This window comes from Mustela lutreola, chromosome 5 (genome assembly GCF_030435805.1).
Source record: "Mustela lutreola isolate mMusLut2 chromosome 5, mMusLut2.pri, whole genome shotgun sequence".
Taxonomy (NCBI): Eukaryota; Metazoa; Chordata; class Mammalia; order Carnivora; family Mustelidae; genus Mustela; species Mustela lutreola.
This window is the reverse complement of record NC_081294.1, coordinates 101,430,513-101,502,601: the sequence shown is the minus strand read 5'-3', so window position 1 is coordinate 101,502,601 and position 72,089 is coordinate 101,430,513.

The window sequence follows — 72,089 nt, the reverse complement described above, 5'->3', positions numbered from 1 at the left end:
CACCAAGGCAGCCTGACTAGTGTTTTCTTTCTTCTCCTTCCACTACTTGTCCTGGTGCATATGTGTCTCTCCACACGTAACCCCATACCTCCCCCACCAAAGAAGCAAATATGTGTCCTCTTCTTTTCCAGATTCCCTTGTTGGTGGCCCTTCCCCAAGGCAATCAGAAGTATACACATTTCTTGGAGAAGAATTAAAATCATTATAAGGAAAGAAAGGAGAGAAGTATCTAATGTTTATCTTTTAAATTTCCCAAATATGGTCTTTTTCTTTTCTTATTAAGTTGAGGTATAACATGTCTACAATAAATGCACTCATCTCAAGTACATGAATGAATTCTTATAAATGTATATATACAACTAACCACCACCACATCAAGCCATAAACATTCTCACAAACTCCAGAAGTCTCTTTGGGTCCCTTTCCAGACCATGACCACTCTCTCTCAAGAGGTAACTTCTTTTTTTTTTTTTTTAAAGATTTTATTTATTTATCAGAGAGAGAGAGAGGGAGAGAGCGAGCACAGGCAGACAGAATGGCAGGCAGAGCAAGGAGCCTGATGTAGGGCTCGATCCCAGGACGCTGGGATCATGACCTGAGCCAAAGGCAGCTGCTTAACCAACTGAGCCACCCAGGCATCCCATCAAGAGGTAACTTCTGTACTAATTTCTATTACCATGACTTGTTTGCCTGTTCCTGAACTTCACATAAATATAGTCTTTTTGTTGGTTTCTTTCACTCAGCATAATGTCTCTAAGATTTTTCTACGTGGTTCACATTTATATACACAAAATCAATTTCGGTTCACTTACATTAAATCATTAAAATGTTCTACATAATCATTTGATGTCTTGTGATTTTATTTATATATACACATACATATATATACATATATAATTTATTTACTCATTCTATTGTTGATGATATTTGTTATTTCCAGTTTCTGATTGTTATAAGCAAAGCTTCTGTGCACATTCTTGTGAAAATTTTTGAGGGACGTAAACACATTTCTTTTGGTCATATATCTAGGAAAACAATGTATACTTAGATTGTCAAGTACTTTCCAAAGCGATTGTACCATTTTATATTCCCAGCAGGAATGTATAAGCTCTGCATGGTGGGGAGTACTCACATGTTTACCAACAGGTGGTTTTGTTCATCTTTTAAAAATTTTAGTATTCCAGAAGTTGTACAATGATATTTCAATGTGATTTCAATTTGTATTATCCTGATGACTAAAAGTGTTGAACACTTTCCATGTAGTTACGGGCCCTTTTTATATTCTCTTTTATGTAGTGCCTGCTCAAGTTGCTATATGTATTTTTAAATTCAGTTATTTTCTTTTCATTGTTGATTCACAGGAATTCCTTATATATTATGGATGCCAACCTTTTGTCAGACATATATATTGTGCAAATCTTCTTCTAGCCTGTGGCTTACATTTTCACCCTCCTAGTGGTGCCTTTTAAAGGACATAAGTTCTTAACTTTAAGTTCAATTTTTTAGCTTTTTCTTTTGTAATTAGTCCTTTTTGTGTCCTGATTTTTAAAAACTGTTGCCTGTACCAAGGTCATGAAGAGGCTCTCCTATGTTTTCTTTTAGAATATTTATTAATCTAGTTCACACTTAAGACAATCGTTCATCCTGAATTAGTACTTTAGTGTGAGGCAGGGGGTCAAGGTTAATTTTTTCATATAGATATCTAATTGTTCCGATACAACTTTTGGTAAAGTTCAGGTCATTCCTCATTGAATTGTGACTCTGTCATAAATCAAGTGACTATATATGTGTGTCTGTTTCTGGAAATAATTTTAAAGAACAATATTTGATGTGCAGTTTCTGACTTCCAAAGTAAGCTCTTGCAGCCCATATCAGAAAGAACAGTTTTGAAAGCCAACATTTTTTATTTGTTAGACTCAGGTTTGGTCCAAAGAGGAAAAGCTCTTGAGAAGTTAAAGGAAATTGGGCATTGTGTTAGCTTGAAATTGGACAAAAGAGAGGGACCCTGGCTAATGGCCGCTCTCCCTACATGCTTCCATTAGACTGGGATGGGAGGAAGGCAGAGAGTGGTATGGGACACAGGCACCTAAGATGAGGGGAATGGTCCAAAGCACCTAAGGAGGAAAGAGTCAATCTGAAAAGAGATCAGTATGAATTGCAGGAGGATCAAGGGCTTGTTTCCTGAGGCCATTCCAGAGACTATGACCATGTGAGCAGTACAGTATGAGAGCTTCCCTCTGACTGCTACTTGCAAATCACCCACATATGTATCATCTACTACAAGCAAAAACATCCCAAATGCCAAGATCTTCTGAGACTCAGATGGACATCCACTTTCATGTGGGCTACACTGTCTAAAAGCAGTATCTCATATAGTAACTGTAGGTCCCCTAAACAGTATCTGTATGTCATTAAGATAGTGACAAAGGAAGAACATTCAGCTCTTTTACTTTGATGGGACTAAACAATGGTGACACCTATCTCCATTAAACAATATTTAGTCTCCTAGACCTGAGGAAGAGAATCATCTCCATCATTAGGCATTTTATAGCTGAATGGGAGGAGAACCATATCGTATTTATTGAGACTTAGCAATGTCCTTGCCCTCTAAGCTTATTCTCTGTATCACAGAGTTAGAAGGCTAGAAACTACACTACCCAGACTCCTTTGCCAGCACAGTTCTGGTTCCGGATATAGTCAATGAAAGACAGTGCTATGAGGTTTCAATGGCAGAAGAGAATTAGTCATTACTCTCCCTCTGCAAGCTGTAGGTAAACATGTGGAAAGACAGGAGTAAGGTTTGCAGTGGCTTCCAGGTGAATTCCTATTGTTTGCCTATTGTAGAACTGCCAGAAACACTCCATGATTTCCTAAAAGTAGCAGAGGGTCTCTGTAACTTTCACCCCCTTACCCCTTATAATAGTTTTATAGGTATGTGGTTCCTTGCATTAAGTCCCTTCTTGCTAAAATATTTAGAATGATTTTCTGATTTTCTGACCAAACCCTGACTGATTTAGGAGATCGCCTTCTTAAGAAACTTTCTTGAAATAGGAAGTTGATTCAATCTATTATTCAACTTTATAATAATTAAATGTTATACATATGAGGAGTATAACTCTTGAATAAATGATCATAAATCAGTTTGTCTGCTTGAATCTTTCCATTGGTGGCCATTTCTATATTTCATTCAATTTTATTTCACCTGTTCCAATACCAACTCAATATCAACAAACACTGACTGAACTGATCAATAAAAACTGAGACAGTCTGATAGAGCAGAAAAGTATGAAATTTAGAATCAAAAGGCCTTAAATTTAAGTTTTGATTCTGTACTTACAAACTCTGTGATCTTAGACAAGTTATTAAGGTTCTCTGAGCTTCCTCTATTAGGTCTAACAAAAACTTTTGCTTTTGTCTATTTCACAGGATTTAGTGAAATAGTGAAGTCACTCCCTTAAAATTATAAAGTGTTTTAAAAATATTAACTACTGTTAATAAACACCTGTCTTAGAAATGACAGAATGTTAATTGTGGCATGGATTGCTGCTGTGATATGTTTTTAATAATAACATCACTTTTTAGTGATAAAAATTCTAAGAGGTAGCATTTATTTTAGGTCATGCACTATTCTAAGTTCAATTCATTTAATTCCCATAATAATCCTATGAGATAAGTACTCTTATTATTCCCTTTTACTAAACAAGAAAATTGAGGCACAGAGAGGTTAATTTGTCCAATTTTACACAGCTTGTAAAATAGTGGAGATAGGATTTGAAACCAAATAGCCCAGCTACAGGGCTTTCAGCCACTAAGAAATTTGGAAGATGGAAGAATAATATAAATATAAAAAGAAAAGTAAGGGTGGAAGTTCAGCTGCCTCTGAATATGCTCCATTCAACAAGAAAACGGAGACGGTCAGTGTCAGCTATCAGTCCACATTCTTCCTCTTGACAATGGTGTGGAAAGAGACCATGGAAAAGGGCTGTGAGCAGCAGCAGCTGTGCCTTTCCACTTGGGTGTAAATGGGTAGGAAAAGCAAAGCATGGCCAGAGGAAGACCAGAAAGCACAGAATGTGCTCGAACTTCAACAGAATGTTCAGGGCCAGCCAGATAGAGTACCAGGCCAAAGCTGGTCTAGAAGCAAAACCCCAAGACAAACACTGAAGCAGCTGTGCATGATGACATCATCTGCATTCTCAGGGCCCATTTGCAAGTGCCCACACCGGGTAGAGACTCTGCTTCACATCCAGGAGAAGGGTCACACCCACATCCTGCTCCCCTGGGATGCTGAGAATGTGGACCAATGGCTTTATACTGGTGACAGCATTCTGGAATGCCATCTGGCACTGGAATCCTTGCCCACTCACCATTAGCCAACAGATATGGCCGCTTCCTTCCTTCATACTTCCTCTCGCAGCTGCCATGTTTATCTGTTTATAGCACAGCTTTGTTCCTTCCCTCAGAAGGCAATAAGAGAAGTGGAAACACTTCCACTGCAGTGCTAGGGGAAAAAACCCCAACACTTAAAAAAAAAAACCTCCAGTCCTCTGAAAAATATTTAAAGCCTCCTGGTCCTTTGAAAAGTTTTCATACAGTAACAAAAATTACAAAATAGAATGACTGAAGTGCACAAATCTGGAAACAGGCCTAGTTTGGGAATTACAATTCTTTCAAAGATTGAATGAATCTAGTTTGACCTTGTATTTCTGATGAAAGAGGAAAGGACCGCTAGGTGTGGCTCTGGAGAGATACATACCCAGGGATGAACAGAGATCGGGGGTGAAGATAGGAATCAAAGCATCGTTTTTATAGAGGTGATAGTTGAAATCATGAGAGAAGGTACAGTCTGGAAGGCAACCCATAGCTGGGAAAAACCAAAGACACAAAGGCAAGGTCCAGTAACTTTTCTCAGCTTTCTTTGGGGGAGGTGAGAAGGGGCAGAAAAGGCGCTCAAGGACTTGAACCAAAAATGTTCTAGTCTCTCACTAATTATTTTTCCAGATCTCTTGGAATGTTCTCTAAATAAAGAGTTGGGAAATTTGAGTAAACTTGAAATTAAGAACCTTTAGAAAAACACAGAGACCTGTTATATTATTGTATTGACATATTCTATTATTCACTCTCTGGGCTTTGGAATTATTTGTAATAAACAGTAATCTCATGTGCAAGTGCTTGTCATTCCTCATAAGTTTTAGTTTAAAAAAATTAACATTACCTCCATGGACAATATGCACCTTAAGTTTTCAAAATATTATCCCAACACACTTCTGTTTTTTCTATTAGTGCTCCTCCTAGGTTAGAAGTTTATTAAGTAGACAAACCTTGGAAGTACATGACCTCATCGATGTAGACTAATTGAAGAAAATTCAAAAAAGAATTCTTACAGAACAAGGGTCTTGGCTAGGTAAAATCTGGGATTACTAAATATATATTTGATTGTGGGATAGGCGTGATACCACCTTACACTTTTTTGTCCACATCCCACCCCTTCTACCCCCCAATCTATCTGTAGCTATGGAAATAACATGGCAGGAGGAGGGGGGTGAATGGCTGTCTGAATGATATCTTCTATGGGGTCCAAACGTGTGTAGACATATTTGGAGTAGTGAGGTAGTGGGGGATGTGGAGACAGGGGTACACAGAGCAGGTTTCTCAAGGGAGAAGTCACTATATGGAATAAAAAGATAAATAGGGCCCAGGGTCTGCCTGTGATTCAAAGTGGAACAGATGTTCCTGGAATACACAGCAAAGTTTGTGGAACATGGGATCCCTCCATCCTGCTGTCCTGGTGGCATCTGTCTGGTTTTGTTTTGTTTTAAATTGGATCGGGTTGTGTAAACTGACAGGTGTGGCAATAAAACTAGCAATAATCTGAGGCCCAAGGAACCCTACTGTGTGACACACCCACCACCACCCTCCATCCTCCCCAATCTGAAGGTAACATAGAGGGAAGGAGTGTTTTCCTTTCTAACTTACAGGAGGCTGAGAAGCTGTCATGGGCCCATGGTGACTGATAGCACTGGTGGCAGCCAGGGTGAATTAGGTGAATGTTGGCCAGGCGGAGGTCTGGTGGAAGGGGTCCAGGTCAAAGGCAGGAATGTGGCTCTGGGAGGCAGCTGCAGCTGCAGCTGCAAATGGTGCAGGCCAGTGCGGGATGGCTAAGGTCAGAGCAGTGGGTGGCAGGGGTCCTTGGAAGCTGACCATGAATAACAGAGGCAGTGAGAGGCAATGTCCCTAAGCTGATTCATGGATGGACAGAAGAATCTGTTTGGGAAGTCATGTAGATAGGTGGGACCATGGAATGTACTATATGAACAACTAGGAGTGAGACGGTCAAAGACATTGGCAGCAGCAGTCATGGCATTCATTCAAACCCCCAGGCTGGGATGCTGAGGGGGTTGAATAGAAATAAAACCTGTGGCTCATAGAACAGGTAAAAAGCGGCAGCTTTTATTTTTTTTTCATAAGCGTCATACATAAATATATAGAGGTCAAGAAAGAATGGCCTTGGAGATAGGTATGATAAATTTTTAGATTCATTAATTTTAAATTACTTAAGGATTAATGGATGATTTTAAGATGCTTGCATACAGTTAATCCTTGGGCATTTTAACATTTCAACCCATTCCTTGTTTTCCTCTAATCTTATTTACACTGGTAATTTGCTTAGCAAATATTCTCTAGCTAATGTCATGTCTGTAAGTGCCCCTGACTTATGTAACTGTGGGGACTCAAGCTTTGCTCCAGGGTAAACACCAGACACCTGGAGACCAGGGGAATAAGGCCATCTGGCCCCATGGAGTTTGTTGTTTCTTGGAAGAGACATCTGACAGACACTGGCAAGGCACTTGGTTAAATAAGGATACAGCACTGGTGGGAAGGAATGGGACCGTCTTGAGCATCCAAGAGCCTTTAGTCTGAAGTTGTCCTGACTGTACATCAGAACCACTGGGAAGCATTCATATGTCTGGTCCTGTTTCAGAACGTCCGTGACCGTCCTGCTAGATCAGCTACAAAGTTAGAATGTCTCCTTCCCCTGTGGACATGCAGTTTTGGAATCCTGCCAACAGGAGCACATGGTACTGTGTGCTTGGACCGTTCTGTGGCTGCGAGATCATTTAAGTACAGTGAGAGAAGGTGAAGGAACGAAATCAGCATGCATTCTTCACTCTCTCTTTACATCTTGCGCATCCACACAAGAATTCTGGCATGCTGGCCATTTTGTAATCTTTCTGTTTATAAAAAACATCAGCCTGCCTCTCAGTGCCAAATGGGAAGGAAGGCGTTGCAACTGGGTGTCATCTCAGCCAGCCATCTTCGTTATTGATAATGGAGGCTGGTCACCTTGTAGAGAGGAAAACTGTGTTTAGACTGTGTCCACAGAGCACGGCCTTGAAGGACCTGTTTCTCTGAAAACCCACTTGGGAGGGAGGATTATCCAGATCTGCTGTGACCTTTGAAATTATTCAAGCAAAGTATCTTATCAGCGGAAGACTGGGCAATTTTAGCTCATGGTGTCTTAAGTGGGAATGTGATCTAAGAGAATCTGAAACTCTCTTCTACCTGATACCTGTTTCTTGGAATTCTGAATCTCTGCACTACTACCTAATAAGAATCTGTTAATTTGGGGTCTGGCAAAGACCAGGGAGTATCCCCAGGTCTTAAGCCAAGAGTTCCTTTAAAACAGGTCCTTCCCTGTTCCAGGAAGACTAGAGTAATTCACGGTCCTAAGCTATGAAAATGGTATTAAAAAATCAACAAAGGGTCATGCTGTGTTTCAGATTTGAAACTGTCTGAAGCACTTACTTTGTATTAAATACTGTGTTAGTGTGTCACCTGCATATCTAATTGAATCCCCCAACACTCTCATTTTACCAGCTCAGAAACTGAGAGTAGTTTGCAAACTGCCTGAAATCAACAGCTGTAAGGGGTTTAGATGGGAGTCCAACCTAGAAGGCTGGGACCCTTCCCAAGACCAGGCATGTCACCGCTCCTTAATCACCTCACCCTCCTCCCATCACCTGCTACACATTGTGACACTGCCCTGTTTCAAACACTGTGCTGGCGCATTCCAAAAAGAATTGACCTTTTCATTCTTAGAGAAATCCTCCGCAGGGGTTCTATGTACCATTTTAAGGGTTGGAAAAGGGAAGCAAAGCTGGCCTTTACATGCAGGTCTTTGTGACTCCAACATCTGCAGTTAAGATCTCTGCTCAAAGTCAGGGCCCAGAAGTCACACATGACACCTGACAGTCCTGTTGTCCCCTCCATCTGTATTATACCATGTGCTTGGCTCAAAATGACATAACTGCAGAGGAAACCAGGAAAGTTTAAGTCAGCAGGAGTAACTCTTCCTAGAGACCCTCACAGGAGCCTCAGAATCTTCTTGTAGGTGTAAACTGATGGGACAGGACAAAAATCATCACTACTATCAACATACAAATATTTATATCTATCCATCCACTTCTGTGATAGTTAATTCTATGTGTCAACTTGACTGGGCCACAGGGCACCCAGGTATTTGGTCAAACATTATTCTGCCTGCATCTGTGAGGGTATTTCTAAATGAGATTTACATGTGAATTGGTAGACTTAGTAAAAGAGATTGCCCTTCCTAATGTGGGTGGGCCTTGCTTAATCAGTTGAAGACCTGACAGGAACAAAAAGATTCAGTGAGAGGGAACTCCTCCTGCCTGACTGCTAAGACACTGATCTTTTCCTGCTTTTGGACTAAAACTGAAAAACTGGCTCTTTTTTGGGTTCTTGAGTCTATGGCTTTAGGACTGGATTTCTATCTCAGTTCTTAAGCCATTAGATTCAGGGCTGGAACTTAGACCATTTGCTCTACTAGGTCTCCAGCTTGCAGAATGCGGATTTGGGGACATCTCAGGCTCCATAATAATGTGAACCAATTCCACATATCTTATTAATTCTGTTTTCCTGGAGCATCCTGACTAATACCATATGGATATGGATATGTACATCCATATCTATATCTATACCCTCTCTTCTCTCTTCTCAAGAGAATTCTGATTCTGTTCATAGAGATTATTATCTCAGTGTCCTTCAAGGAAATTTTTTTTTCTCTGTAAGGCTGGATCTTTTGGCCTTTTATGGCACAGAATTAAGAGTTAACTGGGGAGGAATTCAAAAAGGCTGGAAAGTTGAGGCTAGTGGATGACTGAGGTGCATTTGCATCAAAAAGAAGGGAACTGGTATATATGAGAAAATGAATAAAGCAAAAGTTTTGCTTGTTTTCTTTGTTCTAAAATATTGTTGGATTCTGTTATTTCTCCCATTGTGAAGAAATTCATGTACAGAACTTGAGGACCTTTTGGTGGCTGGACTGTGCTTTATTGGCTGCAACTATCTGTTAAGACTGGTCCACTGAGGTCTAGCTTTATGAGAAGCTCCTCTGAATGTCCTCCAACTAAATAATCCAGGCATTCTATAGATTTCTGTGTTTTTCCAATCAGGTATTTATTTAGCCCTCAAGGAGAGCTAAACTACAATGCAAGCAATTATTTCAGATCCCTTTTTCCATGGAAGGAGAAAGAAGAAAAGGAGGGAGCAAGAAAGAGAGAGAGGAAGAGACAGAGAAATCAAACCATGCAATGGTGACTTCCAATAATTCTTGAAATAAGACAGTAACACAACCAGGAGGAAATCAGGGTTCTGGGAAAAAATTAAGTTTGAATTCCCTAAAGCATCCACTATACATAATCAATCAACTTATTCCTATGCATATGATTTAGTACAAATTACACACCATCCTTGGGAAAGTTGAGAAAAAAGTCACCCAGAACTTTTTCTGTGTTCTGCAGTTCAGATGAGAAAAGTGGTTGAGAAAGGCTAGATCAGTCTCTCAACAGGGGCACTATTAACAACTCAGGCCAGGTCATTCTTTGTTGTGGGTGCTGCTCTGCACATTGTAGGATGAAGGGCAGTGTCCCACCCATCTGTTAGATGCCAGTAGCACTCCTGCCCACCACCCCTGTTTCAAAAGCTACTATAGCTAAACCACCAAAAATGTCTCTAGACATTGCCAAATCTCCAGGTGACAAAACCACCCCTGGTTGAGAACCACCAGTTTAAATCCTTCTTCTTCAATGCATAGTAATATGAGTGCCACCCAGAAGCTCGTTCAAATTGTAGGATCTCAAGGCTCATCTACACCTCATGAATGTTTGCATCTCTGTGTTTTAAGAAGATCCCCATGTGATCTGTCTGTGCACCAAGGTCTGAGAGCTACTTCCATCTTGCTGAGGTCAGCTTAGGCAAAACACTACTAGTCATCTACCAATAGCAAGATGGTGTACCTTGCCCTGGAATAAACTGATAAATGAAATAACATAATCCCAGTCTCACTGACTACCTAGTTCTTACTGTTTAGCTAAGCTAAGTGTATTATACCATTATTCTCATACACGTCTATAAAATCAAATACATAGCCAAGAATTATGATGTGGATCTACATTTATTTACATGGATTGATGTTTATAATGTATCTTGTTAAGTAAAAAAGCAAACTGCAAAACAGTATAGGCTGTGCAGTCTGTTTTGTGAACACAAATTAATTTAAATTACATGCACATAAGAAATCCATCAGAGTATATAAACAAGAAAAATTTTAGCATCTCAGAAAAAAAGATGATGGACATTTTTTATCTTCTTACTTAAAATATTTCAGGATTCTTCTGAGTCTTTACAATGAGCACATATTATAATTAGCTAAGAGAAAAATCCTTTTTTTAGTTGTGCAAAAGATGACCTTAATAGCTACATCCGCTCAGCCTCATAGACTGTCCTCACACGAGGAAGTCCAAGAGCCATCAAATATGTCCACGTTATGCCTCTTCTGGCTAAAATTCATCCTTTCATTCTCCCAGCGACCACAGTTGGTACAGATTGGACATGACTCTTCCAGAGGGAAGTAGGGAAGAGGTGCTTTAGAATGAAGTGTTAGGCAAGGCAGAGACCAGCTCCTGGTTCACTGGTCCATTTCCTCTTACCCCTTTGCTTCTTCAGATTAAAGGAATGTGAGCAGAAGGGAGATGTGATGTTCTGGGCCTGACCTCAGACCCATGCCAGCTGCGAGTTGCTGAACCTTTCCTCCTGAAGCTGGATAGGTATAAAGGGGACAGGTGAGACAGATGGCAGAACTAGCTTGCATCCTAGCATCACATATTGAAGCAGAACAGGCCACCAACTAGGAGCATTTTTTGGACTACTTTGTATAAGCAAGAAATAATAAACCTTTATCCCATTTGAACTGCTATATATGTTGGGATTTCCTGCTACAGAATTTTTACAGTAGGTTTTGAATGAGGTACTACTGGTGTACAGAGGAAAGAAAAGCAATAAGGAATTAAAATGGGAGTAGTAGCCCTCCAAAGGAGGACTAGTTTGAATAAACTGGATCACTGTTGAGTTGAGTCTCACATCTAGGCTTACTCGGGAAGCACTTACCAGCACAGATGATATAAATGGAAGAACCCAGATATTTGGGCCTTGCCTGATAAGTAAATGATGAAGAGTGAGTTAAAAAGCACTATGTCTTCTTTAGAAAGATGGCCTAAGGCAGGAATCTGAGTTTACTGGTCACAAAGCAGAGCTACACTGTCATTATATGAGCAAGCTGTAGGTGAAGGGCTATCGAGCAATTCCATTAGAAGCCTGAGCCTTCTTGCTTCCTTGAACATAACAGCTCCTCCATTAAAGATTGCATTAAGTTAAAATCTGGCACCAGGCTTGTCAGCCCAGATGTGAAATTTTATTGTCAAACACACAGCCCAAAAATGTTAAAAAAGAGATCCCAGGTTGTTGTGGTTTACTGGGAAATTGAGACAAGAGTTAGAAATTTCTATTCAAAATGTAAAATTTTGCAAAGAGTTACTGCTTTAAAAAAATATTTCATTATGTTCACTTGCCAGAGCCTTTGGAATAGCAGCCAATAACAAAAGAAAACAAATCACTGATTAATAAACTGTTTGGGTGGCCATGTGTACGTTCTTTTCTCCATCCCTCTACTAAAATGAAAACTTGATTCTGAATAACAAACCTTGACCTACAGATAACTTTATTTTTCATGGTTTCCCTTCTTGGTCTTTTACTAGGCAGGAAAGTAGCACTGTCTGGATGATATATTGACAACTAACACCTGCTTTTAGAGGAGAAAAACAACTGTTATTAAAGGAGGATGTAACCTCTGAACACTGCCCCACCTAGTCACAGAGCTCAAATTTGGCATCACAGGGTATTGTGTTAAGCCAAAGCCAGGAAGAACCAGAGAAGCTGCCCCTTTAGAGTAAAGGGCTACTTTGTCAGAAGGAGGGGGCACTCAGGCCACCTAACACCTTCAATAACTTAGCATTGTAGAAAAGATTCACGGGTAGACATGGAAAATGTCACAAGAAGAAATAAGAATAGTACCAAAGCATGGCAAACTGCCAGAAGAAGGAGTCTAAGTAAATTACAAATCTCTTCTGGAACATAATCAGAGACAATGTTCTTTATTAAACGTGACTACTCCACACCAATCCCTACGTAGACCCCTGGAAGTCTACACAGACCACCAGGGAGGCCTGGACCACCCCTGGAGGACCACTGAGCTGGTGGGTAACTCTGGGAACACAGAGACAACACTCTCTGTGGCCATGGCTCCTTTTACTGCCTGAAAGGTACAACGATACTTACAACCCATGCTGGGAGTCTGTAGGGCTTAATAAGTTCATATGCATAGGCACTGAGAAGCTTGGAGAAAAGACTGAAATTATATTATTCCTGGCTGGAATGTTCCCTTTAAAATTCCTTGTAATTACAGTGCCACCCTTGTAGACACAGACCACTGTGAGGTCCCGAGCTATATCATAAACTTATTCCCACCTAATAAACCTCCCCTCTTGGCATTTACCTCTCTGAAATGTTTGCTTTTACCCCAAAGCCTTCTCTGCCCTAGCCTACCAGCTTCAATGGGAATATGAGGAGGCTAAAACTGGATGAGGACAAATAGAGCCTCAAGTATAATCACACTGTGTTACTGAGAAACTGAGAGACTGACTGAGAAGGAACCCTCATGGAGTTTGAGTGCTAAAAATACTCACCAAGTCACTTGAATGACTCTCAGACTCAGCTATCTCCTAGAGCTTTCCGACCCGGCTATTCCAAGCGCTGGGCCTGCCATACACGGACAGTCCACAGCAACTCAATTTCTTTCTGTCTCTTTCTCCCTCCCAACCTCCTTGCCTCTCTCCCTCTCTGTCTCTCTCCTGCATGCACATGCGTATACATACACAGAATTAATGAGTTGAATTTCCTTCCCTGTGAGAAGTCTGTGTGTGCTCGCACATATGTGCTTAAATTCTAGTGTCTACAAATCCTTGCTGGGGTGAGAATCCAAGATGTTTATCACTTAGAAAAATCACAGTACTCGGTTATTCTAATAGATCAATGACTCCCAGGTTTCCACAAAGAACACTGTGTCTTCCTAGTACCCTGCCATCAGAGCATGAGCAAGGGTGTCTGTGCTCCAGGCCTGCTCTGCCTGGGTGTGGACTTATAGGGAGTGAATATCCAGCTGGATGTGAAGCAGAGATGTTTTGAGACTCAGGACTGTAAGTGCTACTTTTGGGTCAGGTTCCATAATAACAGTGGCTATGGGGCCATTCTCCTGATCTCCCCCACAGAAACGAGCTTAGCATGGGGCCCCTCAGGGCTGAAAACTGGGAGAATAGAGTTATTGTCTTCATTGTCCTAAAAGGCACCAGTAACAGCAGCAACAGTTGGGGGAGCCCCCAACAACTGCTCGTATGTTAGAAGTTGACAAAACAAAGCTCTGGCAGATGATAAAAGTCACCCAGGGTGGCTTTGGACCCACTAGCAGAAGGGTTCAAGGTCTATAGAAGCTAGTCTTTGAGAAATTCAAGAAGTGTTTGTGCATGCGTGGTGGATTTGGAGTAAGTAGAGTGGTGGCTGGCTTGTTTTAAGAAAGGAGATGCATAAGAGGCTGTAGACTCGAACAAAAATAGGGGCTTTGGGTCATGGCTGTTAACTACATCTCATTGGTAGTCCCTGGCTGGGTTGGCGAAGCCAGGAACATGCAAGTAGCGCAGAGTTAACACTTTCATCTGGGATCACAGCCTCTGGTTAGTGTAGAATAGTATCCCAAGGACTGAAAATGTTAGGTACAGTTCATCCCTACAGGCCCAGCTTATAGAAAAGAATGACCTGAGCTCCAAGACACTTTTAGTCAACTGATGTATGCAAAAGCAGTATTTTGGAATAATTAGAAAAACTGGGTTTGAACTCTAGCTTCTCTTACTGTATGATTTAGGCCAAATTACACATGGTGAATATTCTACCCTCTGATCCTCAATTTACATTACAATTTTAAATGGGCATAATAATATCAACTCACAGGATTTATGGCTGGATAATTTGTTTACTTCATCAAAAAATATTTACTGGGACGAGCTATGAGTCAGATAATAGAGACAGAATGATGAATAAGTGGGGCATGTATATGGCTCAGTTGGTAAGTGTCTACCTTCGATTCAAGTCATGATCTCAGGGTCCTGGGATTGATCCCTGCATTGGGCTCCCTGCTCAGTGGAGAGCCTGCTTCTCCCTCTCCTTCTGCCCCTCCCCCTGCTTATGTTCCCTCTCATTGTCTCACTCTCTGTTAAATAAATAAATAAATAAATAAATAAACAAATAAAATCATAAAAAAATCACACACACACAAAAAGGAATGATGAATAAGAAACACAGTCCTAGAAGAAGAAGGGGGAGTGGGGGGAGAGAGAGGAAGAAGAAGAAGTGGGGGGAGGAGGAAGAGGAAGAGGAGGAGAAACAGCTTCATCATCTGGTAGAATGTGAGAAATAATGTATCAAAAAATGTATCAAAACCACATTAACCCAGTAGAATCAAAGGCACAGAACAGACACTTTTATCACTAGTTTCCATTGCTAGTCTTTGGACAGGGCTTTCCTGCCTACAGACAAAAGGCCCAAAATAGTAAGGAATTTTCTTTATTTTGTGCATTGCTACATAGCACATAGTAGGCAACCAGGAAACATTTGCTAAGCGAGCAAGTCCAAATATTTCTCATAGCTTTTAACAAACCTTTGTACTTCTTGTAGAAGTAAACATGTTTTGGAAACAAATTCACATATTCCCCCACATGCTGCACAGGGCTGATTTGTTAAAATTATACTTGTGTCTTAAGTTTCTTCCTTAAAAGGTGTATACACACATAAACTTATTTACATAGCCACACTTAACACCAGCTTGGCAATTGTTACTATGTATTTTCCCTAAGTTCTGAGAACAAGCTTAGGCTGCACATCTAAGCAGAACCCTCCAGGCAGACTCCTGGGTCCTCTCAGCCGGCATATGTGCTCTCCCCTACACTCCTGAATTGGGGGTGTCATGTAATAGGTGCCATTTGGTCCACTGCGATCTCTCTTTCAGCCATCCATCCTGTGTTCTGGGGGATCCCATAAGGCTGCCCGAAGACATACAAGTGCTAGAGCCAAGAGCTGCTAAGTGAAGGCAAAGAGTACTGCACCTGATGGTAAAATTCAAGTTCTATGGAAGTCCAGGGTGCCTTCAAAGCAATGATGCTAAGAAGTGGAGAGGAAATCAGAAGGCTGTCAGAGCCTGGGACAAATTCTTAGACAATTGCAAGAGAGATATCATAGCAGTTGGGAGGTCTGACCTGGTATCTTCGGCCACCCTGGCCAGAGTCATGCTATGCTTTCAAGAGATCTGAGGCACAGAAGAACTATTACTAATGATGAGAAAATAATCTCTCCATAGAGAAGATAGTCTGATGGGCACTACTGTGTGGATCCTCGATTGCCCCCACTCCTGGAATGTAACCTCTGCGGCTGCGCAGAGAGTTGAGAAAGGACTCAAACTGACTTAAACCAATAAAGAACATATGCCACAAAGTTTCCAAAAACTGAAGGGTAAGCCAGCAGCAGACCTCAAAATAAAGGAGATTCTGAGGTAAAAACCATAAGGAATCTGATTCTTCTATCTTTCCTCATGGTGATGCACTTTCTTTTCTTTCTTTACCCTGGCTTTCTCTGCTTCTACAGACAGCACCATTGAAAAACATAACTAATAATGGTGTCTATTAAAAGATTGACTTTCTCCACTTCATTCCATATTCCTAAGAAGTAGTATTTCTATTGGCCCAAGCTGGGTGTGGTATCCACCCCTGGAACTTTGGCCAGGGGCTGAGTCATATTGTATGAACATAGCCACCAAGAGCCATGGTGGTGGGCATGTGGGGAGGAGCAGTTCCCAAAAAGAGCTGGAGGTGGAAAAGGGGTGACTTGCTGTGCACACAATCCAATAGGTTTCCACCAAACTCCTGACTCAGAACATATAAATGTGCCAACATGTAGTTTAAAATCAGGTCATAGGCTTTTAGTTGGATGCAGGATGATATAGACTGAAGTTGGCCTCATGGTTGGAAACCTGGTTTCTTCATTTTTCTTTGTGGTCTAAGGCAAAGTCCCTCCTCTGGACAGTAGTTTCTTCTTATAAAAAATAAAGAAACTTCCTTAGGCCAGTGCTATATAAATAGCTATATCAAAAATACATATTTTTTAATTCTAACATTTATCACCCATTGACAATAAGGCTGCTTAGGTTAAACTGAATTAGAGCAAGCTTTACCTTTTATTGAAGTTATGGCAACTGATTTCTCTGATGAGAAGTCCTAATGGGGTGAAATTAGTATGTCTGAAAATTAAAAAGCAGGGAGAGGGAATTCATTACTAATTCATAAATGCATTTTCTTTGGCTAACCCCTTCAAAATAGAATCCATCTGAAATGAATAACAAGGATGGCTATCATTTTCCTGGCTTTCTGTTTGTCAGACTGTGCTAAGATTTCTTTGGATATTATTATAATATTATTATATGTTATATATAATATGCTATATAATATATATCAATATTACTTATTATTATATTATTATACTGATATTATATTATTATGATATTATTAGCTAAGTACTATTTTTAGTCCTTATTCTACACATAAACTGAGCTCTGGCTTAAAAAGGTGTTCCAGGAAGAATATGTCAAAAATCAGGTTTCAAAGCCAAAAGATTCACAACTATTGCATTAGCTGATCTTTGTCCCTAAAGTTAAAATTAAAGGCAGTAGAATTAATACATTATATAATAGGAATGTGTGTGTATTCTACATATGTCATAGATGGGCCTTTCATCTCTGATATTCCACACTTCTATGCATGTGTCAGAAAGGTGTAGGTGCATATGAACGTTTAAATAGAACCTATTCCCTTGTCTGGAAGTCCTGACAGCCTTTCAATCACAGAGCCAGGCACGTGGGGGTTACTTCCCAAGCACAAGCTCAACTATGTGAGGGCGCAAAGTTGAGTTTTTATTGGCCTGGGTAGGGTGATTCAAGCCTTGATGTTTTACTGCTTGGGCCATATGGTTTGGAAGGTGCTGTTGTAGGGTGTGTGTGTCTGTGAGTGCTCATGTGTGCACACGTGTGTGTGCATGGTTGGGTGTTTTCCAGAGTGGAACAAGAAGGATTAACTTTCAGCATTTGGCTTATCCTAACCTAGAGCAGATGGGCACTGGCTTGAACTTCTCATAAAGTTAACCCCAGGAGACTTGTTAAATAATTTATCCTCAACTTTTGAAGAGCAAAGGAATAAGGTGATTAAGAAAAATGGAAAGCCACATGAAAATGTGCCATTGATGGAGTGGACTTGTCTTTCACCGTGGTAGATGGTGGGTGTAGTCGTGACTGGATTTGAAGGGGTTGGGGAAAGAGAGTGTTAGGTCTGGTTCAGGGGAGCCCTTGCAGCAGACAGCTCCTGACTTTATCCCAGCAGCTGTGGCAGAGAAAGTGAGAAAAGCCTACATTTTCTACTCAGGGAAGGGCCTCAACTCTAAAACATACTGAACTATGCTAATTTTAAGGCCTCCCAATATAACCATTTTATTTCATCCAGCTGTGGGGCTAACTGACTTTGGCTAGAAAGGAGAGCCAGAGAAAGAGGGAGGGCAGAGCTGGAAAAATAAATCTACAGGATGCCTGTCAGTACCTGCTTTTAACTTACGGGTGTGGGAGCTGTAACAGAAGTCACACGGGTGATTTAACATAGACCACCACCCCCTGCTGACTATAAATGACCTCCTTTCCTGTCCCCACTGCCAGCAGCTGGAGAAGCCTCAGTCCTGCAAGCCTCAGTCACGAAGCTTTCACATTCATGCTCCTTTTTTTTTTTAAGATATTATTTATTTATTTGACAGACAGAGATCTCAAGTAGGTGGAGAGGCAGGCAGAGAGAGAGAGAGAGGAGGAAGCAGGCTTCCCACTGAGCAGAGAGCCCGATGTGGGGCTCGATCCCAGGACCCTGAGATCATGACCTGAGCTGAAGGCAGAGGTTTAATCCATTGAGCCACCCAGGTGTCCCTTTATGCTCCTTTTTAATAAGATGCCATGAGCATAGCTCACTGCAAATACTCACACTCCCCCTCCCCCCCATTGAGACAACTTTAAGGAGACAGGGTTGGTCAGGATCTGTGGTTGCAAACAACAGAAACTATTCCTAGCTAGCTGAAGCAGAAAACAAATTTTTTGGAAGGAGATTGGATAACTTGCAAAATCAATGAGTGGGGCCCACGTAGAACTAGTCTTAGATGTAGAGGGTATACAGGTGCCAAGGGAAGCCAGGTTCTGGAAGCACAACCAAGGTCATTGCCAGAAGGGTCTGGATGTCACAGCAGCTCCCTAGGAGGTCTCCAGCACTTAGCAGCTCCTAACGTTGCTGGGACTTCCAGAACTCACCTGTAAGTACCCCCATATTTCTCTGTATCACTCACTAGAGATTCAAAAGCCAGAGCAGTTGCATCCAACCCCACATGCCAGGGGCTGAAAGAACGACTAACTGAACCACTTCTGGTCTGACATCAGTGGCAAGCCCTGCCTCCAACATAGCTAGGAGGATCCAGAGGCTAGGAAGAAAATTTCCAGATACTTACAACAGAGCTTTCTCTAAAATCGGGAATACCCTCATCCCAGAGACGGATCAAGAATGAGTCCCCAGTATCACAAGGGACACAAAGACTGGAAAAGGTGGTTCATGTTTTATACTTTCTAGGCAGTTTAGATTTCTCTGACCTTGGTTCAAAGAAGAATTGGTTTTGAGGCTGTATGTCCAGGAAAGTTAACATGAAGGTCTTTGGGAACCTAGAGGTATAGGCCCTGTTGCTATGACATCCTTTGAAGCAGAGAAAGGAGCAAGACCTGGAGAAGTTACCTGCCTATAAAACGATGGTCCCCTTTTTATAAGTTGCCTGAGTGATCTGATCCTCCAAAGAAAGTGTTCGTTTCTTTAAGCTCCTCACCAGACAGCTGTGTTAGGCTGGAGATTTAAGGACTAAGCCCAGGGTGCAGGCTCTACTCAGCAACTATTTCTACTGAATCCACAGCAAACAAGACAGACGCACTAACTACTGCTTCCACTACTTTGTCTAGGAGGTGGAGGGCATGGGGGATATTTCCCAGATGTTATCTGCTTTGTCTGTTACCATCTTATGGGAAGCACTGAGGATAAGGGGGAAAACTGCTCTAGGAAAGGGAGATCCTGCCTCAAGTGAGCAGCGTGATCCCAGCACATCACCAGACCTTTTTGGACCTTGGTTGGAGAGCAAGGAGGAGAAATAATACTTCCAGTCTTAAAATTAATCAAAGGACTATGAAATAGGTTCTCAGTGACTGAAGAACTGGCAGCTCTAAAGGAATAAGGAAAAAATGTACTCTAAGAGCACTGCCCTTTTGAGCTCTGAAGTTTCCCGTCTCTAGGATAAACTTGAATCCGGTCTCCCTTGGGGAAGTTTGTCTGACGTGGCAAGTGCCCCCAGTGACAATCAGCCAAGGCCGATGATGAATTCGGTGGAGGCACTTCTTCTCCTCCAGCTGCGGCTGCTCAATCATAAGCATGCTGAGCGTGGCCCGGATTGAATCACAAGGATGACAATGTGGGAAGGAAGAGGAAGAGTTCAGCGAGATAAGTGAGCTTCACTTGTGACTGTGTGCAAGACAAAGTAAGCATAGCTCAGGTGTCAGCCAGAAGGGCAGCAAACAGTGAATAAGAACAGGCCTCCTTCCTAACTGTCCACTCCCCTACCCAAGTGCTACTGCCACTGCCACCAGTCCTCTCCAAGTCAGTCCATCTGCTTGTTCAGAAATGCACCTAGCACTGACCGATTGGAATGGATCAACCAAGAACACTCATGGCTTACCTTATGTTTAGCAATGTAACCAAATAAGCTGGATATTTGACTTAAGTGTTCAATTCTCATATCCTGTGGCTAAGTCAACTTCAAGTTCTTTCCTGACCTGTTATAAGAAAAGAGAGAGGCAGAAAAACAGCATTTGAACATATAATATGTTTTGCAGAACCTGTCCTTGGAGGCACTCAAGGCCATGGCAGAGATCTTCTCCTGGATAAGAGGCTGGGATTCTTGTTTGGGCCTCCTCTACGCTCTGGGAAGATGGGATGACTGGGAGTGACTCGGGCAGGCTGTGAAAGCACTGGTGGATCATGCTCCAGCTGATCTCTGGAGACACGTTCTCCTCAGCCCTGAGTCAGGATGAGCCCTGCCGGCAGTGCTGCCTATCTCACCACTGTTCTTGGACCTCTTGGACCAGTTCTGATTTTTCATGCTCTATTCCTTGAACTTTAAAGAAACTTATAATTACACATCCTGACTTCTGATTTAAGGAGTAGGGCCACTGATCCATTCAGGTGGCAGACTCTTTCTTCTTTTCCTCCTCTCCTGTTAGTTGTTAACCAGATGTTACTTATGAAAAAATATTGGTGGGGTTCTCTTCCTGCTAGTGTAGCAGACTATATATTCTGAAAACCCCACCTACTGCCAAACACCTAGAAATGCTCGGAAATGATAACAAACAGGAAAGCATAGGAAACCCTGGGGGTGCCAAAAATGAAGGAGGGAGGCCACAATCCAGAGTGGAAAGTAAATGTTAAGGCAGGTGGTGATGAGGAGGTTGGACAAATTTGGTGCCCTTGGGTTTTAACAATGACACAGGGGACCAGGTCTGTGCCAGATGGGGAGCTAGAACTAGACTCCTGTCAAAATCTGGGACTTGTACAGTCAAAGTATAGATTAAGGGGGAGAAATGGTGTACCGGCAAAAGGAGATGACAAGGAAATATGCATGACTTGATCTGGGTTCTGAGCTGTGAGAAAAAGATTTCCTAGAGAATTCGCAGCCTCGTTCATACTTGTCATTCTGTGGGTGTGCGGTTTGAATTTACACCACCTGCATGGTTGAGAACACCCTAAGAAGAAAAGTTAGCTTAAAAGTTTTCCCAGTAAATTAGTGGGGACATCTGGTTGAAACCCATGCAAGTCCTCTTTGGAGAATGGAATCTCCTAGGTCTTAGAAGAGTCTCACCAAAGTAAAAACTAGAATTAATGCTAATGAAAACAGGGGACACAGAGTATCATTTGGTCTGGCCTATGCAGCACCCCACCCTCCCATACACTACACATCTTCCCTGGGGGGGCCATTGATATTCAGGAAACAATCATTCCTTATAGTTCTTTGAGAAAATCGACTACTGACATTTTACAGGTAGCAAGAGTCAGACAAGGACCCGTTGTCTTTAGTTAAGACTTCCTTTCTAAGGAAGTTCAAGTTAGTTCTAATGGCTATTTAACATGTTTATAGTCCAGTTTAGAGCTGGGCTCCAAAGTCAGATAGATCTCACTTGACTTCAACTCACCATATGTCACACGACACTCTTAGCCTCAGAGAAGGAAGGGTCATAAAAATATCTACTCCATATGATTGCACAGAATTTTTTAAAAGGTATTGCATGCCAAGTGTTTAACATAATTTCCCGACACATAATAAATAGTCACAATGGGAAAGTCTTATTATTATTTCATAATTGTTTATTATTGTAATTTTATTCAATTTCATTCTGAGGCTACAGAGCTAGTTTTATGGAAGTCTACACCACAAATACAGCAATTGCTTTACATAGAATGGCCAGAATCTTACTTTTATTTGCTGAAGCTTCACCTGGATAATAATATTTTATATGTGACCAGCACTGTATAGTCTAGAAAACCATTTTGCATGCATTTTCTTATTTTTCCCCATTATTTCATTAGTAGAATGGGATAGATTGAATCCATTTTGTGATTAAAAACAAACAGGTTTAGAGTGAGCACCCAGTCCTGTTAATTGCTAGAACAGAAATTCCACAAGTGTTTTAAGTCTTAGTCCAGTGACCTTTCCAATATGGCAAACCCCTCCGTTCCTAGACAAGCAACCTTAGATTTCTTTCTAGGAGGCAGGGCTATAGGCTGAGGATGCCGAGTTGCTCTGGATACAGTCAGAACCTACATGGGGGGAATACCTCACTCAGAAATGTGAAAATCCTAAAAGACTTCCCAAGACCCAGGGGTCTCACACTGACCTCCAGCGATGACAAGCCATGATAGCTCCTCCAGATCTCTCTCCCAAAGCACCACAGCCCAAAACTGACCCCTTCGCTTCCCCTACATGATGTCACCCTTACTGTTGTTAACTCAGGAACAGGAATTCTGGTGTTCTGATTTAAGTAAATCACAAAGGCCAGTAATTCCCCCATTATTGGGTGTTTGCCTGAGCAGGGATGAGTTGTTGCTCGAATTTCCAAAAGCTGAAATAAAGGATAGACCGGGGTGGGGGAGGAGAGAATATGGGCACAGCTACGCCCAACTCCTCCCTCTCTCATGCCCATATTAGACTCTCCAGGTGACACAAGAAATTGTGGATACCATGTGATGTCATCTCCAATGGGAGAAGAAAATGTTGAAGATCTTTCTTTCTTTTTTAACAGAATTGTATTTGTTTATTTGACGTATAAAGACACAGTGAGAGAGGGAGCACAAGCAGGGAGAGAGGGAGAGGGAGAAGCAGGCTTCCTGCTGAACAGGGAGCCCGATGTGGGGCTCCCTCCCAGGACCCTGAGATCATGACCTGAGCCAAAGGCAGATGCTTAACGACTGAGCCACCCAGGTACCCTGAAGATCTTTCCAAAGAAATTAAGTTTGTGTTGAATGCCTTCTTTCTTCCTCTCTGAATCCTGTCTTATCTCCCAGCTTCCCACTCCACCCACCCAATGGAGATATTTCATGGGCAAAGAGAAATAAATTAGGGCCAACGTGGAAAATAGGGATGAGGGGATAGGGGTAGTTAAAAGAGAAAGAGGTGCCCATTCCTTTTCCTACCCCACCCATCCGGCCATCCCCAGCAAACCCCAGAACCATTCCAGGTTCTCCAGACCTTCAGTTCCTCCAAGAGCTTACTGCCAAGAGAACTAGGTAAGTATCCACAAATGTTAATGGTTTACTTTGCAATTTGGAGCTGTAAAATGACACATACTGCAGTTTCATTGAGGTGTATTTTTGAGTAAATATTTTTAATAGAACTATTTAAATCTATTTCAGTGTTTGGGTTTAAATCATCTCTTAAAACTAAATATACATAATAAATTATAGTCACAATTCCCCCAATTTTCCATAAGCTTAATGTTTCTAGTTATAAGGTTTTAAGTTACGGGACATTTCAGCACTGCTTGAAGTTGGAATGCGATTTCATTTTACAGCTTGAGAAACATTTCATATAGTAAATACACTTCAAATAAATCTATGGAATGAATGGATATTGGAAAAGCAAGGAGAGTTTTAAAAAGCAGGTGCAGTGGGGCAGGAGAAGAGGGAGGTAAAGACTAAATGGGACCCAGACATTTCAGGGGACATGTGAAAACAAAACGAAACCTGGTGGGACAGACAGTCTTAGTCTATTTGGGCTACTATAACAGAACATCATAGACAGGGTGATTTCTACAACAGTTTCAGAGTCTGGGAAGTCCAAGATCAAGGTGGTGGCAGATTCTGTGTCTGGTGAGAGCCCTGCTTCTAGTTTGCAGGTGGCCAACTCTCCGTTGTATAATCACACAGCAAAGAGTAGAGATAGCGATCTTAAAAGGGCACTAATCCCATTCATGGGGGCTCTAATCTCATGAGCTAATCACCTCAAAAGGTCCCCACCTTCAATGATACCACACTGGGAATTAGGATTTCAACATATGAATTGAGGTACAGGAAGAAGATACACACATTCAGTCCACAGCACAGACCCTAGGAGGCTAAATTTCCTGAGAGAGAAGCTTTGAGGACAGAAGCCAGCTACAACCAGTGAGAACTAAAGGAAAGCCTCAACCATGCACAGTGAGACCTTCACCTAATTCTGCTCCTGGTGCAGCACTTTTGTACTCCATATGGGACTCAGTGGAGAGCAGCATGGGTAGGAAATAAGAGGAAACCTTCCTCTAAAACTCTGGAAAATATATAATAGGGAGGGGGGCAGTCCTGCTATGAGAATGCTCCAACTGAGTGTGATAGAGAATGGAAAGTAAGAGAAAACATGGCGTGCCACTGTTCTGTGTATGTGGCGCCCAGGGGAGAGGCCTGGCACAGGAAGAAGGTGGTACCCAGTGGAAAATGGCAGAGAAGTAGCTATACCTATTGACACAGATCAAAATATTGGAGGGGCATTCAATAGGAACTGGACCCCTCATGGACAAGTGTGATCAAGAGGCTGCAGGCCTGATGGCATTTTGTCAATCTGCCCTCAGGCTGGGGAGACTTGCGTTACACAGGTAACTGCTAACCGAAACTCCAAACCCCTGTGTCTAATGCTTACTCCCATTCTGCTTTAGCCCGTGTCCAACAGCTATCACTTAAGTTGACTTTATTTACCAGAATCACACACAGACAAAGCTTATTAATATGCAGGTCGTAAGTGTATTCAAACCAAGAGCTCTCTGAAGTTAAAGAGTGTATACTAACAAAGCCCTGAAGAATGGGGACAGATCACCACAGCATAGAGCTTTGCGATAATTTTAAACACTCTGTTACACACATTTCATTTGGTCCACATGATTAGCCAGCAAGGGGAACAACGTGCCAGAGAGCTTCATGCAAAACTAAATTGTACAGCTGTGTAGCTGAAACTCGGTGTGTACAGAGATCTCAGCTCAGGCTCTCGCTATCTACCAACTACTTAGCAAAGCAAGGCCTCCATACCCCTGTGAGCCAGGCTGATGGGGTTGTTTGAGTCCTGGAAGGGGAAGAAATGAAATTCACATGGTCTTCTGGAAAAGATCAGGTCTTGTCTTCTACTTGGGGATTTGATTCTCCTCGACAAGGGGATGGGCTTCATGAGCTAATGTAAGGAACTGGTTCTTAGAAACTTGGGTTTGTTTTGAATTGTATTTGTGAGGTTTGTTTTAAGATGTGTCTACCTGTCACAGTGATATACACCAGTGTACATGTGCTGAAGCAGCTCTTTTAAGAACACTACACCACAAAAAGAGGCCTGAAAACTTTGTAGTTAATCTCTGCTCTTACAGATGAAGACCTTCGACTCTGTGTGCCTCTAGTCACACCACCAACTGTCATAGTCCTGATGTTTTAATAGGTATGGCAGAAGCTCCAAAGGACAGGATCCTTTAACCCTCAGAAGACTCTTGAAACCTATGGGCCTCAACCTTCCACTTCTGAAGCAAAAGGGAGTGAATTCCATGATTTCTAATGTCCCTTCCTCACATTAATTCTGTCATCCAATGGAGCTGGGTCTTTACCAGATATCTAAGGAAAAGTCCCTTTGGGCAAAGAAGGAGATGCTGAAAATCTCCGGAAGCCCAGAGATTCATTCCTCTTTTTATTATAGCCACATTTAGTGAATGTCTTTGTGTGTCAATGGGCTATGACTATGGACCCATTTTGTGATTTGGGGGCTCTATTTGTGACTTCAGTTCACAGGTTTGGCTGCATCTCTTACTCATTCATTCACATACTCATGCATTCACTCAGTAAATATTTTTTCATGTAACTGTATTCCATGTGCTATTACTACCTGGATGCTAATATGTAAGATGTGCAGTTAAATGGCAGCTACAATGTTAAGCAACATGCACATTTCACCTCATACTCTTCCCAACAAGTCATAAGGCAGTTATTATTAATATCCCCTTTTTATAGTTGAGAAATGGAGGCTGGAGTTATAAGACACACTAGAGCAGCTTTCCCACATTAGACAGGCTGACTCCAAAGACCAAGATGTTTACCATAGTAGCATGATACTGCCTCTGGAAAATTCAAAGGTGAGTCAGGCATGGCCCATACCTTCACAGTTCAGAAGAAGAGGCAGAACTGTAAAATAAGCACAGGAAACTAAATGTTATAACTAAAGGAATGTGCTTTTAAAATAGCACGAGAGGAAGGAGCATCTTAGCTTCCCTGTTGGAGAATATGGGAATCAGGGAGATCACCATTGTATCACAAGAAAATGAGCATTCAAGCTGGGATACAGATTTCAATTATTCAAACATTCTTTAATACAAATTAATACATGGCTGAAATCACTGTCAATAGGCTTGTATCTCTTATGGAATAGGTCAGCCCTCATTGGCAAGAGAGATATGAGATGCTTCCTGATAAAGTATAAATGAGGGAAACTTAGCCCTCAGAGAGTTAAAGTATCAGCTATACAAATCTGAATAGTGTCTTACTCCGCTTGTACTTTTATGACAAAATGTTACAGATGGAGTGACTTATAAACAATAAAAATTTGGTTCTAATCATTCTGGAGCCTGGGAAGTCAAGATCTAGTCACAGGCACATTGGGTATCCGATGAAGGCCCACTTCCTGGTTCATAGATGGCCATCTTTTTGCTATAACTTGACATGTCAGAAGGAGTGATGGAGCTCTCAAGAGTCTCCTTTCTGAGGGCACTAATCCCATTCATAACACCTCTACCCTCATGGCCTAATCAGTTGCCAAAGGCCCCACCTCCTAATACCATCACTTCAGGGGTAGGATATCAAAATGAATTTGGATGGAGCGCACAGATATTCAGTGTATAATAAATAAAAATATACAATGTCCATGAGGCTCTAGCTCCCTTGCAGAGTAAACCTATCTGAAAGTGTTAATATAGGTAAATAAAAAACACTCCTAGGGCACCTTGGTGGCTCAGTCAGTTAAGTGTCTGCCTTTGGCTCAGGTCATGATGATACTGGGATCAAGTCCCATGTCAGGCTCCCTGTCCAGAAGGGAGTCTGTTCTCTCTCCCTGCCTGCCCCTCTACCTGGCTCATGCTCTCTGTCTCACTCACTCTCTTTTAAACAAACAAACAAACAAACAAACAAATTAAAAAAAAAAAAAAGACACACTCCCATCAGAAAGAATGATCAGCCATGTTTGGTGGTCTTCAACAAAGACAGATTCAAAATTATGGACTTGTGCCGCCCCTCTTGGCACTGTTTAGGAGAGAGTATGCCCTTTTAAGCCAAAGCTAGCAACCCAGTGAGTCCACCCACATCTGGATGTCAATTCCTGATGACCACACTAAACATCCCCATGGTAGAATAAACTCCCCTATTTCTGATCCTATAAATTTGCTTCCCCAGGATCTTGTCTATATAGAGAAAATACTTTGGTCATCCAATTTTTACATCTTCTTGGGCTTGATAATAACATTTCTCAATATAAAATAATAAATAAGCATCCTACCTTTTGTATAAAATAATAAATTAGCCCCTCAGCTAGGTGAGAAAATTGAGACAGAGAGCTACCACAAATTCAAGAATTCTCTCAGTAACTCTTCTTAAATTATTATCATCAAAGTAAGACAACACCACAGGCAGGGTACTCACCAGACTGCATGAAGACTTTATCTACTAAGCAATTTGATTAAAAAATAGATTACAATATTCATGGGCTCCTGTGAGGTACAGTGATTTAGCAATGGAGATTTGAAATAATAGGTAGAAGGGGTGCCTGGGTGGCTCAGTGGGTTAAAACCTCTGCCTTTGGCTCAGGTCATGATCCCAGGGTCCTGGGATCAAGCCCCGCATCGGGCTCTCTGCTCAGTGAGGAGCCTGCTTCCTCCTCTCTCTCTCTGCCTACCTCTCTGCCTACTTGTGATCCCTGTCTGTCAAATAAATAAATAAAATCTTTAAAAAAAAATAACAGGTAGAAATTATGCATTTGTTTATTGCTCAGTCAGAGCATATGAAGATTCTTCCAAGTGTCTAAGCACCAAGAAGAGCTAACATCTACTTTCTTTTTGTATTCTTTATTATCAAATGCACTGTTTCTGCCAAATTTCATATCTGTCACCACAAGAAAAATGTAGTAATGTCGGTATTACTGATGATGCCTTGACTCTTCAGAACCTGTTTCTATTGAAACAATTTAGATGTTTGCCTTTGCCATTCCTCATACTGCTAATTTAATGCTGGTGAAATCTTCATTCATGACCCTGCCTCATTTATCTATTTCTGAATATTGCCTTCCAATGACACTCTCAAATAGTTATTGGGGTTCACTGATGATGACCACAAATGCAAGTCTTACTAAAAGTATGTAGGAATGTATCAGCAATAATTCATTTTCTGGTTGTGGTGAATTTATCATTGGAAATTTTACAGCATCAACATAAAAGAGCATATCTTCCAAGTATGTCTTCTTTTGACCTCCTTAGGCTACAACAGTGTCTTTATAGATTGTGATCTCTTTCCATATTGACTGTACTCCTGCCTTCTACACACCTCCATTAACAGGGTATGTGGTTGAGGGGCCTGGGCAGCTAGAATATTGGTCTCATTCACACATAGAATGTTCACTATTTATCTCACAGGTATTCAGACCCACCCAGGATAGCATGAGGTCATTAACTGAAAAAGTCTGTTAGCATTGGGGTATCTGGGTGGCTCAGTGGGTTAAGCCTCTGCCTTCAGCTCAGGTCATGATCCCAGGGTCCTGGGATCGAGCCCCGCATTGGGCTCTCTGTTTGGAGAGAAGCCTGCTTTCCCCTCTCTCTCTGCCTGCCTCTCTGCCTACTTGTGATCTCTCTCTCTCTGTGTCAAATAAATAAATAAAATCTTAAAAAAAAAAGAAAAAAAGTCTGTTAGCATCATGGAACCAAAGCTTTAAAAGCCCTATAGACACAGGTGTGGCCATTGTGGAGAACTACCTGACATGTGGCATGGAGGCTTTGGAGTGTTGGGGTGACTGTCCAGTGTACCAGTAGGAAGCCAGATTGCACCCCTGCCACCTTTGGATGTTGCAGCCCAGAGGCAGCCTCATGATCAGAACACAGATGAGTCAGAGCAGAAGCATGAGCCCACCATGCAGCTAGAGGCCAAGAGTTGATGGTGGAGCTCTATCAGTCCAGAGCCCTGAATTCAATCTGTGTCAAACATGAATAAGCACCACCCAAATTCAGTATGTCAGCCCCATCCTAGAGGCTCAGTGCCAAGAAAGGAATCACATGCTGGCCAAAGGGAATACTCCACATACTGGGGCACCTTGGTAGGCATTAGTATTAGGGACAAACTATGAATTTGTGTCTCCAAATTCACAAGTTGAAATCCTAACTCTCAATGTGGTGGTATTGGGAATTGCGCCTTTGAGAGGTGATTAGGTCATGAGGATAAAGCCCTCACAACTGGAATTAGTGCCCTTGTAAGAAGAAACACCCGTGTTTATTCTCAGTCTCTGTCCTCCACCATGTGAGGAAACAAGAAGATGGTCATATATGAAACAGGAAGTGTGGTCAAACTGGGCATTAGATCTGCTGATGCGTTGGTCCTGGAACTTCTAGTTTCCAGAACTCTGAGATATAATTTCTATCATTTAAGCCACCCCGTCTATGGTAGTTTGTTATAGCAATCTGGGTGACTAAGCCAGGTATGTTATATAAATACAAACCTTGAAGATCTTAAAATTTCATTCTTAAATCAACTGCCTCTGGTCTAAGAGTTAGGAGGCCTGATTTTTTCTTTAAAGATTTTATTGATTTATTTTTCAGAGAGAGAGAGAGAGTACATGCACGTGCATGAGTGGGGTGAGGGACAGAGGAAGAAGCAGGCTCCATGCTGAGTAAAAAGCCCAATGTAGGACTTGATCCCAGAACCCTGGGATCATAACATGAGCTGAAGGCAGATGCTTAGCCTACTGAATTACCCAGGCATTCCTGATTTTTTCTCATGTTACTCTTTCTTTTGATACCATTTTAAATTTATAGAGAAGTTACAAAACTAGTACATAGAACACTATAAATCCTTTATATAGATTTTGTGTCATTAGCTTTATAATTTCATCTATAAAATATAATATATACATGTATGTATATGTAGATAAATATTCATAAATACATTCATTTTTATATATACACTATATGGATATATACAAATATATGTATATATCCATGTATTTTTCCCTTAAACCATTTGAGAATGATACTCTAATTGTTTGCCCCTAAATATATTACAGTGTATTTTTTCCTAAAAAAAAAAGACATTTTCTTACACACAGTATAATTACCAAATTTTTAAAAATTAATATTGAAAGAATATAATTATCTAAGACACAGTCTATTTAAAGTTTTGTCAATTATCTCAACAGCTGATGAAATCCTTAGACTCTATAGCTTGTTTCTCATTAAGACTTCTCACTAACTTCAGCATCTATTTGCAATTTTTTAGATCAATCAGTTCTTCTGTATTTATTATCATTCTAGTTAAAAAAGAACTTTCCTTTCTTCCCCAGTTTATTTATTTACATCAGTATAGAATTAGAATTTTTATTCCTCTCGATGGGTTATAATGTTCTACACTTATCTTAATGTTCAAATTGTCCCAGGTTTAAGAACATGGGTTTTAATTCCTCTTTTGACCCTAAGAAGCTAAGAAGCTATGTGAACTGGGGCAAGTCACTTTGCCTTTTGAGTTCCAGTTTCCATTTGGCATGACAAGGGAGCCACGCTAGAAAATCACTACCTTTTCTTTAAAAGGTAATAATACCTCAACCAAGATACCTCATTTTCCTTCTCTTCCTTTCCAGAGGCTTTTTATTGTTGTTGTTTCTGTTTTGAGAGTATTTTTTTAGTCCACTTACATTTTAAAAATCATCTAAATAACCATAATAGTAGATCATCAGCTGAAAGCAACACATTAGCTAGTTCATTTATTTCTTAGCATGAGGGGAAGGAGGAGTAGAGTATGGCCTTTTGTATCAAAAGGATGGAATAAATTGAAGACCTCTGACCCTCAGCAGGAAATATTTGCAGCTTCCTCTGACAATGGCAGCTCTTCTCAGATGCGGCATTGTTATTGGAACTAATGGCCAGAGAAGAAGCAATTCTCACCCACCTCTTCATCTTCCCTCACTTCCCCACCATTTCCCCACCTGCTGAGATGCCTAACACCCTAAGCTCTACGGTTCTACCTTTCCCTTACATGCTTTATGACCAGGGTGGGTTTGGCTTTTTGGCTTTATTAATGAGAACTGGCAGGGTAATTTGGAGAGGAAGTGACCTGTGAGGTCCCTTTTGTGCTCTCCAATGACTCTATTACAGGCAAACAGGAGTAAGGCTTCTGTTCACAACTGCATGTTTAGGCCATCATGTATGTTTTGTGTGTGTGTGTGTGTGCACATGCGCATGCGTGTGCATGTAAAAATGCCCATATATATATTCTGCAAGAAACACCAATTAATACCTAATTTTTCATTTCTGCTTTAAAAAAAAACAGATATTGTGAGATGTACATGGTTATTTAACTGAGTTATAATTTTATTCTTTATTAAAATGCTGATGAAACTAATTAGGACCATTTTTCATTAAAATGAAGGCCAAAGATATTTGAGAGGCAACGTGGAGGGTTTGGAGGGTAAGGAAGAAAAAAATGAAATAAGGTGGGATCAGCAGGAAGAAAAACCATAAGAGACTCTTAATCTCACAAAACAAACTGAGGGTTGCTGGGGGAAGGGGATAGGGAGAGGGTGGTGGGATTATGGACATTGGGGATGGTATGTGCTATGATGAATGCTGTGAAGTGTGTAAACCTAGCGATTCACAGACCTGTACCCCTGGGGCTAATAATACATTATATGTTAATAAAAAATTAAAAATTAAAAAGAAAAGAATTAAGGCCAAAGGAAAAAGTTTAACAAAAAAGAAAAAAATGAGGAGCATATATAGGATAAAATATTTCCTTTGGTCATTAACTACCTGGGGTTTCTGGCAGTTTTGCTTTCTCATTCTTCTAGCTTACATCCAGGTCAATAATGGAGCAGACTAAAGAGAAAGAGTTTGTTCTTTGCTTCTTTGTTTTAAATATTCCTATCAGCTTCCTAGTGTACTGTTGATCTCACTATGAAAACAGTTCTTACCTCACCTTTCCAAAGACTATGATTTGGGGAGAAGATGGAGAAATTATTTATAGACATTTAAATTTTGTTTGCAGGCAAAATTAAGCCCTGGAAATAAGTTCCCTATGACCAGATTCCCTGTCATTTGAAAATACAGACTTTTTTTTTTTTTTTTTTTTGATTGCTAACATCCCTAGATGTTCCTTTTTTTTTTTTTTTTTTGAGGAAATACATGCAGAAACCTATGTTAGTCTAAATACCAATTATACACGAGTTTAGGTGAGCTTCACTACAAATCAGAAACCAAACAATGTCTTGAAAAAGGCTAAGAATATGGCGAACACAGCTTTTATTCCATCCGCTCAGCATGTTAGTTAACAGACCTTTTGACTCTGCCAGAAATCTGCAGAAACCTTTCTGAATGGAGGAGCTTCTAGAATCTAATGACTCTGAGAAAATGAGTTATTCTTGTTATCAACTGGGGACAGTTGCCATTCATGCTAACAGAAGAAAGCAGATCTATTGCAGGGCATGAAATTAAATTTTCCAGGTAGCCGCAAGTAATTGATACCGTGGGGTGACCTTTGCCCACGGCAGCCAATTTCAATCTGTAGAGAACAGCAATAGGGCCAACTACCCTGTCTGACCCCGACAAGCTGAGCTTGAAAAACAAGACATTCGAGTAACTTCAATTTCTCTCTCATAAATGCTCCCCATTTTTGTTACCTTTGTTCTCTGAACTTTTGTTCTAATTTGTATTTCCAGATGGTCTTATACATTTGCCATGAAATTATTAACTCAACCACCTAAGACACTAAGTGAGAATCAGATTTATCAACTTACTCTGTGGTTCAGAGTTTTAGGGGTTTTGTTTGTTTGTTTCCTTGCTTTTGGGTTTTTGTGGAGTTTTTTGGGGGGTGTTTTTGTTTGTTTGTTTGTTTTGCAATATAGCAATTTTTCCAGGTCTTCAGATCCTATCTTTAAAAATTTATCATCAGAAAGGTTTTTGGAAAATAGAAAAATGGAAACCTAGGTAAACCACATCACATCTTTTTTCCTATGGAGCACTCACTTACATATTCAAAGTTAATTGGTTTCTTTTGCATTGTATCAGAGAATCTATCACTGAAAATGAGTTTTGGGGTGAGTACTAAATTTATTTGAAGATGAAGTCTGAAGAGAAAAAGCAACCAACAGAAAAGAAAGTATGTGCTTGTCTTTGGGAATTGTTTTAAAACTAAATTGGAAATTCATTCTATAACCTATTGCTAATCTTGAAATTTTTAACATGGAGTAATCCAATAGCTAACAAATTAGGATTATTTGGTTCAAAGCTCCAGACCATTTTAAAACCCTTAGGTTAGGAAAATGGACTGAAAGCCCTAATGTAGCAATTTAGGGCATAAATTATGTAAGTGCAAAAAGCAAACCAGAAGATCACAGCAACTTGAGCCAATTTAAATTTTAATCAGATTTTTCATTCCAACCTTAATTAAAGTGTTTGACTTAGAAAAATGGCTATTAGAAAAACGGACTGCCAGGAAAGCAAAAGAGAAAAATTAATTGGAAAAAAATGTGCCCTGACTGCTCTGAAGATTCATAGCATATATTAGAAAGGGTGCAGAAGAATGCTTTAATGAACTATTCTAATGTATAGTAGTATTTCTCTCTAGACATACAGAAAAATGTGTGTTGTTTTTCTCCTTCCATGCTGACATAAGTAAAAATAATAGAAAATTCCTTTTTAAAAAATTTATACTCTAATGATACCCCCAAACTAATAGGTTAAAGCTTATCATTAACTTCCTCTGCCTGGTTTGGTCAGGCTACATTCTGTAGCAATGAATCAATCAACTAATATTTGTTGGGTCTTTACTGGCCCAGGTTCTAGGAGGATTCTTAAAGAAGTACTAAACATGGTTCCTGCTTTTGGAAATCTTGCAGTCTTACTGAAGAAAGAGATGGGGAAAGCTTAGCACACTCAGATCTCAAGCCTGAAAAACTGGATGGCACATTTCTGATGCTTATAAAAGCTGAGATATGTGGGAATCTGTCTAGTTACAACAACTCCACTGGTACCTGTGAAGGTGGGAGGGAAGGATGGACAGAATCTGGGTAGGTACAGAGATGTTCCAAGTTACTCTAACGCAGGGAGCAGTTATTTTTTGTTTTTCGTTTTTTTGAGGGGACTATGGAGAAAGCACATATGCAAGCAGGGGATGGGCAGAAGGAGAGAGAATGTTAAGCAGGCCTCGTGCTCATCACAGAGCCTGACCCGGGCTCCATTTCACTACCCTGAGATAATGACCTGAGCTGAAACCAAGAGTCTAAATTGACGGAGCCACCCAGGTGCCTATTTATTTATTTATTTTCAGAATGGAGAGTTTGTATAGCAGAATGGAGGTACAGGAGTTCAGTTGACTTGGACCCTGAATACCAGACAAAGACATGTATATCAGATAGGATATATCTCACATTCATTAGGTGCCATTACTGTCTGTCTAGGCTTTGAGCATTTATATTATTTCTATTATAATATCCCTTTTCTATAGGTGCTAGAGATCTAGGGAGAAGAGGATGCAACTTCTAGGAAGAACAGTCTGGTGGTTTATGAAGACTGAATTGTCAGGAGATTGGCCACAGGGAAGCTAAGAGGTCACTGTCCTGCCCAGGGAAGAGGTGGGCCTACCTGGGCTGAGACGGATAAAAAAATGATGAATGCGAAAAGGAGAATGTGAACCACCGTCACTCAGCAAAATTTTTTTAACACTTTCTATGGGCCATCCTGGAGGTAAAAAATCAGTAATAGTTGGTGGGGGAGGGGGAAGCTCGTGGTCATGTTGGGTCCAACCAGCAAGACCACACTGCCAGTACTCTAGGAAGCACAGTTGCAGGCTCTATTACACCTGGCTGGAGATGGCAGAGAGTGGCATGGCAGGTGTGTGTAGAAGTGTCAAGAAAGGCTTAACCTGGAAGATGACGTTTAGATGGGCTGGGAAGGAAAAGCCAGATTTTGCCAGGTAGAGAAGAAAGAAAACACAAAAGCAGAGGATCAAAATTAATTGGGAAGATAGCAAGCATTAAAGACAGAAATTTTATTTTATTTTATTTTAAAGTTTTCACTAATTTATTTGACAGAGAGAGGGGGAACACTAGCAGGAGGAGAAGGAAAGGGAGAAGCAGGCTTCCTACTAAGCATAGAGCCCTAAGTGGGGCTCAATCCCAGGATCCGGGATCATGACCTGAGCTGAAGGCAGACGCTTAATGACTCAGCCACCCAGGCACCCCCAGAAATTTTTAAAATTGAATGAAAGAGGTGCCACCATCTTCTTTAGTCTTATGCATCCTGTCCCTGGGACTCTCTGAACTAAAAAATTTTAAAAATTAAAAAAAAATAAATAAAGGAGGAAGAAGGGATCCCATACTCTGGCAAACCCCCACACACTTAGAAATAAAGGGGCCAACTACTTCAACCTGTGGGGCAAGGCTTCAGAGTTCATGCCCCATTGTGAAGGAAGAATAATTACGGGAAGCAAGGCAAGAATGGCAGCCAAGGCGAAGGCATGCATTTCTGCAAAGATTGCTGTATCACAATAAGCCACGAAGTGACAAGGCCAGCGGCTGGATGGGGGCAGGCTGTCTCCAGACAAGCTGTATGAAAAACTGTATCTCAGAACAATACATCAGAGGAAGGAATAGAGAGAAAGTCCCCTTCCTGCCTCCCTCCTGCCTCCTCTTTCCTGTTTATCAAACACATGGGAGTTCTCTTCCTATATTTCTGGGTTGGGTCATCTGGCCTCTTTTGGCAACAGACCTCTTTTAAGGAAGCAGATCTGGTAACCTATGGTATGGCATTTTATGGGATTAGAAGTGGAGGAAAAGCTGAAGACCACATGGAAGCAGGCATGAGATCCAACATGAAGTCTTTTGTTTCGACTGCCAGTCCAGGGGCCAAGGGTCCAGGGGACAGGTGAGGCCAGGAAAATCTGATGAGGCCAGGAGGATGTGTGCTATACGAGACACCTTATTACCACACATGTATCTCATAGTTATTGTGATCAGTCCTTCCCTTGTGCCAAGAAATTTCCAGACCCACTGCTTTTTTGAATTCTCCTTTCTGTCTCCTCGATGTGCCCAATTATTTAGCTCTTTTACAAGGGCAACTTGAAACAAGGAAAAGCAAAACCCATGTCAGTTAATGCTGTCATTTGGAAGCTCACTGACAAAACTGGTTAAGCAAGATAAAGATGAATAAGGACAAATAGCATTAAATAAAAGGATGGGAGAGAAGTAGGTTCCAGATCATATTTTCTTAAGCTTAGTTTTCAGCAAAATCTTTTCTCATTTTTAAATGTGGGGCAGTGGAAGACTGTGTCCATTTCTTTGAAATTTGATCCTCTTCTCAGGAGAAAAGCAAGGACAGGGGGTGAACCTGACCAGGAAGGAGAGGCACACAGGTACTCTGACATGCAAACATTTACAGTCAATGCTACTGAGAAACACGGATAAGGCTGCCATGAGACATGCAGAGCTGGAATATTAACAACTACTTCCTTCACAGCTTGGTCTGACATATTCATAAACTTGTTAACTATTTTAGGACAAACCCTTTAAAACAAAAAAATTGGACAACAAAAAAACAATGCTTTGAGTCCATAGACATCAGTGGTTTATCTGGCAACCAGCCCATGGCAACGATCACAAGCCTTCTCTGAAAGGTTGCTCTTAAACTTGAAAATGATGACATTACCACCAATTGAGTGGAAGCCTCATGTCCATCTGAACTGTGGCTCTGCTGGTTCCCTCCTAATTAACCTCTGTCCCGCTGACTCTCTAATTCAGCAGAGGCCTGCGGACGCTCCTCTTTTAAGTTGACTCAAGCTGTCTGCTCATTCAAGCTAAATCCTTACAGTGCTTTGCAAAGAATGAAAAGGAAAAGATTAGCTGTACCTGAAGCTACAAATGGGAAGGCTAAGTGGATGGAAGAAGAGGAGCCATTATTTTTCCCTTTTGTCTGTGTGAGCCCCCTGTTTTTGAAGCTGTCCAATACAACTAATTAGAAGAGAGATTTCTGAATACACCATCTTGCCACAGAGTTAAACAACCCATATAATTACTCTTTTTGTCTAAAATTTGGTATCATGTGAAATTTTACCTGAAATTTTAAAAAGATGTGTTACATCCTTTTTTCAAAATTCAGTCATTTTCATACCACCTTAACAATTTTTGCTTTATCTCCAAAACCACTTTTAAATTTACTTACTTGGAAGAAAGTATATAGCTCTTCAGCCTTATCTGAGCAGTAATATGGTAAAATTTCAATTTTGATATGCTCTGTATGTATGTGCACTTGTGCCTGTATCCTTTTTAAAATGTGTAATCTCATCTCATCCAAATTTTCTAGGGCCTTGCAGAATAACAAAGTATGGAGTGGCACTCTTTAATTAAAGCACTGAAACAACAAAATGGAACAGAAAAACAGAATCAGGAAACCTCTCCATTCCTAGAACCGCGTGGGAGTCTGAACTGATGCGTTTGTTTGTAAAAGGGAAACACAGCAGTATCTGCTACCTGACCTGAATCTTTAATCTATCTGAACACTAAGAAATACTCTCTCTAAATCTATATCTATATTTCTACATCTTGTTCATCTTTCTAGTTTTTTTCTAGTAAATCTATAAATAACCAACTAAAAAATGTTAGTCATATACTATATAAAATCATCCCATGTTCGACAATTCGCTAAAAAATGGCTTGTGAATTCAGTTGGTTAATTGGGGAGGTTGTGGGGAGCTCTTTGACATGTGGGTTGCTATCATGGAGTCTCCAGCCTTATGACTTCTTGATTCCTGGAAATGCAGTCACTGAACATGGCACACTAAGCAGATCAGTTATGTCAATCCATCAGAATCATCTGATGGACCCATTGCAGAGCCTGCCCTCAGACCTCCTGTCACTTTTTTTCTACAAGGAATCTGGCCCCAGGTCACCCTCCTTAGAGAGAGTCATACAGAAAAGCCGATGTAGACAGACTCTTCAATTCCAGCGCGTTCATGAAAATAAAGTATGGTTTAGATTGAAAGCAGGAAAACAGAAGGAGTTCCACTTTCAGAAGAGTGGTATGAGAAGCTCCACTAAATCATTCCCCAGCAACCGTAACTAGTGAAAACTATTTTTAAAAGCAATCATGTAGTCTCTGGAAATCATCCTAAGGGCAAACACCAATTAAAAAATATTAATTCAAGAAACTCTACTAAATCTTAGAACAGTAATATTCTGTGGCCCTTAAGGTATGGCCACAAGCCATGCTCTCTCTCCTCCTCCTTTCTAGCAGCTCAGAGAGCTGGAAGCTCCACTCTGCACAAGTGTGGCCAAGAAGAAGAGGGTCCCTCTTCCCTTTTCTCCCAGTCGAGAGATACAGTATCTCATTGAGAGAGAATGGCCAGCAGCATTTCTCAATGACTTGCAGAGAATAAGTTCCTGGCAAGTGAGGACAAGATATTGCCTCTTCCTTCCCCCAAACCTCTATTCATAAAGGAGAGGTTCTCCATCAGGCACATCAGTGCAAGAACAGTGAAGCTCTGATCACCCTTGCTGATCTCAGCTTGCTCTTATGCTGGGAGAAACACACTGAGACAGACCAAAGGCCCCTGTCTAGCACCTGCTCATAAGGCATGGCTGTCACCCTTGTCCCACCTCTGGAGCAGTGGCTCAGAGATTTCGCCAAGAAGTAAGGTGGGTCCCAAGAACAGAGAGCTCTGAAGCTCATGCCAAAGGAACTGACTTTATTTGAAACAGTGCCGGCAAGTTCAAGACTAAGGATTCTCTCAAAAACATCAGAGATATTGGTGGCAAATAATGAAGAGGCAGCTGGTAGCTCTCTGAGAACAAAAAACCAAAACTATAGGGCAGGTAGTTTATGAGAGACAACAAAGGAAAGAGGTAAGGAAAGCCCTTTCTGGGATCAGAACACCCCTCAAAGACTGCTCCTGCAAAAGGTGCTGGATTGAATAGGATCAGACTGAGAAGCCATTCATACACCAGGCACTGTCAAAAACAGTACTGCATTCAGCCAGCAGTTAGGGGAAACTATCAGTTTGGTGGGATACCAAGTGAGACAGACACCTTAACAGAAAAACCAAGAATAAAAGCAGTCAAAGGGGGCTGAAACCACTGTCATCCCAGGGTAATGGCATGGGCATGACCAAAGGCTCCACCTTCTGAGAAGCAGTACCATAAGATCATACTACCAGAGAAACAGATTTCACCAAAATGAGCCAGCCCAATCAACAAGTAAATCCCATCAAAAACAATCCACAGACCAGGGAAGGAGATCAGTAACCCAAGTTGCACAATATATTTTCTAAAAATGTCCCGTTTTCAACAAAAAACCATGAGACATGAAGCAAATAAGAAAGTATGACTAATACACAAAGAGCAAGGCAAGAAACACGAGCTGTCAGGGGGCACACATACTGGATTTAACAAAGACTTCAAAATAAAAAAGGAAACTGTTCTTTAAATCATAAAGGAAGGTATGAGGACAATGTTTCATCAACAGTGTTAATAAATATTTTTGAATTAATTTGCAACTGAACTTTCTCATTTTTCTCCATTTGTTTATTTACTCATTTACATCAGTGAGAACTCAGATTTTTATTTCATAACTTGGGTTATAATCCAATACTCCTTCACTTTGTTGCTTCACTTTTTCCAGTTTTGTCCACTGGGAGCTCTCTGGGTTGGCTCCTTTGCTATACCCCCACAAAAGCAGGATTTGGTGGGTTTTGGTGTTTTGTTTGTTTTAGCACTTCTCTACTTTCTGGCACTAAGCAATGCTCCAGAATCTTCAGATATTTCCTGTCCAGTCCTTGAATTTTCCCAAGGAATTCTGATTCTTTTTATAGGAAAATGGTGCCATAAACCATGACCTGAAATCTAGGTTTCTTCTCTGAGTAATGAAGATGTTCTAAATTTAACTGTGGTGATGGTTACATAACTTTGTGAATATACTAAAGAACACTGAACTGTACTCTTTAAGTGGGTGAATTGTATGATATGCAAATCTCAATAAAGTTCTCATTAAAGGGAAGAAGAAGCAAAATTAGTCGGGGGGGGTGCTACTCTATTTTACAGAGCAAAGAAAAAACATATAGACAAAAACGGTAAATAATAAATCCTTTGCAACTAGAATCAAGTGTGTGGCCCAAGGGTGACAGTCACGAAGGAATACATTTGGAATATCAACTACACATCAGGAATTACTGCCTGCAAGTAAGAAAGTCTCAAAAATTTCCGAGCACTTTTTAAAAAAAGTTCGACCATCCCAAATCACTTGTATTACCCTTTCTTAGGACCTCGGGGAGTATTACAAGCGGTATTGTCTAATTAGAGCTCCAAAACAACAGGATACAAAGAATAAGATTAAAAAACTCCTATATTCCTGGAAATACTTGGGAGTGTAACTAGTTTGTCTTTAATGGAAAACACTGCAGCAGTTTCAAGGTGCATTCATGAACCTTGAATGCACGCTGCCTGGTAAGGGGCTCCCCCCACCATACTCAACCTGGGGCCATCCTGTGCCTCTAAAGCTGACAGGGAACAGCTGGTGTGAGTGCTGCTTGTTTCCTGAACGCACTCAGGAGCCCAAGTCTCCCTTAGTCCATGTGAGGGAGACTATTTGGTGATATAGAAAAGGGTGGGAGAAAGAAAAGGAGATGAGAATTCAGATCCAAGCATTTGTTCAGCCGCCTCTGGTGTTTATTATTACAGCTCCCAGAGAGATGCTCTGTTGACCTCCTTTCCTGTCCTCACTTTATAACTTGTTCAAGAGCCAATGCATACTTGTGACTGCAAGCACATATGTGTAGACAAAAGCACAAATACATGTAAAGAGTTGGAAGAGGACATACACATGCACATATGTGGTGAGAGATTGTGATGAAATGGGTGAGTGCCTCTCTAGAGTGAGACTTAGTGGGTCCAAATTCTGGCTCTGCCATGTACCAGCCTAGGACCATCAGTATGGTCCCTCTGTGCCTTAGTTTCCTCATCTATAAAGTGGGGGAGAAAATAATAGCTACCACTGAGATCATTATAACTATTAGATGAGATACTGAGTAGAGTGTTTGGCATGTAGCAAGAAACATAATGTTAGCTACTAATATTATAAAGACAAGTATACACAAAAGTATTATTCCTTGCAATTTGGATTCTATTTCTCCATTTAAAATTTTAAACACAAATAAAAACTCCACGTAGTCATACAGAATGACAGAATTCATGTAACTAACGTTCTGTTTCTTTGACTTTACAGCCACTATGCTTCTGTTGTTTGTTTCAAATCTACAAGCATGTGTGGTGCACAGGGGTAGGTTGGAGATAAAAATTGTGCTCTGAAGGCTGTTGAAAGATTTCGAAACATAAGGGGCTTGTTCTCGAAACACATGTAGCTGAGTGTGATTGTGTAGGAGAATGACTATATAACTGGGAGAATTGGACTTTAGTTCCATGTAAAATGCAATGATTAGTAAAGGATAGATAATAAAACTCTCCATGTGCTAAAGCTTACATGTATATTGTTAAAAATCAAGAGTAACGGCTCAATAATTGTTCAGTGGCTAGACCAACAAAAAGATATTTTGGGGGGACAAGTATTTTATAACTAATGTTGTTTAAAATTGTTAGTATATGTTAATAATAAAAAGCAAATTGACTTATAGTCAGTTTTGCTATTGCTACTAAATTACTTCAGACAATGCCCCCACCCCCTTATCGCTTGCACTCAGGATGACCATTCTGTCCCCCATCCTTGGTTCACCACTGCCACCAAGAAATTAGAAAAGTTCTAGTTCCATATCCTTATAAACATTTGGTATCATCAATCTTTTTCTTTTTTTAAAGATTTTGTTTATTTGACAGACTGAGATCATAGGTAGGCAGAGAGGCAGGTGGGGGAGGTGGGTGGGGGGTGGAAGCAAGCTCCCTGCTGAGCAGAGAGCCCGATGCAGGGCTCCTGGGGATCATGACCTGAGCCACCAGGGGCCCCTGGTATCATCAATCTTTAAAAATTTTAGACAGTCTAGGGCGCCTGGGTGGCTCAGTCGGTTAAGCGTCTGCTTCAGCTCAGGTCATGGTCTCAGGGTCCTGGGACTGACCTCTGCATCAGGCTCCCTGCTCAGGGGAGAGTCCGCTTCTCCCTCTCCCTCTGCTCCTCTGTGTGTCTCAAATAAATAAATAAAATCTTAATAAAAAAATAAAAATTTTAGGCAATCTAGTGGGTATGCAGTAACTAATCTGTGGCTTTAATTTTAATTTCCCTGGGATTAATGACACTGAACACTTTTTCATGTACTTTTGGCCATGCATGTTTATTCCTTTGAGAATTGTGTTGAGTTTTTATTGGAGCTCTTTAGCTTTTCATTCTTGGCTTGTAAGAGTTCTTTATATACCCTGAGTTCAAGTCCTTTGTCATATATATATTTTACAAATATTGTTTCCCAGATTGTGGCTTCCCTATTCACTCTCTTAATGTTATCTCTAAACAGTAAGTGTTATCTAGTAATTTCCCCTCTTTCGGGAACCTCTTACACTGTTGGTGGGAATGCAAGCTGGTATAGCCACTCTGGAAAGCAGTATAGAGAGTCCTCAAGAAGTTAAAAATAGAGCTACTCTACGATCCAGCAATTGTACTGCTAGAGATTTACCCCAAAGATACAAATGTAGTAATCTTAAGGGGCGTGTGCACCACAATGTTTATAGGAGCAACAGCCAAACTACGGAAAGAGCTGAGATGTCCATCGACAGAGGAATGGATAAAGAAGTGAGGTACACACATACACATACACACACACACACACCATGGAATATTACTTGGCCATCAGAAAAGATGAATACTTACCATTTACCTTAGTGTGGATGGAAGTGGAAAGTATCATGCAGAGCAAAATAACTCAGTCAGAAAAAAACAATTATCATATCATTTCACTCACATGTGGAATACCAGAAACAGCACAGAGCATCATAAGAGAAGGGAGGGGAAACTGAACAGAAAATAATCAGAGAAGGAGACAAACAGTGAGAGATTCTTAACTCCAGGAAACAAAATGAGGGTTGCTGAAGGGGAGGTGGGGAAGATGAAATAATTAGATGATAGGCATTAAGGAGGGCACACGAGGGCACTCGATGTGATGAGCACTGGGTATTACCTGCAACTGATGAATTATTGACCTCTACATCTGAAATTAATGATATACTTTATGTTGGCTAATTGAATTTAAATTAAAAAAATTTCTCCCCTTTTATCTGTATTTGGGATCTACTTAATTCTTTTTTTGTCATTCCTTCTAGAGTCTGTCAATATTAGGAATACTCTTAAAGAAACAACTGAGCTTGGTCAACCTCTATTTCTCATTTGTGAGTGTAAGAGTATACATTTTCTTTTACTAGTGCTAGTATTTTATTCATTCCTGTATCTTTATTTTCTCCTTCCTTGAGTGTTCTATTACCATTTTTGCCACTTGTAGTTAAACCCTTAGCTAAGTTTTTCTTTCAACCATTCTTATTTTCTGATAAATATACTTAAAGCTATATATACCTAAGACCTGCTTTATGTGTGTCTCCTTAAACTCTTAGAAAGAAGCAGCGTGATTAGAAGGCAGTTTTTTAAATATGGAAATTCACCAGATTGGGGGATTTGAAAAGTGAGGGACAGAAGAATAAATGTCCTTTCATTACCTGCTCTTCCTAGTCAGGTTTTTGCTACCCTTATATTATTGGGAGAGTGGTGGCCTGAGTGATGGGCTTATTTCTATGGTCCTGGGGCAGGTAGAGAATTATCCTGAGACCACGTAGGAAAGCAACACTTAGTTTCATCAACCTATCCTCTCCCAACTGCCCCCTGAATGCCCTGTGTCTTGCCTGTAGCCAACACAAGCCACCCCCACAATGCTCCATTCCCAACACACACACACACACACACACACACACACACACACACACACACAGTTCAGTCTCCCAAGGGTTTCTCACTTTTTTCCTTTTAGTTCTAGAAATCCCTATTTTCTTCTTACTCTAGTAGTTTCTTTATGGTCAATGCTACAGAGTAAAACCAGCAGGCTGTGCTAACCTACCACCTTGGCAGGAGTCAGAAATGCTCTTCATCCTCAACATTTTCTTAGCTATTCTTCACTCTTTATACCTGTAGATTACCTTAAAAATAACTTTTTCAGTTTCTTCCTGAAAACCTCTCTGGGATTTTAATCATAATTCTCTTACAACTGTAAGTGAGTTTGTGAAGAACTAACATGCTTATATTAGGCAATATTGCCATTCAGTCATCTAGTGTGTGACTTGGGATATTCAAATATTGTTTTATGTCTCTCAAAAAATTTTATTTTATTCATATAGGTTCACACCTTTCTTGTTAAAGTTTTCTAACCATTTTATGCCTTTTACTATTAGTGTGAGTGGGATTATTTTTCCATCTTACTTTGTAACTTGCTATTGCTGACCTACAGAAAAGTATACTGATATTTGTAGACATATTAGCAATTTGATGACTCTACTGTTTTTTCCTAAAAAGTTCTAATAATTAGGAAGAAATTAGTTTTAAAATATTCCCTCAAAAATAAAAATTATCACACTTTCTTTTCATAGTAAGGAGAATGAAAGCTCATATTTGTATTTATTTGGGGGTTTATAGTTTCTCTGAGAATACATAGATCATTTATATTTAATATTTTTCTCATAATAAAAGTAACATATGGTAGAAACTCTAGAGGAAAGTTTAAAAGTTTAATTAGATCAAAAGGCAGCAGAGTATTCAGCAATATCCCATGTTTATATAAAAATATAAACACACACATACACACACACCCCTCCATATACTGGTCTATGTCTAGATAGTGTTCATAATTAAATTTCAGACGTGATTAGACATGTCCAGTAGCCTAGTAAACAGCAGGCAACCAAAACAAATGAGTGCTTTTACAGTCATTTGTGAACACACACAGAACAGAGAAAAATCTGAGTCACCCGACAAACATGATCCCACCTGAGGTCAGTTGAGACAACACCGCACCTTCTTACTTCAGCTCATGCAGTGATGACCAGAGAATAGAGAAGTAAGGGACAGTACAGTATAGTGCAGAAAGCATAGGCTCTGGGGTCAGTTGAGCAGGGTTTAAAATCCCAACTCTGGTTACTTAGTGGAGTGGCTCAGGCAAGTCACTTAAATACTTCTGAATTTCATTTTCTCTTCTATATAATCAGGAAAATAGAATCTACCAGAGGAGGGAGCTGTTTTCAGAATTTAAGATTATAATCTACTTGGAGTGTGTGGGGTGGGTGTGGGTATGGGTGTATGTTTATTTTCCTTAGGAGCAATGGTTCAGTATTTGCTAACTAAGTTCACTGAAAACTTTAAAGACAATGTAACTACTGAGAATAAAAAGAATCAACTATCTTTAAATGTTATATTGTTTTATTTGCTTGATTCGGGCTTTAGAAAAATGGCATCATATTGTATGGAATCCTATAAAACCTGGATTTTTTTCCTTTTTCACTAAATATGATTTGTGAGCGTCTGCATTAGATATATACTAGTTCTAATTCATTTATTCTCACTGCTGTGAGAATACTCCACTATTTTTTATATTTTATACTTAAAAAAAATTTAATATGTGTGTGTGTGTGTGTGTTCCAAAATTCATTGTTTATGCACCACACCAAGTGCTTCATGCAATACGTGTCCTCCTTAATACCCACCACCAGGCTCACCCAACCCCCCACACCTCTCCCCTCCAAAGCCCTCAGTTTGTTTCTCAGAGTCCGTAGTCTCCTATGGTTTGTCTCCCACTCTGATTTCCCCCAACTCACTTCTCCTCTTCTTCTCCCAATGTCCTCCATGTTATTCCTTATGTTCCACAAGTAAGTGAAACCATATGATACTTGACTTTCTCTGCTTGACTTAATTCACTCAGCATAATCTCTTCCAGTCCCATCCATGTTGCTATAAAAGTTGGGTATTCATCCTTTCTGATGGAGGCATAATACTCCATTGTATATATGGATCACATCATCGTTATCCATTCATAACGCTGAAGGGCATCTTGGTTCTTTCCACAGTTTGGTGACTGTGGGTATTGCTGCTATGAACATTGGAGTACAGAAGGCCCTTATTTTCACTATATCTGTATTTTGGGGGTAAATTTTCACTATCTATTCTTAAAGTTACCTATTGATGACCTTTGGTTTGGATAATTTTTTTCTTAGTGTGCATCTTGTAGATGCACCAGAAATTACTGAGGGGCTATGTCCAGGATAGTGCATAGAATTACTAGATGAGTCAATAAAATCAGATTATCTTCCAGTGTTGTGGTACCAATCCACACACACTCCAGAGTGTATAAGCAATCTTATCCTCTACACTTATATCAGCACTTGAGACTCTGAGATTTCTCAACTGTTCACTAATCTGGTGTTATAAATTAGGTTCTCATTTGGGTTTAATTTCCATTTCCTTCCTACTAGTGAAATCAAGCATTTTGTCCCATGTATATCTATCATTTGTCTTTTCTTTACCATAGAATATTTATTTCTGTCACTTACCTAATTTTTCTATTGGGTTGCATTTCTATTGGGTTGGGTTTGTTGATTTTATACCTTTATTAATTCTTTATTCTCAATACTAAACATTTATTGGCTTATCTCTCTGAAAGTTTGAATCTTATCTTTTTGCTTTCTTTATGGTCTCATTTGATAACCAGAAATTTTTAATTTTAGTTTCATTATTTTTTATTTCTATGGTCCCAGCAATTTATCCCATTGTGCTTTTTGCAGGTAATTACAACACAGAAATCGCAACAAAGACCAATATTTCCACCTCTATGGTGTTCCCCAGGAGCAAACTTGAAGATAGCTCTCCAGTGAGAAGACCACCAGATTCTCACTGGTTACAGGGAAGAAAAACATTCTTGGCTCCAACTTAACCAAAGCAACAGAAAAAATATGTTTTACTGCAAAAAAATTTAAAATCAGACTAGCAAAGGTAGTCAAGGTAGGTCATGCCTACCTTTCATGACCCCCAAGCCATCTTGCCTGAGTCACCTAATTCAGAGTCCCCTGCCTGGTTTTCTCATTCAGATTGCCCCCTGCCACTCTCTGCCTGTTTGCCCACTACCATAAATCTTTTTCTTTAGGGCTTTACTGATGAGGAATAAATGTGGTAAATCTGGCTCTTTTCACTTTGTAAAGTTCTTTATCATTGTCATACCCATAAGCATATCACCATTGTTTCCCAGTTTTGAGAAAAAAGATCAACATTCTTTTTCACACTTACGTAAATCTAATTTCCAGTTATTCCTCACATGTATGTGTTAAAAGAGGAAATCAGATTATTTTTCCATCGACTTGGCTTAAGGGTTTCCTAGAAGTTATGAGTAAGCTGCCCTAAAAGAGAATAAAAGGGAGCTGAGCAGGTAGGCAGAAAAGCAGGAACGATTGCCTCCCCCCCAAAAAAAGAAAAAGAAAAGAAAGCACCTGACTTTTTATGATCCACCTCTTCCCTTCTCAGTGCAGCAAAGGGAACTGTGGAGCCTGGTTTAAGACTATTTCCTGTACGTTATCTCTATCACAAGCCGGGTGGATAAGTCAGCCTTAGAAAGTCCCTTAGTATTCCTGGACTTTCAGTGATTTTGTACATAGTAACAAGGATGCTGAGAAAGGAAAAAAAATGAAAACCCTTCCCTTTCTGGAAGAAAACATGCCATCTGAGAGGGTGCTCCTTTCTAGTTGGTCTGTGAGCTTGTGTTTTTAGAGGCACAGCCCTTGTTTTCCACAAGAAGAGACCATGCCCAGTTCCCTACAATCCTCTCTCTTTGCAATTCTTACTTATGGTCTGAAGTGTTGAAACAATAAACACAGGAGCATGCCTGGGAGTCTGAGGGTCAGGTGGGGGGTGGAGGCTGGGAAAGGGGTTTCCCAGCTTTGTGTGAGAAGTGAAAATGAGGTGGCAGCTTTAGCAGACAATTCTGGGCCCTTTTCTTCCTACTGAAGTACAAGTGCCAGCTGAGGCCCCATACCTCGTTTCATTGTGTGAAGACAGGCAAGAGATCTCTCAATTATCTTCAAATTAACTGCCTCTTGCCATTATCTGTTCCCTGAGGACCAATCAGAGATAGTGTTTGAAAAAGCGGGGAGTCAGCCTACCACTTCACCCAGTCTCTGGGATCCCTTCCCTCCTACCCCCTCCCACACACACGCCCAGCCAAAATCATCTGTGGCTGCCATTTCTCATGACAAACTTTAATGCTTTAATTAGGAAGCATCTGTGTGTCCACTCTCCACAAACACCATATGGTGCTCAGTACAAAATATGTTTCATTTTCATGAAGGCAAAGCCTTAGGAAAGGGCAGTATTTTGAATATCAATTGTTGTTTTCACATTAGGTGAAGAACAAATTTGCTGTGCTTCAAAGAGATGGCAGTGTTTGAAGGAAGCATTTTGTCTACCTGGTGTAGGGAAGAAAAAAATGTTCCCGTCTTACTTTCTAGGCTCTTTGGCTAATCTAATAATAGCTGTAAGAGAGATAAACAGGAGAAAAATATATTTAATTACATACCTATAGGAGCACTGTAAAGATATGAAAACCCCAAAGGCAGCCAGGTATTTGAGTCTTATATAACATCCTCAGCTAAGAAACTGGGCAGAGGTCTGGAACTCAAAGTGGGAGAAAAGCTACTCACAGGAAGGCAGAGGAAATGTTTGGAAACAAACGTTGTCCTGTTATGCAGATATGCTTCTTAGGTAAAAAGTATCTCCAGTAATAGCTGTGTTTCTGGTACAGGCCCTCTTTCCATTGTAAATTTAGGCAGCCGAGGGGGAGGTAAAAAGCTTTTCCTGAATCTGCCCAGTTTTGATTGCCTTTAGCTCAAAATAATCTTTATGCCAAAGAGACATATTTTGGGGTAGCAAATCTGCTCCCTTTTGCTGGCAAAACTTGGAGGAAAAGATGTCTTATATTAGAACAAAAAGCAGAATTCTACTTTCCAGGCTCAGAAACTGAAAGCCCTTTAGAAGTATATTCCACAAATCCTCAAAACAGTCTAAAGATTTAGGATAGAAGGTGTCTTGTCCTAACAATTCAACTTTTAAACAGAATGGTAAAATAGCCATGTCTTACATGTTCCATATAGATAATATGGAACCCAGTCTTAGAATGTTGAAGAGGCACCTACTTACCAAAGCAGTCTACCTATTCTTCCCAGGAGAACACTTTTTTTCAAGGGCATACTGCATGGGGAAAATCAACTACTTTGCTTTTTTGACAGCTATAAACTGACTTGGGAAATATGGCCTTATGGGATATGGTCTTTGGATTTGTTTTCCTTTCAAATATTGTGTCCTTAAAATAACAAATCTAAGCTTTCCAAAGTTCACATTTCTCTAAAATTAAAGAGCTTATACCAGGCCAAGTTTCGAGATCTTTTCTCCAATGAGGAATAGGAGGAGATACAGGCCAAATTCCAACATGGGACTTTTCCTGCTTTTATGCAAATCACTCAACATGCAAATGATTAAATAATTAAACCATGATGGTGTTTAAATAAGCCATGTCTATTTTCTTCACTGCCCAGGTCAGCTACCATTCTTTTGTTGGAGGCAATAAGAAAGGGTTAGGGAAAGTCTCTCTGGAGGGTAAGGGATTGGACTGGGAAGGGCTGTAATTACTCATTTTCGTTTTAAAATAAATAAAGGAGTGGATGCTGTGGAGTGAACACCATACCCCTGTTCCCAAATGAGGGAACTGGTTTCTTTCTGCCTGGTCACCAGGGCCCTTGTTTCTTACTCCAGTCCATGTGTCAGTCACCTCAGGTCCCTCTCAGACTCGACTACATAATTATGAGCTACCACATGTGGCTTCTGAGACACAACTTTAATTATCCAAACTCAGAGCACACAACAGAGTCTGAATTGACTGAACAAAAGCCTATTAGAAGGTGATCCCCTGTGGTCACATTGCAATTATTATCAAGGGCCATGGCGGCTATGGAATTATCTCTGCAATATCTCACTAACCTTCAATGCTAGAGTCATGTGAACGATGATTTGTGCCATAATCTCATTTCCTGTAATGGTGTGACAGCAAAAATAAAGGGGGGGGGGGTTGCTGCCTGGCTCTGGCCTGAAACTCAATTCAGAAGGCCACCGCAGATGTGCAAACACAGCACATCCAGCAATTATTGCTGATAGCTTCTATCTTTACACCCAGCAAGCTTGGAGCTGGGAACGGAGGGGTTTTACCACTCTCAGAGTTTGCCGGAGAGGCGCCCAGCAAGTGCAGCAGAAGGCCCTGTAAATGCAAATAAACATGAACCACTCAGCAGAGTGACCCAATGTGTCTTTTTCTAAAGAAGATTTTCATCTAAGCATAAGGAGTTATTCTACTGCAGTCGTAAGTGTTGAAATATAGGGTATCAGTGGGATGCTCATGGGCCTTTTCTTTGCTATAACTAGGAATACTTGGCCCACACGAGATGTTCATTTTCATCCTTTGGACTCCTTGAGTGATAAATAATGCAAATCAGCATAGATCTTTTTCACTTCTTAACAATGTGAGGTTGACTATTCAGCTTGATCACATAACTTTTAATGTAACATAAAGAAAAAGTATAACATTCTAAAACCACTACTATTTTAACTGCTTATTTAACAAAACTGCCTTAATGGCTTTCTTCGTATTTTTACTGGCTAGACAGATATCATGATTTAATCACATCATAGATTCCTATATTATAAGCATAAGAATATCCTGATTTGTCAAAGAACCTGAAGACAAGTCATATCATATTATCACAAACCCCTTTTCTTCCCTATAATTCCAATCTTTTCCTTAGACGCATTATGTTTTGGGAGATGTGTTAAAACAAACCTATTTTATGGCCCCTGTACCAAGCCAGCTTTTCCTCATGATTTATCTGTGTTATCACTTCCAAATTAGCAAACCCAGGCATTCAAGGATCCGTATAACATAGACTTAGTGTATGAATCTCATTTATTTTCCCTTACTTACCTACACATGACATGTAAGCTATCCAAACCAAATTCTTCAAATATTCATGATCTCCCACCTTGCTGTGTTTGTTTACTCTGTTCCCTCAGGCTAGAATGTCCTCACTTATTTCCTGTCCCACCCCTGACTATGACAGCCAATCCATCCTCCTGGATAATTTCAATTACTACTTACTCTTAGCTTATTTTCTCAGGAGGTGCCATGCTCACCCAAACATCAACAGTGTTGTTTTTAAAATTTTATTTTAAGCAGGCTCACCTCTAATGGTATTTACCTCATTCCAGCATGTATTAAAATAACTTATGTGCTTCTCTATGCTTTTTTTCCAGTGTGTAATCTCTTCAAGGTCAATGATTAGGAATTACTCCTCTAGGAACTCATATATTCATTCACTCAACTACCTATTCATTTACAGTTATTTGTCCATTATTGATTCAATAACACTATCAAGCATCTACTAAACATTGGAGAATGTTTCAGGCATCGAGTGTCTAAGGACAAGAGAGATAAAATAAGACAGAACCATTCTCTGAGTCCCTACCATCAAGGAACTTAGTGTCTCACAGAAAGAAAGAAGTAGTCCATGAATCACTGCTCACAGGAGTGGCCTTCAAAGCATGCCTAGAACAGTGACAAATGTATGGCAGTTGCTCAAGTTGTATTTGTTGAATTTAAAGTCAGGAGAGAGGAAAAACTAAAGGAGAAGAAATCAGAGAGGAAGACAAACCATGAGAGACTCTGGACTCTGGAAAACAAAACAGGGTTTCAGAAGAAAGGGTGGTGAGGGGGATGGGGTAGCCAAGTGATGGCTATTAAGGAAGGCATGGTTGGGATGAGCACTGGGTGTTATATGCAATGAATGAATCATTGAACACTACATCAAAAACTAATGATGTACTATGTTAGCTAATGCAACATAATAAAAAAATAAAGTGAAATAAAAAAATTAAGCCAGTAGTAAAATGAGTAGACCCAGTTCCCCTTGAATTCATTTTAGAGTAAGAATAATTTTACCTTTACCTAAATGTGCTAAAATGTGTAATCTATAATGATTCCTAAGTATACATTTTTGGAGATACATATCTCCCTTCCAGCGATTCAAAAGGTAAAGGACCCAAAGCAAATTCTTCATCCATGAAACTCTCAGAGATGTTTTCTGAAAGTCCATTAGCTAACAGAGAGTGGTGGGTGGCAAGAAATGAGGTAAGGGAAGCTGTAATCATGCACCTTGAACATTCGTGCCCCTTTCCTTCTTTTAGCTAGAATGTGAGTATCTGTTGGTACCAGGAAATACAACACATAAAGTGTTAGAAAAGTTTGTTCTCCAGAGTGAACACTAACTACTGGCGTGAGGTTGGGGAAGTCTTCATAAAGAAATACACTTTGAACTGGCTTGAATGATAAAAGCTCATCCGAGTGTCCATCACTTTGCCTCTTGCATCCTTTATTCCTATCCTTCCTCTCTCCAAGATGTGAGTTATCTTCTGTTTTTAAATTACGTTCGAGAAGAGTTTTACTATTTTGCTTTTTACACAATCTTCTTGAATTTTTTTAACTCAATGAAAAATCTAGGGTTTTGTTAATAATAATGTACCAGTGTTAATTTCCTAGTTTTGGCAAATGTACCATGTTTATATAAGGGGGAAATCTAGCATGGGTACATAAGAATTCTTGGTACTATCTTTGCAACTTTTCTGCAAATCTAAAATTATCCCAAAATTAAAATATATTTGAACAATAAACAAACAAACACACCTCTAAAGTAGTGAATGATAAACAGGACTATCATTTGGGAGCAGAAACAAATATGCCTCACCCTTGCCCATATCAATCTCTATTTATGCTCTCCTGTATCCTTTTCTCAAGCTGACATGATGGTGCAAAGCTTGGATCCACTCACCCCCATCTATAACCTCTTGAGCTCTTGAACTCTGAATACAATTATAGGTCAACATTTTCTTGACTGGATTGGATGAAGTGGCCCAAGTGACATTTTGCCTTTAGGCTTTAATGGTGACATAGGCTATCCCTAGGGTTCTGACCACAGCTCTGTCATTAGCCAGCTAAGATTGTTTTGTTAATCTAATGAATGGTTCCATAGGAAATAACAGAGTAAAGGCTTATTAAAGGTGAAGGCTTCATCCATTAAAATGCCCTTTGTCCTTAATGAAGGTCAGTAGAAGACTGATTATAGCAGGAAATCTTGCTTTATGCTCAGCCATATGTCTTAATTAATCATCATGTCAAGCAAGTCGTCAGACTAGATTTGTGTTTGCCTTTATTCTTTGAAAATTTCTGGAGCGGGGATTACTGAAACAACCTTAGTATGTTCTGCCTTCAGAGAACTGTGTGTGACATACAGCATTACCCAAATTATTTGAGTTTCTTTTCTGAGATGAAATATTTTCAAATATGTATTTTTTTAATCTCTAATCTCAATAAAACTTTGAGATTTACAATGTACATACAGTACAGTAACCACTAGTCACATGTGGTTACTGAGTACTTAAAATCTAGCTAGTATGAATAGAGATGTACTCTAAGTATAGAATGCACAACACCGGGGGGCAAAAACCTACACTGCAAAAACAAATGTAAAATATCTCTTTGATAACTTTTATATTGATTATATGTTGAAATGATATTTCTAAGGTGTTGAGTTATATAAAATGCAGTGTAAATTTTATTTTACCTACTTCTTTTTCCTTTTCTTAATGTGGCCACCAGAAAATCTGAAATTATATATGTGGCTCAAATTACAATCCTATCAGACAGTGCTACTTTAAGGTTTCCAGAAAAATATGTTCAGTGACTGCCTGAGCATATTGCTTCCTTAAGCGTAGTTTAGATCTGTCTTTCAGGCAGTGAGGACATGATGAAAAATGTTATTTTCTTTTACCCTCCTTGATATAATGAACTAATCAAGTTAGGTCTAGCTGCTCCACTTGGCTCAAAATTTAAAAAAAAATACAATTATTAAACTTGGTGCCACTAAACCCTTATCAAGAACAAGAGCTAGAGAGCTACTTGCCTCAGGCACTGGGATATACACTTGAGACACCCTGTTGGCAATCTCTTCCTATTCCTGCTTGATGCTTTCTTCCTCTGTGATGTCTGCTTACAAGTCTCACCTCCACAGTTAGTCGCCATCTAATTTGACAGCTTCCTCCTAAGTCTTTCCAAATTATCCTTAACTTAGAGCTGCTGGCTTTTAACTTATTAACAGCCCCATTGTGTGCCATCGATATTTATCAAATGAGTAATAACAAGAATAAAGCATATTTAACACTAATAATATGCCTGATGGTTTTTCTAAATGCTTTTCCTATCATCTCTCATGAAACCCTCTTTAGAAATCCTCCAAGGTAAATACCAAAATTACCTACATTTTACAGATAAGGAAACCAAGATACAGAGGGCCTATGAAACAAGACACACAGGTGGTAAGTGATGGAGCTAAACTGAAATGAAGGCAAGATGTACAGTCAGAGAGAGGTGGCATCTAGCAGTTTGAAAACAGACTTGGAAAGCTTGGAGACGCCATGTTGAGCCTGAAGTGAAACTGAAAAGAGAATGAGACAGGCTGTGGTGTCTCCTTCTAACAAGAGCCCTGGTCTCTAAAACAAGGCCATGTCCCAGCCTTTCCATCTGCTCCTCTGATTGTGGGGAGAGGATCAGATGAACACTACATAATTTTAGTTTCGGTAACTATCTGTCCCCTACAACCAGATATTGTTGGCACATTGTGGTGGAGCCCCTTAACGTGGTAGCCCCATGTTCTGTGATAAGGACAGGCAGAGGCCTGCAGCCATTCTTTTGTCCAAAGTGCTGGTTGGCCAGGTCAGTCAGGGAGCTCAAATCCTCCTCAGTTCTCCTGAAAGGGGAGCATCATGCCACTGTTTTTCAGGGAGCATGACAACTTGAGCCTTTCCTTAAAGCTATAGGTTGATGCTTCCACAATCTATCTGACACTTTGGAAGAACATTTGGGAAAGGTCAATGAGAATAGATACAGGGCACTGAAGAAACATTCCCTCTTTTTTTTTAATGTTAAAGAATTATAGGAGCACCTGAGTGGTGCAGCCAGTTAAGCCTCCAACTCTTTGTTTCAGCTCAGGTGGCAGTCTCAAGGTCCTGAGACTGAGCCTAGTGTCCAGCTCAGTGTAAGACTCTCTCTCTCCCCTCTCCCTCTGCTCCTCTCTGCCCTTCTCTCTCTCTCTCTCTCTCTCAAATGAATATTTTTTTTTTTTTTGAAAAAAGAATTATAGTGCATCTGAGTGGTTCAGTTGGTTAAGCATCTGCCTTTGGCTCAGGTCATGATCCTAGGGCCCTGGGAACAAGTCCCATATCAGGTTCCTTGCTCAGTGGGGAGCCTGCTTCTCCCTCTGCCTCTGCCTCTGCCTGCTGTTCCCCCTGCTTGTGCTCTCTTTCTCTGTCAAATAAATATATAAAATCTAAAAAAAAAAAAAAAAAAAAGAATTATAGGTAAGATGTGGGTAATAGTGGAGGCTAGAAGATATTGAAGGAATGTCTGATAAGAGGCAGACAAGGAGCATCAAGAGGAAATGGTGAAACACCTGCTGGTGTCACAGGTTACTGTGATTCATTTTCTGACTCTGATATTAACTAGAGAACATTAACTCTTTTATGACCTCAAGCAATTCACCTTACCTCAAGTACTCAGTTTATTTATCATCAAATAAATGAAAAGGTTTGGCTCCTAGAGTTCATCAAACAAAACAGTGGCATTTTAAAATGGTGTAAACATGCTTCCATTTTTTAAAAATGGGAAATTCGTAAATTGGATTTAGCTCTGCCAAACCCCTCCCTATAAATGGTATAGGGAGGAAGTTAGTGCCAGGGAAACTCATTAGAGGTTTAGACCAAGTAGTGTATACATGTTTATACTTCAAGCAACCATCCTAAGACACTAACACAATAGCTGGTTCAAGCTTATAAACTATGGAAATGGTTTCTTCATTGCTCTTGAGTGAAAGTGTGAAACAGTCTCCTAAAATGGCTCTAGACTTCTAAGAGCTAGGCTTGTCACTCACAATACAAGCTTTTGAAAATTTTTTCCTCTAGTTAGCAATTAAATTTCATACTGTGAATCTTTTATGGGATATTTTCTTTTCATTGCTGATCATAAAACACAAAAGACTCTGTCATTAGATAGGAAATAAAAATAGAAGGCAGTTGTCCCAAATTTTATAAAAATTGCTTGTAAGTGGCATATACACAGTATTTTTTCCTGTCTACATAAACCTTCAATATATATTTTTTGTAGAATGTACGTTTCTAGGCCTTCTGAGAGTGAAGATGAGTTTGGGGAACATATAATAGGAAGCACTACATCTGACTTGTCTGGGATATGCCGAGTTCTTTCACAAAGCATTGCTATTTATAGATGTTTGCATCTATCTAATTTTAGACTTGTCTGTCTAATTTTATACACTAAACCCTTTAGGCAACAACTGTGACTAATTGTATGTTTTGAAGGGTACTCAGCGCATGGTTGGTGCTCAATAAATGTTAAATAATTGAAAATGTTAACAATAATCATATTTGTAAGCACATTGAGCAAGACTGTTCCTAAATATGTTTTAGCGGAGAGCTCAATGCATTGTTGGCAGGCAAACAACATGGAATGATAATAACACCAAATGGCCCTCTTGTTTTTTTCCAGAAAAGAAGGAAAATTCAGTGACAACTGACTTTAGGGTCTGCAATAGGCAGAATAGCCCATTAAAATGTCTGTGTCTTAGTCTCCTGGAGCCTGTGGCAAAGGGAAACTTGGGTTGCTAATCTGCTGACCTTTATTTGGAAAGAGTACCCTAGATATCCAGATGAGTCCAAATAAAATCACAAGCTCCCTTATAAATGCAGTGGGTAGAGGGTAGTAACAGGAGAATCACAAAGAGAGGTGTAAAAATACATCACTGCTGGCTTTGAAGATGAAGTGGTATTTGGTGGGGGCAGTGGTGGGGGAAGCCAAGGCATGAGTCAAGGAATACAGGCAGTCTCTAGAAGCTGAAAAAGAAGGCTGGTCTTCCCCTAGAACCTCCAGAATGAATGCAATCCTGCCAACCTCTGATTTTAGGACATCTGACCTCCAGAATCCTATGATAATAAATATGTGTTGTTCTGATCCAACCCATGATAATAAATGTGTGTTGCTCTCATCCACGGATTTTTTTTTAAAAGATTTTATTTATTTATTTGACAGAGAGAGAGGGAGAGAGATCACAAGTAGGCAGAAAGGGAGGCAGAGGGGAAGGGGGAAGCAGGTCTCCTGCTGAGCAGAGCTCGATCCCAGGACCCTGAGATCATGACCTGAGCAGAAGGCAGAGGCTTAACCCACGGAGCCACCCAGGTGCCCCAATCCATAGATTTTGTGATAATTTGTTACAGAAGGAATTCAAACTAATAAAGTGTTTTAACAGAGAAATGTGGGCCAACCACTGGTGATAAATGGCTCATACATGCTTTGGGTACTACCCTCCATGTTATCCAACATTATTTGAAGAAAAAACAAACACAGAAAAAAAAAAGCAGAACACAAATCTCTGGATTGACCAAGACCACCATCATAAAAGCATGTATATAGTATATGCAGAACTGAAAACCATAAGGGAAGGTTGATAATTGTTTTATATAAGGCCAGTAAAACAATGATTTTTTTTTTTTTTAAAGATTTTATTTATTTATTTGACAGAGAGAGATCACAAGTAGTCGGAGAGGCAGGCAGAGAGAGAGAGGGAAGCAGGCTCCCTGCTGAGCAGAGAGCCCGATGCCGGACTCGATCCCAGGACCCTGAGATCATGACCTGAGCCGAAGGCAGCGGCTTAACCCACTGAGCCACCCAGGCGCCCAACAATGATTTTTTTTGAAATTCACTTTAATGCTACCCTAGTAACTTTAATAATATTTTTAAAAGTAAGTCTATGCCCAATGTGGGGCTCAAACTTATGACCTTGGGATTAAGAGTTGCATATTCCACCAACTGAGTGATCTAGGCACCCTTTTAATAATTTTTTTTAAAGAAAGAAAGGAGAATCCCTGTTTTATAAACAAGCATGTATACTAGTGATTTTCAGACAGAAACACACACTTTCCAAGGGCTGTGTGATCACATGTAGTTCTAAGGGATTTTTTTCCCCCAGATCCTCAACTTCTGCCTCTATTTTTTCCTAAAATTAATCTAGTCTGAGAATGAGAATGTGCCTATGTTTCCAAAAGTTCCATGGTCTATGTGAAAGAAAGACAACCTCTCATGCATCTCAAATCTAACTCTGATATCTTACCACAGGACTCTCCAAGACATCAAAGGGGACACATCCTCTGAGCGCCAGAAACTGATAGAGCTGTAGTCTTTCCCAGTCCCAGGGGCATTCTAGCCAGGTCTGGGTGTTCTGACCTCCAATCCATGGTGGAACGGGTTGGTGGAACAATGGCTGCTTTTGTCAATTCTCTCCTTACATCCACTAAAGATTGTCAGAATACCTGCCTCTTGAAGAAGAATTCCAAGGAACCAAACCAAGGAGAGCAGAAAAACATGAATCCCTGAAAACAGTTTTTCCCTTACATATTTAAATAAAAGTTATAATGTTTGGCTATTCTCCAAGTCTTCTCTGGAACATATTACTATTTGGAAAGAAATAAATAGTCAAATAGTATAGACTTCTAATGATGATTCTTTGAAATAGAAATGGAGTATTTTCCAGGATTAATGCATCTTTAAAGATCCATTAGAAGAAATCTTTTGGATAAATTTTTGTAATGATTTCTTTCAAATTTGGTATATATTATTAGATATCTAAAATCTATTTTTTTCAAATTATATAATGAGCTATATTTCCCAACTCTGGTCAATTCTTAACTAATTTCATTTAATAAAATGTTTAATATTTGCCACCACCAATTTTCAAAAATTTTATTATATTCTAACTGCCAAATAATTAGCATTTATAAACATAAACCTTTCACTTTCAGTAATTACAAGGGGAAAGGTCTAACGAAATTAATATCTAATTAAATTAAGGGACTTTTTATTTCTACATATGATCGCACCTTAATCATCTAAAACAAAACACCAGAGTTTTATACACACACATGCATATAAGGTTAATAAAAAATTACCATGCCAATTACTAATTACCAAAAAATTTGTCAAACTCCTTGCTTTATATATAACTTATCTTATAACATATCACCTTGCATTAGTTACAAATTAGAGAAAAGAGCTTATTCATTTACCATTCTGCACTTGCAACATTATAAAAATAACCTAATTATATTTGTCATCACTTTAGTCCTGACCTGATCTACCTTACAAAATGCATTCCATAGTTTATTTCTCTCTGGATCTTGCAATATTTCTCAAAACTTATCAACATACTAATTTCATTTGTAAATTAAAATCACAGTTTTCCTATCACGGAGTAACTGTAATTTGACTAATTTGTTTGAAAATTAAGCTAGGCTTCTCTGCTTTGGGTTTAAAGCCATTATTTTTCAGGTAAATAAGTTAAAATCTTCAGCTTCTGAAAAAATATAATTTATAATATATAATAAGAAAAAAAGCATTTAGCACAATATATTTTTTATTGGCAAGGTATGGTAAAATTAGCAATATTTTTAATCTATTTTGAGTATATCAGGTTAGATACAGTGCTTTTGTCGTAAGAGTAAAAAGTATAATTGATAATAACTTCATAAGTCTTGATATGTTTTTTGTATACTTTTCAGAAATTGAGAAAGTAGATGACTGTAATGCAAAATTATTTTACAAGTCAATTGGTTTCTAATCCTTTGATTCAAACAGAAACAAAGAACTGTGTAATTAGGTTATGAGCTGAAAGATTCTTAAATATAAATTTAGATGGCAGATCATTATCTGATTTTTGGCTCATAAACTCCTAAGTTCAAAGAAATGAGCAACAATGCTATCATAAAACTTCCCATTTTCATCTAGTTATTTGTGTGAAGAAAATTTCTCAATGCTTCCATCTACAAAATTTAACCATTAGTGACAGAACTGACACTTCAGTTCACCCAGTTCATTCTAGCAATAAGTTGCAGAACACAAAAACTATTAAAAAAGAAAGCCACTCCTTTCGTTTGACTAAGACACATATACTTAAATGTTTCCTCTTTAATTATTTATAAAAATGTTATACATTTAGGTTGTTTTAATCAAATGAGTATTTATAATAAGTATAATGATAAATGAATTAGGAAAAAACTTTTAACTTTCAGGTCAGCTCTGTCCAATGGAACCTTCTATGACAAGAGAAGTATTCTCTATGTGCACTACTAATATGGGAGCCACAAATTAGCCACTTGTGGCTATTGAGTACTTGTGGCTGAGATAATGTGGGAACTGAAATTTTAATTTCATTTAGTTTTAATTAATTTAAACTTAAATAGCCACTAGGGATTATCATATTGGATAGTACAGACTTAAAGTCTATGAATACAGGGAATAAAATAAATTTTTAGTTTTTAGGTATATTTTTCTTGTGGAATAGTATTCTGGTAGGATAACCAATAAAAGACTTTCATATATTTTTATAAAGGAATACATTAACATGTGGATAAAATTCTGTATAGGTAATAGAATGGAAATATAGAATCAAGGGGTTTGGGGGGGTAGATATAGAATTTCCATATGTTAAAAAAGATCTTGCTCATCTACATTTTTAACAGGACCATCGTAGATAGCAAATTCTTATAGTGCTTAGATTCTTTGGATACATTTAAAAGAGGAATGTAACAGTTTTATTTTTAAAGGTTAATATTTATAATATGTTGCAAAAGGTATTATATCCTTGGTAATGGCCCCATTTCAATGTGAGTGAAATTCACATTGGATTCCAAAGTGAATTAGAATTTACATTCTAAGAATGTGAAGAATATTACTTTCTAAGAGATACATTTTTCCACATTTTTAACATCTCTGAAATTGGGATGCATCTTACAATGATGGTGGGTCATAGTTTGATAGCATTTTTTCTTTCTTAGCTATACATAATCTAATATAAGTAAGTATGAAGCATAATACCTTGAAATCAATGATTTTTTAGATTCTATGATACATGTTATTTAAACTGAAGATAAAAATTTTAGATGTCCACTTGAAAATGTATGGGGATACATAGTTTTTGACAATTCTGCAGCTATGTGATCAAAAAAACATTTGTAGACCACTGATGGTCTTTCCTGCTGAAGGTCAGTTTCAATCACAGCTTCTTTATATGCACAGAACAGAGAGGATTGCTTAAGCTAGTCAAGGAAGGAGTTGGGAATTGGAGACTGTTAGTGCAAGAATCTGGAGCTCTCAGGGATTCAAGCACAGAGTTCTTCAGGCTGGTCTCAGGAACTGGAAAAGTCATTTTCCCAAGCCTCCCACCTTTTCTTTTTTCCTCTCATATCTGCCCCACTTTCCTATTTCTCTTAGCAGAAAATCTTTCTCTATCCACCCATCAGGGCTTGGATAATATCTCAGATCTCTATCTATACAAATTTTAGCTTAACAACCCACAGTTTATTGACTCAAATTCTCAGTATTCCCAAACCAAGGAATGAGTTCTGATTTATCCAGCTCAGAGAAGATGTCTATACCTGATCCAAACAACTATAACTTGGATGGATGATCCATTTGTATAATACAAAATAATACAAAAGTCACTAGGGGAGAAGAGGTAGTGGGTGAAGGCAATTCCCAAAAATGTGGTCTATGAGCAGGCAGCCACAAATGCACCATTGAGAGTCTGCAACAATCAGAGCTAACACAAAGTTCTTATAATTGCCAGGTACCATACTAACTGCTTCAAATACATTAATGAATCCTCATTTAAGTTAATCCTCATTTAATCCCCAAGGCAATACTAGATATTGATAACCACATTTTACAGAGGAAACTGAGGCAGGGAGAGCTTAAGTAAACTGCCCAAGGTTACATATGTGCTAACTGGCAGAGCTTGGATTCAAACCCATTGGAGTTAACTGCCTCAGCACTTTCATCTCTGTATCTGGACTTGCTTATGGCAGCACTAGGCACAGAATTTTCTGTGTCAGAAAGTAGTAACTAATAGAAAAATGGTGACGACTGATATTATAACATGAGCAAAAACCACAAGATATTTTCAGACTTAGAAGAGACAAAGAGAGAGGAACTATAGCATTTTTAAAACTACTTCATTCTAGGGGTGCTGGGTGGCTCAGTCGGTTAAGTGTCTGCATTCAGCTCAGACCATTATCCCAGGGTCCTGGGATCAAACCCCATAACAAACTACTTCTCTTTTTCTCTCTCTCTCTCCCTTTGCTTTTCCCCCTGCTTGTTCTCTCTCTCTCTCTCTCTCTGCCAAATAAATAAAACCTTTTTAAAAAAGAAAAAAAAAAACCTACTTGATTCCAGGCACTTTGCATACACTGTTATTATATATGCACCATAATTTTTTAAAAAGTAAGTATTAAAATCCCATTTTACTGTTGGAGAAACTCAAGTTCTAAAGCATGAGTAGGTTGCTCAAGGTTTTACCACTACTAGGTAACAAAGCCAGCATCCTCTCCCAGGCCTGACACCTGCAGCCTTTCCTTTACATCCCTCTCCCAGGTTAGTGTTGAAACAATTAAGGTGATGTGCAAGGTAGAGGGTAATTCAGTTAATCATGAAACAACCCAAATTAAAGTCAACTTCCTCAAATCAAAGTCATTTTTAAAAATTCATTTACAAATATATGTTTGATTAATCCAATTAAACATAATTACTCCCTATTTCCTTTTGCCTGTATAAGCATTAATGTAGCTGTCCCCGACTGTCTGTTGCAGTTGTTGAAGTTTCTGCCGAAACAAGGAAAATCCCTGGCCAGTGCTTTGCCTAAGATACAATTGCATGATGGCTTATTTTTCCTTGCTCTTCCTTGTAACTAATTCTTCGTTTGTTGACTTAAAGTGAATTTTCAGGGGCTCATAGTATAAAAGGAATTTTAACTCTTCAAAGGCAAACCCCCAAGGCAAGGACAAATCTCCATAAAGTATACTGGAGAACATTTTGGTATGCTGTGAGAGGCTGACAATGGCAAGGAGGTCCAATGACAAATGCCCTCTTCAGCACTAAGAAACCATCTTGTTATATTCAGCCTATTAGTAACAACAAAAATAACACATCATCCTTGAATGGAATGGCACAAGCTATCTGAGCTCAGGGTCCCCTGAAAGCATTTTAGCTTTACTTCCATGTTGTTTTTGTTTGTGCCACCTCTCATTCACCCACTTCACAGTACCTCTGTTCAACTGCCACTGAGGAGATAGGTCACCAATAAAAGCAGGATGGGGATTCAGACACTGGGCTTAAATGTAAAATCAGAAAGTGACTGGGCATATTTGTTGGAAGGAGCCAGGGTAGAGACGGCTTCTGATCAGCTAGGCTCTATCTGAACCAACAGCCTTGAACTGCCTTCAAGGGGGAAGAGAGCTGATGTGTACGAGACTAACTGCATGCCAAATGGCACACCGGGGTCTTTACCTGTATCATCTCATTGAATGTCCCCTGGAGGAAGGCCTTATTAGGTCACATGCTTCTGATTAGGATGCTGAGGCTAAGGGAAGCTCAGTAAACTGCCTGAGGGGTCACACAGCTGGAAGAGGACTCGCTACAAGTTAAAATCAGTCCTGAACAATTCCAAAGGCCACACTCCCCACTTTACCATGAGACTTCCTACCAGTACAACCCTAATAGACTGCACAGAGTAACAAGCTACTATGAATTATTAATTAGGGCTTCCTAGAAGAACCTCCCTGTGATTTGTCAAACTGCATTTCACAGCTAAGCTGCACCTCATTTCTGGTCTCCCTCCTTCCAGGCTTACATTCACAAACCCATCTTCTTCATAGTTACTAGAGTATTCCTCCCCAAAGGCGTTGTTGCTGTGCTACTGCCCTAATAAGACTCAATCACCTAGAAGATAGTGTCCTAGAGACTTCCCCTGCATAGGAGAGGAAGGAGATTAAGAAGGCGTGATGGAGAATCATTGAGGGTACAAGGCTTTGTGGGAAGTTAAGAAAGGTCAAACTAAAGGTTAATTTTCACAGGAGTGAAATCAACCTGAGAAAGGAGAGGGGAACTTCTTTCTGAGATACGAAGGAAAGATGAGAAAACAAATTTAAAGCTAGACTCTTAGAGGTGGAGTGTTCTTAGAAGGGAATCTCATAGGAGAGATAAAAATATGTGAAAACCTCCCTCACATGAGATCTTTGGGCATCTGCCAAGAGTCATAAAAGAAAATCTGGCTCAAGAGAGGAAAGTAACATCCTGTGATCATGAAAATACTCCCGATGCTGGGCTTCCATGCTGCCAAAACTCTCATTCTACAGTAATGTTCATATGGCAAACACAGTGATACACCATTTAGATTGCCCTGAGATAAAGGACCTGTTGTCCCAGCTTCTGAGGGTCTGTCAGTGGACAGCTTTCAGCAGTCAGCCCCATCAGGGAATGCATCTCAGCTGCAATGAGCCTTCTCACCCAAAGCCTCTTACCAAGCAGCCCATTTCTAGAGGTTGAGTCATTGTGGAATATGAAGATCTGACTATCTGCCTCAACTCAGGACAACCTGAATGGCAGCTCAAATGCTCTCCCTGGGGCTCGCCAAGGTTCCTGCTGGCCCTCAATCACATCTCCACTTCTTCTATCCAGCCCTCTCTCTTCCACCAGTGTGGGTCCCAAGGACACTCCTTAATAAATGTCCTGCATATGTCCCACATAAATACAATCTCAGAGCTTGCTCTGCAACAACCCAATGCACAATGGGACTTTTATGAGCAATGAGCCAAGAACAACACAGAAAACTGGTTGTCATACCCTAACTCCATTGAGACTATCACAAAACAATACAAAATTTCTCATCTTGAGGCACGGATAACTGCTCAAGCAGCTCTGTTGGTTAGCAGAATTATTACCAAAATAGTGTCCCATTCTATAATCTTAATTTCAAAGAACTCACAATAATTTATTATTATTCATAAAGCTTAATGAGGTTAGGTAGTTTTATCTTTGCCATGTACATATTCACTCAAATGAGGACTTGTTAAACACCTGTCCAGGCACTACAGTAGGAACAAATTTGCAAAGATGAAAAGAAAAGTCCCAGGTGAATAGAGGGCACCAGCTCTGAAACAATGTGAAGAGAGCTACAGTAGAGGCACAGACACAATCTTTTTCCAGTCCAGATGAGGGTGTGATTGGACCAAAATGGCACAAAGGTGAGTGGCCAGAAAAACACATGGAAACTGTAGACTTTATCACAATCAACCATAACAGTGGGGAATGCAGACCTGAGTCAGACCAAGTGAGTCTGAATCTCGCATTCATCACATTCGAGTTCTTACTAGGTAAATTACTTAATCTCTCTTGATCTCAAGGTTCTCCACTACATAGCAATGGCTGGATTAGCTAGCCTGGGCTACCATAACAAAATGTCACAGACTTGCAGGCTTAAAGAACAGGGATTACTTCTCACAGTTCTGGAGGTTGGGAAATCCAAGATCAACATGGTGGCTAAACTGGTTCTCTGCTGAGGACTCTTTCCCTGGCTTGCAGAGGCCACCTATTTGCTGTGCCCTCACATGCAAGAGAGAAAGGGGAAGTAAGCTCTCTGGTGCCTCTTTCCATAAGGGCACTAATCCCATCATGAGGACCCCACCCAAATTACATCATTTAAATCTAATTACTTTGAAATTTCGACTTCCATAAACTATCACATTGAGGGTTAGAGTTTCAACAAATGAATTTGGGGGAAAAGCAATTCAGCCCGTAGCAGTGGTACAAAGAGTGATTTCCCCATAGAATTGATGTAAAGATGAAATGAGCCAATATGTGAAGTGTGCCTAGACCAGTGGCTGCCCCATCTTAATTAAGCTCTATTTGTAAGTAGTAGCTGTTATAATTAAAGTCACAGAGGCTAAGTCAAAAAGAGGGAAGTGTACATCAAGACTTTCCTTGTGGAGCTCTGTTTCTTTGGGCATATTATCTCTCAAAGAGAGAAAATGAACTTCTTGAGAATTAAGAATGGGGCTCTTTTCATGTAAATATTGGCATGGAGAGTCCCTTCACCGTAAACTATTACTAAGGTGGAAATTTCTACCTATTTTCCTTACTCCCATACCTTTCTCTCCTTTCTCTTACGATCAAATGGCCAACACTATCGGAAACATGTCCACTTAAGGGATTACTCTTGTTAAAGAGTATTTAGCTTTTAATCCCACAGGGCACAAGCAGGTTGAAATATAAGACATCATAGAAAAAGAAGAATTTAGCAGGGTTAATCTAGAGGTGAGAGGTGAAAAAGGGTGAAATGTGGGGCGCCTGGGTGGCTCAGTGGGTTAAGCCGCTGCCTTCGGCTCAGGTCATGATCTCAGGGTCCTGGGATCGAGCCCCACGTTGGGCTCTCTGCTCAGCAGGGAGCCTGCTTCCCTCTCTCTCTCTCTGCCTGCCTCTCTGCCTACTTGTGATCTCTCTCTGTCAAGTAAATAAATAAAATCTTAAAAAAAAAAAAAAACAACAACAAAAAACACTTTAAAAAAAAAAAAAAAAAAGGGTGAAATGGAATCCGAAGCAACCCTGGCTCAATGAAAATACCAGTCAGCTCTATGAGAGGCCAGCAATGGTTCGTTTCTCAACCTGAATACCAGTAGCTCTGGGACTGTGTTCAAAAAATAATACTTTTTATTTGGCTTTCATACTTTATCTCCATAGGGCTTCAGTATATTTTCTATTGACAGGCTGTTGGATTCAGTTCTGCATGAAAGAGATGTGGCATTAATGGCCTTAGTTAAGTAAACAAGTGGAGATTTCAAAACTGTTTAGGCTGAGTGAGATAGGTCCCTCATCCTTTTTGGAATTCTTAAGTCTCATTCCTATGTGGTTGTTGAATTCACCCGCAATTGTTGACAACTTGATTATTTTGATTGTTGCCATCTTGGTCATCTCCATTGTTGTTAGACTATAAAGTTGACAGCCCAAATCCTAAGATCATGCCTGGCTCTTCAGATCTTTCTTTTTATTTCTTGATTCTTCCTCCTCTTTTAGGAAGAATGGAGCAGGACTGTTATAATTAGAATGAATGATGGTGCAATAGTGAGCAGACACTGTCAAGTCTGGGGAAAACAGGCACCCTCTTACATTCTTTTAAATGGTCGCTTTATTGAGGTATAATTTACATATTATAAAATTCATCCTTTTTAAAGTGTACCATCCAGTGAGTTTTAGTACATTCATAGTCTTGCAATCATCACCATTACCTAAGTTTAGAATATTTTCATCACCCCCAAAAGAAACCTTGTACCTATTAGCAGTCACTCCCTAATCTCCCCTGTCCCCAGCCCCTGGCAACCACTATCTACTTTCTATCCCTATAGATTTGCCTATTCTGAATACTCCATTATGAGTGGAATTATAGATATGAGGCCTCTTGGTAACCTGCCTCTTTCACTTAACATAATATTTTCAAGGTTTCATACATTCTTGATAAGGTGTAAATTGGCTCAATGTCTAGAGGATAATGTGTCCGTATCAAGGAAAATTTAAAACGCATGTACTCTCAGAAATTTTACATCTGAGAATTAATCCCTCAGAAATATTTCCATATACATAAAGACAATTGTAAATACATTCACTGAAGCACTGACAAGAGTTGGAAAAAAATCTAAAGTCTATCCTTTAGGGGCCTGGTTGAATACATCACAGTTTCATGCAGTCTTTCACAGAGTCAGTCAGTCCTGTGTGGAGTGGTGTGGAGTGACCTCTGGAAACTATTGACAAGAAAACACAGGAACACAGTGAGATGGAGAATAGTGTATTATTTGACTTCCACCTGTGTGAAAAGAAGGGTGTACAGGGGGGTGAGGGAGAAGATGGAGGAGAAAGAGGAGAAGACGACAAAGGAGGAGGAGATCTATCTCTGGTAGGATATTTAAAAATGGCTAATGGTGACTCTCTCCAGGGAGGGGAAATGGGAAAGGGGATCTAGGGCACAGGAAAGGGAAGAGAAAGAGAGACTGATTCTTCCTTGTATACCTTTACCAAAAGGCATAAATTGTTTGAATTTTATTGTCTCACTCTCTCTCTCTCTCTCTCTACATACACAAACACACACACACACAAAACCTCAAAAAGTAAAATGGAGATGATGGTGATAAATTTTATTAAGTTGCTGCACTGGCATATGAGAATCTTGGGACGACATAACCACAGCCCCTGCCTTTAGGGCTTTGTGGTCAGTCGCAGCTGGGACTGACACCCAAGTAGAGAGGACAGGTTTCAGTGAAGCATAAAGATCAATGATGTGAAGCTCAACAATTTCGGTTCTTATCTTCCCAGAGGCTTGCTGTCACCTGCACAGCACTTTTACCTGCCAATTAAGGCAGACACATGCTTTGATGTCAATGACTGACTAGAAGAGTAACATGAGACCTGTTCAATGAACCCCTCACCTCACCCTCCACATTGTCTCTCTCCCAAGGGCTCCTGACCTCACTGTGCCTTTTGGGAAGTTTTGAGTACAAGTTTTGAGTCCATATTTACACAACTGAACTTCGGGCTGTCAGCATGGGGTCTGGGATGCAGTTCATTATATTAATCTTCCCTTGACCTTTGGTGGAAGCAGTGTCATTTCCTGTTCTGTTTCTGCAGCTTCTCTCTCATCTACCAAAACACTGACTCCAAGTAGAAGACAAGACACAGTTAAGTTCTTCTCCTCGACACAGTGGCTCTCTGAAAAATCAAAGTCACTTTCAAGTTTGATTCCAAGTAGAGCTCATTTCCCCCCGAACTAGTGGTGGAAGGAAAGTTAAAGATGAAGTGAAAGACATATTGTACAGCTTTTATTTTTAAAGGGAGTGTTTAATTATGGAAGGCATGATTAATATTTCAATACTGTTTATAATGGCTTCACTTATTTTTTTCAGCCAACAAGAAGTGAGAAATCCTGTGTCCATAGCCAAAATCTGATATAATCTCTCCTCAGCTATACAAAAGTCTCTCTGTAGTTATCTAGAATAAAAATGTCAATGTATTAAAATTAACCTGTATTTACTTGACACCTTTTAAGATCTGTCTCCAAATTGCCTCAGTAACCTCTAGCATCAAAGCCTGGTGAGAATATGTGGAATTTTACTTCCTGTTTGAGTAACACCCTTTAAGGGTAGTAATTAAAAGCAAATCATAATTTTTAAACCTTAAGGGAAACTATTGTCATGTTGCTGGCAACATTCAGATACTAGAATGTTAGCTAACACCTATATATACTGCAATTAGTAACGAACAGCAAATTCCAGCAAGTTTTAAAACAAAACCTCTCCTAAAAAAAAATATCATCATGGAAGTAAGAGTCCCATTCACACATGTATATACAATGTCATCCTTTCTCGGCACATTGCAACTCCCTGCTTGGCCAGCACTACCGAGTGCTAACTGCTCACAGGCAGGGTATTAAGAAGATGGGAAAAAAAAAAAAAAAAAAAAAAAAAAAAAAGGGCAATTTGTTCCTGGAGCCTGCTGTACTCCAGGTGTGTGGAGAATGATGCAGTCTCCAATCCCACAATGCTAGCTGCAGCAGAGAGAAATCAATCGAGACCACTTTCCAGTGTCCCTGCATTCCCCAGCAATAACCTTGACCTGAAAGCGACATAGGATGAAAGGGAACCCACTAAAGCCAGCTTCATGGTTGTCTTAGTTTTAATAACATTTTCTGGGATCTCACCCATGAAACATAAAATCTTCCTCTTCTTTCAAATGCCACTGCCCTAGAAAGTGTTGGTCCTATCTCTGGCTGCACATTTTCATCACCTGGTATGGGATGGCAGAAGTTAAAATACACCAGTGTCAAGGACCCATGCCAGAGACTTTAAATGAATTAGTCTGTCTCGTGCCATCATGGAATAGTAATTTTTTTTTAAGATTTTATTTATTTATTTGACAGACAGAGATCACAAGTAGGCAGAGAGGCAGGCAGAGAGAGAGAGAGAGGAGGAAGCAGGCTCCCTGTAGAGCAGAGAGCCCAATGTAGGGCTTGATCCTAGGACCCTGGGATCATGACCTGAGCCGAAGGCAAAGGCTTTAACCCACTGAGCCACCCAGGTGCCCTGGAATAGTAATTTTTAATATCTCCCTAGGTGATTCTGAAGTACAATCATTGTTGGAGACCACTAGAGTCCAGCATAAGCCTTTCCCACTTCTTACCTGGATTATGGCAAAGGCTTGCCAAATGCCCTTGCCTTAGTCTTTTGCACCTGAACTAATCATCTTCATGGGTTACAATAACCAATTCATTTCTCCTAGTCATCCCTATCTGATGAAAAACAATAAGAATAAAAGATGGGCAGAATGAGAAAATACCAGCTACAAACAGAAATAACATTTAATATTTTGCTTTCTCCCACTTTTTATCTTCTGTATATGTACATAAAATATGTGTTTATAAAACTGAGATCCCGCTATGATAGTTTTCCATCATCTTCTATTCCCCTTTAAAAATATATCATTGGTAGGGCACCTGTCTGGCTCTGTCGGGAGAGCGAGTGACTCAATCTCTGGGTGCTGAGTTCAAGCCCACATTAGATATGGAGCCTACTTAAAATAAAATTAAATAAATATACATAGTATGGGCAAATTTCCACATCAATAAATAGTTACAGAATCTTAGTCATACAGAATCTGAGGGTGTGGTTGGGTCATTGTGTTTTTAATCAACCCTTTATTTTAGGGTGGGGCATTTACACTGTTTCCTTATAGGGTGCGTTGTTGTTATTTCTGTTTTTGTTTGTTTTAGTTTTATTTTGTTTTTATAAACAACATTGGAATAAACCATCCGGAACAAAGATTGTTATGAATGGACCCATTTCCTCAGGATATATTTCTAAAAATAAATCTGGTGAGTCAGTGTATCTACTCATTCCGATACATATTACAAATTGCTCTTCCAAACCATACTTAGACCACTCGTGCTTTCAAGTGTTACTCTAGGCCCTCACTAACACCCATTACCAGTAAAAAAAGAAAAAAAAGAAAAAAAATCTTCGTTCAATCTGATAAATAAATAATAGTATCTACCAGTTTTAATATGTTTAAATTACTAGTACATTTGAACATTTTCATCTTTTCTTCAATATCTGAATATCTTCTTTTGCCCATTTTCTATGAGGTGTTCCTTTTCTTATTATTTGTAAGAGCCATTTATATAAGAAGACTATTAAATTTTCCCCATTTTTAAAGATTTTATTTATTTATTTATTTGACAGAGATCACAAGCAGGCAGAGAGAGAGAGAGAGAGAGAGAGAGAGAGGAGGAAGCAGGCTCCCTGCTGAGCAGAGAGCCCAATGCAGGGCTCCATCCCAGGACCCTGGGATCATGACCTGAGCTAAAGGCAGAAGCTTTAACCAACTCACTGAGCTACCCAGGCATCCCCCACACCCCACCCCAGTTTGTTCTTTTTAACTTTTTTTTTTTTAAAGTTCTCTTATTTTTGACTTTTATCCTTTTAATTTTTAATAGTGATTGGGTGGTATACAACTTTTACATCTTTACTTAGTCAAATCTTTTTCTGTATAGTTTTAACTTTTTTGTATAGTTTTAACTTTTTTATATCACACATTAAAAGCTTTTCCTCAAGTTACCATTATATAAATATTAATGTATATTTTTTCCCTAGT